Source organism: Colossoma macropomum, unplaced genomic scaffold, assembly GCF_904425465.1.
Source record: "Colossoma macropomum unplaced genomic scaffold, Colossoma_macropomum, whole genome shotgun sequence".
In the NCBI taxonomy this organism is placed as follows: domain Eukaryota; kingdom Metazoa; phylum Chordata; class Actinopteri; order Characiformes; family Serrasalmidae; genus Colossoma; species Colossoma macropomum.
Genome location: NW_023494790.1, coordinates 19,547,420 through 19,619,508, shown reverse-complemented (window position 1 = coordinate 19,619,508; position 72,089 = coordinate 19,547,420). Strand labels below are relative to the sequence as shown.

The 72,089-nt window shown below is 39.8% G+C and overlaps 1 protein-coding gene across 3 annotated transcripts; it reads right to left on the bottom strand.

Moving 5' to 3' along the window:
* Positions 1–16,339: 16,339 nt before the first annotated feature.
* Positions 16,340–65,404, bottom strand: LOC118809305 (cadherin-10). 3 transcript variants are annotated; one of them, XM_036572466.1, is made up of 13 exons: positions 65,307–65,403; positions 64,953–65,182; positions 57,449–57,787; positions 41,704–41,998; positions 34,017–34,136; positions 32,374–32,541; positions 31,520–31,707; positions 30,512–30,765; positions 28,168–28,304; positions 25,851–25,969; positions 25,550–25,658; positions 25,000–25,251; positions 16,340–17,513 (listed from the first exon to the last, which is right to left on the bottom strand). In XM_036572466.1, exons 3-13 carry the CDS (start codon positions 57,644–57,646, stop codon positions 17,023–17,025), a joined length of 2,331 nt encoding a protein of 776 aa, XP_036428359.1. In that variant the 5' UTR covers positions 57,647–57,787; positions 64,953–65,182; positions 65,307–65,403; the 3' UTR covers positions 16,340–17,022. The 3 variants fall into 3 exon arrangements, with proteins under 3 accessions (XP_036428359.1, XP_036428361.1, XP_036428360.1); XM_036572468.1 differs by lacking the exon at positions 64,953–65,182 and having other exon boundaries at positions 65,307–65,404; XM_036572467.1 differs by lacking the exon at positions 65,307–65,403 and having other exon boundaries at positions 64,953–65,185.
* Between the last annotated feature and the right edge of the window lie 6,685 nt (positions 65,405–72,089).

The following is a 72,089-nucleotide window of genomic DNA, read 5'->3' as shown; positions in this document are numbered from 1 at the left end:
ATTAATGATGGAGTTGTTTAACTTTGTTTATCTTTTAGCCTGTTAGCTAGATGACGAGCCTAGTTCTAGTTAAGAAAATAAGTTATCAGCTTCTCAGTTTAAACAAAAAAATGGCTTCTTACTTCATCAGTACACTCAGTGGTCCATGCGAGCAGCATTACTGTCAAAGATTATTCCATTAACATCACAAGGATATTTCATGATGTAGTGTAGTAATACAGAGTTCAGTTGCTGTGTGGTGGCCATAGGTGTGTGTATATCATGTATTTTACATGCTTCAAATGCAGCTCAGCTAATTAGATCTTAGGACTGGAACCATCAACCAACAGTGTTTTATCAGCACATAAAAAAAACATTATAACAATGGGATTTCTTTTGGTGATCACACAATTAGACAAATAGAAGGAAGAAGAAAACGCACATTTCAGGCAAATTAATAACCCATATGTAAACAATCATGATTAGTTACGCCTGATTTCGGCATTGTGTCATAGAAAGGTACTGGTTGCATCCCAATGGCACCAACCCTCAAACTCCATTCAGCCCGTTAAGGGAGTGTGTGGTGAAAGAGAACGTGGTGACACTGAGCACTCTTGTGCTGTCAAATTCATGTTTTTAATTGACTTTGCCTTGGCTTAACTCAAATAGCCTCAGAGAAGAACCTGAGACTCAGTTGTGCTCAAGACGGTGTGTTATATTACACCAGCCAAAATAATCTCAATACTATTTTACCTTCTGCTGTTTGAATACCCTGGTGTTTACGCAAAACTCTAATGTGTGCCTTCGGTTTTGGCAGCTGAAACTATAATTATCTAAATCACCCCCTTACAATTCTCTTGTGGCTGTCTTCTCCTTGCTTTCTCCCTAAACTCCCTAAATTGCACATCCTCACTGTCAGAGGACCATGGCATCAGCATTAAGCTGGAAATGACATGATTGGCATCCACTGCCTCCATAATCATCTGAGATGTGATGAATGCATATTACTGCAGTGCTAGAAAGGCAGGCTACCCGAATTCAAAAACAGCAATTATAGTTTTCCCCTAAGAAAATCGTCCAGATGGAGGCAAAATATTCAACAATTTGTGTGGTCATTAAAGCAGCTCTGTTTTGTTTAAGACGGTGATTACAATATAGCAGGCTTATGCCTATGTTTTTTGTGCTTACAAGTCATTTGTAGTGACAGGCGTCACTGAATGAGGTCATAGCTGTCACTTAAAATGGTGTTTGATGGTTATAGGCTTCCTTTTTTGCCATGTTTGTGTAATGAAGCTTGCAAAAGTATCACAAGTGTTGGTGTTGAGAAAGAGAGGGAGGAGGCAGCTGAACCCTAGATCTTAGATTTGAGGGTGTGCTCCCCATGCCTCTTGATATCCATGCGTAAAACATTGACAATGAAATGAACATAATTGACATGAATAAATCTAGGTCTACTTCATGCCTAGATCCAAGATAGTGCACAGCACAGACTATCCTGGCAAAGGTTCAGCATCTCCATCTAAAAACACCCCTCCAGGAGGTTTAATGGAGACGTTGAGCACTTTTTCCCTCCACTTGTGTGAGTGTCTGCTCCCAGGGAGTAATTGCCAAGTTCTTGGTAAATTAGATTATATGTACTCTAGGAAAGGCTTTTATGGAGCGAAGAGCATTTATGAATTAGAATCAATAATGGTCGTAATATCAGATCGTAATGCTGTGTTACTCCCCTGACAGTGTAACTTTAAGATGTTGTATTGTCCCAATTGCATTTAGTTTTGCAATGACTTTCAAATGAGTTACTTAAGAGCTGACAAGCCTTGAACGTGCACGCAACATAACCACTTAGTGGCAAAGCAAAAGAAATATATATACACACAGCGATGCTAGACCTTTCAGAGTGCTTGACAATATATCAAACTGTTATCCCAAATTGGTTCAGAATCCCCCAGCACCACAACATCAGCACAATGTATCCCGGAGGTGCCCTCCACAGCTTGTTAGGCTGCTATCCTCATAGCCAAGCTCCTCTAGAGCCTCTGCCCCACTATTACCCTCTGCTTCCTCAGAGACCTGGGCTGCTTTTTAAGATAGATTTTAAAAGCAATGAGTGCATCCATTGGGACTATGGGGCGGCATGACTCAAATGATTAATCGCCCAGCTGGTCGGCGTTTCTCTCATCACACACCCTTGAGTCGGCACTGAAGTGCCTGTTTACTGTCTGTGCCATGACCCTGCGAGGTTAGAGTTTTATGGGCTTATGTGTGAACTCTTTCTATATAGCAATATTCTATATCTGTGTCTGTGTGGGTGGGTGGTGGTGGTGGTATATATGTACATATATATGTATATGACACTACGCAAATGTTTTAGGCACCCAAGCACATTATTGAATACATGCAAGTGAACATAAATACAATAAAAAGTAACAAAACATTCTTATTTTGAAAAAAGTAAGTATCTTGTAAAAGTTGATATCTTGTAACTTTCCAGATTTTTCCTGGATGTCTCCCCAGCCATTACATAGATTTGTTAAATTCCATCCCCAGCTCACTTGGCTTAACAGAATGAAACACTGATTAACCCAAACCACGTGTTTCTTATTGTATTCATCTTATTTGTATTTATTCTAATGTTTTTCTTTTTTTTATTATTTTTTTTTTCGAGCAATTAAATGCTTACTGAAGTAGCTTTTTAATTTTCTCAGGTGCTTAAAAATTTTGCACAATTCTGTGCATAAACCACTGGTATGGGGACAGTATTTGTTTTTTCCTGCAGTGACAACAGAATAGAGATAAACTTTATGGTATTCCTGTGGAAATGGTAATAAAATTTCTATTAAAACCCTGGAAATGGTACGGAAAGTTTTTTTCTTCCTTTCTTTCTTTCTTTCTTTCTTTCTTTCTTTTTCTTTTTTTTACTGTAGCTAAGGTCAGTTCATTCTGTATAATCTTTCAACAGACTGATTTCATTCTCAAACTGATCTCATACCTTATTTCCTCCAGTCACTGCTCAGAAACTGTTGCTATCAACTGCTTAGCAATCCACCATTATCTCAAAGTTTTAGTTATTTATCCAGCATTTGTTGTGTTTATGTATTTGAACATAATTCCCCAGATATGGTTAAATATGCCTGGAAGACTGGATGTTGTTTTCTACCCAAAAGCCAAAAACACTTTAAAAATGTCAGGTTTGGATTCATTTGTTTAGTAAACTTTGCCATCTGCTGAACACAGACAACAGAATGAGCAAAAACATTAACTTTTGTTTACTCAAAAGTGAGTCATTTCATTTGCTGTTTATTTAGTAATATGATATGATTCGACTAAGCCAAGAAGTGAGAGAGAAATCTTTGTTGATGTGAAATCGGTATTTATGATACAGTACAGTTTTAACCTTTTGAAACTAGTGAATACTACCTGTTGACATAAGACTTATGTGGCTGCATCTTTCAGTAATATTATTATAGTGAGACAAATTTCATTAGAGAAAGTTCTAACGTGTCTCTTACTCTAGATAAAGTCTGGCATAATTTTACATATTTCTAGGGGGATAAGAGTGACAATGTTGGGGTGCACAGGGATGGTGTGGGGAGTGATGGGGCTCATGGGTAGGGAGAGCTATAGTGCTGGGTAAGGCGGTAATGGGGAGGGGATGGTGCTGAAGCTGAAAGGGTTGGGGTTGAGATGGTATTAGAGATGTCGTGGACAGTTGGGGTGAGGATCTAATGTACATTTAGTACTGTGCATAACTCTTAGGCGCCTAAGCATTCCTTGTTTTTTGAAAAGTTGATATCTTGTGAGCTAGTTTGGAGAACATAGTTCGGATCCAGATTTTTCCTTAGTACTCCCATAGATATAGTACCATCTTAGTACCATCGCATAGATATGTTGAATAACTTCACCAGCCCTCCTGATTTAACTAAATGATGCATTGATTGAGTCAATCCAGGAATTGAATTATAAATACAAATAGTCCTTGGCTTCCTCAAGGAGGGGTTTGGAAATGGTTAAATGAACCTGTTGACATACATAAAATTATTAATAATGTACATAAGTAATAATGTTATTTTTATGTACTGTAATATTAGTATTTCCTGAGCAAATACACACTAACTGCCCAGATAAACAGCCTTTTAAAAGGTGTCTCAGGTGCTTGAAGGTGCTTGAAACTTTTTCACAGTAGCATACTGTATATGTATACAGTCATATGCAAAAGTTTGAACACTGCATATACACTCACCTAGCACTTTATATGGAACACTAATACTGGGTAGAGCCTCCCTTTGCACTCAGCTTCAATTCTTTGTGGTGTGGATTCCACAAGATGTTGGAAACATTCATTTGAGATTCTGGTCCATGTTGATATGATTGTTTCATGCAGTTCCTGTAGATTTTTCAGGTGCACTTTCATGCTGTGAATCTCCCGTTCTGCCACAACCCAAAGGTGTTTTACTGGATTCAGATCCAGTGACTGGGAAGATCCCTGAAAGAGTACTGTTCATGAAACCAAGTTGAGATGATTGTTGCTTTGTGATATGTTGCGTTATCATGCTGGGAGTAGCCATTAGAAGATGGGTAAATTGTGGTCATGAAGGGATGCTCATGGTCAGCAATAATATTCAAAAAGGCTGTAGCATTCAAGCGATGATTAATCAATCATATATTGAATATGTATTAATGGGCCCAAAGTGTGCCGAGAAAACATTCCCCACACCATTACACCAGCTCCACCAGCCGGGACTGTTGACACAAGGCAGGTTGGGTCCATGGATTCATGCCATTGGTGCCAAATTCTGACCCTACCATCTACGTGCCTCAGCAGGAATTGTGAATCATCAGACTAGGCTACATTTTTCCAATCTTCAACTGTCCAGTTCTGGTGAGCCCACTGCAGCCTTAGCTTTCTGTTCTTGGCCAACACAAATGGAACACGACCACATGCTGCTACACGACTGGAATTTGCATGAACAAGCAGGTGTACAGGTGTTTCTAATAAAGTGCTTGGTGAGTGTATGTGTATATAGATCAGTATAGGTCAGAGACCACCCTTCAGTTTATTTAATTTTCAGTCAAAATGAATGTACAGAAAACATATATTTAACAGTAAGTACATCAACTAAATACAATAATACACTAAGTACTTCACACAATCTGGGTAATCCCAAACACATTCAGTAATGTTGAGATCTGGACTCTGTGATGGCCCGTCCGTTGTTCTGAGAACACTAGCAGCTTCTTTGTTGGATTTACAAATGGCCATTTTGAATGGCAATTTCACACAGTACTGTAAATCTGACATGATTTTTTAAGAGCAAGGTAAAGGCCAGGCCAGGCCAGGCCAGGATGCTATTCTTCCTCTCTCTATAGGACTTTTTGACTTTGCTTGACTCATCTCTCATCTCTCCTGTGACAGTTTTTCTGCGGTTGCTCTGGTTAAGTCAGGTGGCTGACCTGTCCTGTCACATCACATAGTGCTTCCATTATTGATTGCTAACCTGCAGTCTGCCTCCTACAGTCACTTCCTGTAGGCGTTTATATGTCAAATAATGGTGGCAAGGCATACATTAAACATGATGTCATGTTGCCATTTTAACAGTCGGTGACTCGAGGAAGGAATGTGCCCCAAACAGTAAAAGTTTAAAGTGAAGGCAAACTTAACTAGCTACTGTGAATTATTCATTCTGAGCAGAGTAGGCTTTGCTCACGCTGTGAAGAACAAAGAGTAGATCTATGAAAACGAAGAGAGAAAAGTTTCCCATCATGTCTGACTCCTACGCCTGAAGACAAAATGGCCCCTATAGATATTAAATGCTGAGGCTGTTCTTTTAAAACATAAGAAATAACACAGGAATATTGTACACATCAGTTGAGTCACTTTTGAGCATGACTGGTCATAGCCTTATCTAGCATATCATACACACTCCCTGATGTGTGTTTAATGAGAGAGCTGACACCGCTGAAATAAACACAAGAAAGTAGTGTACTTCACACATCAGTCCTTGCTGACTTGACAGTCCTTTGCCGCACTGTAAAATGGTAAAAAGCAAATGCTTGATATGAAAGCCGATCTCCAATCTGCATCTGAGGCCTGTGAAGCATGCTGTAATTGACAGCTTATTGAAGATCGGCCGTTCGACCTTCTGCCAGCAGTCAACTTGTGAACTGCCAACGTAGCATTAACGAGAGGGCTTTCATGTATTATTCCAAGTGGCACACTGGTGGTTTATGACGCCTCTCGAGAGTGGGTGTTACGCAAGCGAGCGAGCTTCTTGCCACCCTGATCCCTATGATCATCCCCTACGATCTGCGTGACTGATGTATGCGAGGATCTTTCCCGTCACGTTACCGCGGCAACCCTGCAGTGTCCCTCAGGACATGAGACATTTCCCACAGTTCATTGCAGTGCATGGGTCATTGCTCTCTCCAAATAGCTCGCTGTGTGATGCCTGGTCCCCTACCCACTCTAAAAGCTGTGATTAAACTGTTTCCACCTCTACAGGAAGCCATGCTTTGCGTCAGTCTTGCCCTGCTGGTGGTGAATATCCAGAGAAATCAAAAAGTCATGACTTTGACAGCCACTTTTATGCTATGGCAGACTAATGGTGGCATTGCGTGTCACATTTTCCTCTTCTGATTGAGAAATAAATGAGAGCACCGCATGCGTTTTAAGGGCTTTTAATGTGACACTGTCTGCTGCTCAGTGTCATTAAGACTCATTTGAAACATTATCAAAGACAAATGATCCCAATTAGACATGAAATTTATGATAGAAGAAGTTTCACCGTTGTCATTATTAGAATGTTCTGTTTCATGCAGTGGTCTGCTCCAGAATCAAGGTACCGTAAAATAAATACAGCCAATGCGTGACAGCTCAAATTACCGGCCCCAGGAACACAGTATTTTCCTCATATTCCCATTACCTCCAAAAGATAATGGCATGAGGGATTCTTACTTGGTTATTTCAGATCTTAATGGCACATTTCTTCCACAATATTGCCCAGAAGTTACATCTCCTCTTAAATAACCATGCCCCATTAATATTTTGTGACACCATGTCTGGTTTGTGGTCACTTTGAGTTCAGTTAAGACCTCGGGTTTCATTTACGGATTCAGCTGCAGCAGGTCATGCTGTGGCCTTGCCCAGTCGTAGTTCCAGCTTTGGAGTAGCACTCCCTTTAGCTATGATGGTCCTTTACTGACTCATTGGTCATATTCACATGTAATGTGAAGGTAATGAGTGCAATTTTAATTTAGGCTTAGAGCTGAAACACAGCCCTGAACAGTGTAGTGCCTGAGAATTCAATGAAATGGTTTGTTCAGGTGGATAAAATTGTTCTGGGTAGTGTTACACTGTGTTACATGTTACATTTGTTTAACAAATATTAATCTTTAAATATATCACAGTGTTATAATTACTTTAAGGTAGATGTTTGCTCTTATGTGTTCAAAAGTTAGACACCCACTCATCCAACGTTTATCCTGTTACTAAGGGTATTAATAGGGATTTTGTCTGCCCTTTACCGCAGTAACACTCTCTGCTCTTCTGGGAAGCCTTTGTACTAGATGTTTAAACATCACTATGAGGATTCGATTGCATTCAGCCACAAAAGCATTGGAGAGGTCAAGTACTAATGTTAGAAGATTAATTCTGGATCAGGAATGCCACTCCAACACATCCCAGAGGTTTTGGATGGTGGTCCGTCACTCCAGAGAACACAGTTCCACTGCTCCACAGTCCAATGCTGGGGGCTTCATACTCCTCAAGCTGACACTTGGAATCAGCTTTATGTTGACCTTAGGCTTATGGTGTGGCTCAAGCCTGTGTACAGACATTTTATGGGCCAGGGACTCAAGGAAAAAAGGCAACCTGAATTCTATTTGATTTACAGCACATGCCAGATATTCCTGTCCAAACAGACAGTCATTTTTCAGAAGAAAATAAATGCAATGTTAGGAGTCTTTCCCAAAGCAGCCTTAAATGATGGCAAATGATGTGAAATTTAACCCCAGTTTTCTGCATGTAGGGCATTATTCAGTACACTAACTACATGCTATACATATATAAATTATAACTGTCTTTAAGAGGTCCACAACGCCTTCCAGAAGTTTGTTTAAGATTCATGAAAAAACAAGAAAAACATAACTTATTAAGTTATTTGTGCTCCTTACTGCCAACATTTGAGTTTGGTTGTTTATAATGACCACATTGTGGAATGTGATGCTTTTGTGAAAATACAGCATTGGTGCTTTATTGGTGGATTTGTAGTGCTGTGATGGTTGTGACAAGTCAGAGTATGTCTGAGCCAGTGATGGATAACTTACTTTACTGTGGTAACAGCCCCAATGACGATAAAAACTCCTTTGTAGCCAGTTTAAAAAATAATCGATTGTAGACTCATTTTTTTTTTAAATGCAACCCTTTGCAAGACACTAAAATTCCCACACACATGTTCATTAATATTCAGCATAACATGTTGGGTGAATATAAATATGATATTTAACACATTTAATGTTTATTGTACTTTGCTTGTTCTACACTCTTAAAAAATATGTTTTTTTCAAGTGCTTCAGTGATTCTATGTAAAACCATGAACACTCAAAGAACCATTTGCATGCTTAAATGGTTCTTTACATGGTGAAATCGTTCTTCAGATTGATGGAGAACGTGTTGTATATGGTTCTATAAATAACCTTTTTGAAAGTAGATCTATAGAGCACCAAAAATAGTTTATCCCTTGTTATAAGCTTGGCACTGTAACAATAGAAGAACTCTTTTGGTGCTATATGTTTATGCATGTGAAAGGTTCTGTCAGTGTTCATGGTTTTATGTAGAACCATTGTCTTTATTAAATAAACTTTGAAGGACAGTCTTGTCTGTACGAACACAGCTGTTGAGCTGCAGTGGTTGAACACGCTCTGCACTGCAGTCAGATAGCATGACTAGAAAAGCAGAAAAGCCACTGATATGGAACCATAGCCTATACAGGTTTGGACATCTAAGACCACAGCATCAAGTTTCAGACGTCAGACAAAACAGTTTTAGGTCTCAGGACAAACAACTAAATGAAGTCCTGTCTCTGATCTTGGACATCAGGAGAAATGGGCTGTTTCACACAGCATTAGGTGAAATGACTTTAGAGAAGAAGGTATCAGGCTGTGCTGCGCAGCCTTAGATGATACAATTTATGCAACATTTGCAATTCCATTCTTTATGACTCGATTATTAATTATAGCTTCATGGCCAAATTTAAGATATGTATATACAACTACAAATTTACTGAACATTTCTGTCTCAAAATTACCAGACAAAAAAGTGTTGCTATTACTATTTTTTATTATCATCATTATTATTATTGCTATGCATGTAAAATAACCTTTGTGGGGAAAAACAAGATAAAGCGAAGTAAAAAAACACCCCCGAAGTACATGTCAAATCGCTTGTGGTTACTGTGGTTATTTCCACACGGTTACATGAATAAGAGGACTGTTACTGCACAGGCCTGAGTTGGAGTAACTGAAGTGAAATCTAGAGGGGGTTCATGAGCAATGAAGCTCAATGAACCCAAGCTGACCCACTAGCTGTATTCCCAAGGCAAGAATAAGTTACTGTGTCTCACACAATAGTGGAGTTAAATTAAAACACACACTGAGCAAGAGGCCACATAGGCACTCTGAGGGCAAAAGATCAGAGGCTTAACCAAACTAAAAATATCCAGCCCACAGCGTCCCGTGGGCAGCGACCTGTGACCGCTGAAGAAGGACTAGAGGATGACCAACACAAACTGTGCAGCAACAGATGAGCTATTGTCTCTAGCTTTATATCTAAAATGTAAATGAACAAGGCAAGAGTGTTTAATAGAGTGGACAGTAAGTGGACACAGTGTTTAAAAACTCCAGCAGCACTGCTGTGTCTGATCTAGTCATACCAGCACAATACACCTGACACGCTACCACCTCACCAGTGTCACTGCAGTGCTGAGAATGATCCACTCGACCATTGAAGAACAGGGTGAAAGGGGGCTAACAAAGTATGCAGAGAAACAGATGAACTACAGTCTGTAATTGCAGAACTGCAAAGTGAACCTATATAGTAGCCTAAATGAAAAGAGTGTGGATATGGAGAAGGTGTGCTTAATAAAGTGAGTGGTCAGTGTATATTTTACCCTGTAGCAGTTTGACTGGGAATTTTTCATTATAGCCCTGGTATAAATCTGCCACTGTTTTCTATTTCTAACTACTGAAATGCATTGGTCAGGCTGTACTCATACGCTTAATCAGTGATGTATCTAGGACTTCCAGAAGGTCTAGAGTGTTTTTTGTTCCTCACAAATTGGTGCCCTCCATTGTAAAACACAACATGATTCTAATGTCACATCTTAATTATATTTGTAGTTAATTTTGCACATTATGCCTTCAATTCAGCTCCTGAGGTCCTAACCAGTGGGAAAACTAATTTGGGTGCATGTGCATAGAAATCACAGGAAAAAAATGGTCCTGATGGTATAACTTTATGTTGGGCATTTAAAAAATGTAACCCCTTTTTTTTTCAACCAAATCTTAAAAATGGAATTAACATCATTAGAAGGCCTGATGATTTTTGTGAAATAAAAATACATTTGTCATTTTGTGTTTACTTAAATTTAATACTACATGCATGTTGATTATATGAAATAAAATGAACTAAAAATTAGATTTTTTTTTTTATTTGTCAGAAATCATTAGATCTTCTCCAAAAATAAAATCTCCTGTTGTACATAATGTCCTTACTGCAGTTTTGTGTAAGTGACCATGCTGTATGGTTCTAAATTTTAGTAACTGTCAAATGTACAGAGTTATAGGATGGGTTGTAAATAATTACTGCTTTTTAATGATACAAACTGGCTGCATTTGACTATCACATGCATAAGACAGCAAACTTTAATATGCATACCTTAACCATTTCTCTGTATTATCACGACAGTGAGGGTGCATGAATTAGTAATGACATGATTCATTGCACAGTTGTAATGGATAAGTCCCCCCCCCCACTCTCTCTCTCTCGCTCTCTCTCTCTCTCTCTCTCTCAGTCTGAATTATGCATATCCCTATTCAGTCATTATCAGTGCTGCAGTCTGAGTGTTGCTAAGATGATATGTTTTGTTTGTACAAAAGATGATCTGTGTGTTTAAATCTGAACAACAATACAGTACATGTGAAGAGAAAAGTGTACCTTTGAACAGGCAATGAAGAGCTGCTAATCAAAAGAAAAATAGATCTTGCTTGGCAATATCCTCGCCGGTGATATATTGTTCAAGGTAACAGAATAGCAGATTTACATTGCACATTAGGATCAGATCATAAATTTAATGTTTGTTGTAGCTTATCTCCCTTACCTTGCCTCATGTATATATGTATGTATGAGATTTGCAGTAGGCCACAGAGCAAAGTATATTGCTAGGCACTGTAAAAGACAACAGTTTTCCCTCTGATCATGTATCTTTCAGAGAATGCATTAAGCTTTCAAAAATAGCACGAGTAATGAAATAAACAAGTAAATACATACTGTTTAGCAAGGACTATATGAACCCTCTGGGGTCCACAAAGACGTCCGTGTGTCAAATTTGATGTTTCAGTATGTGTTTCTCTGGCAATAACACACACACGCACACACACAACACACACACACACCGCTTATCCTTTTGGGTCGCAGGTGGAGCTGGAGCCTATCACAGCAGTCATTGGGCAGAAAGCAGGATACACCCTGGACAGGTCGCCAGTCCATTGCTGGGCAGAAAGACAGACAGACAGACATATACATTCATACACACACACTCACACCTAGGGGCAATTTAGCTTGTCCTGCAATAGTACAGTAAAACAGAAATATAATTCAAACAATTCCTGAATCTGTAGAGTCGCCCTTTTGATTCCACCTTATCGCGAGACTGTACTCACATCTGGAGTTATGAGGTTATGAAGAGGGGTTGAGATACATGTCATCTGCCTCTCACTTTGTGTAATTGGTGGATTTGTGTGTCCGTCTACAGTTTGTGTAAAAATTAACCAACTGACTGCAAAGAGTTTACAGCTGCTGAAGTTGCCGCAGTGGTTCTGGAAAGTAGTGACGAAGATAATGGAGCATTTTGATATGACACATATGGGTATCGTGTTATATGCAAGTGCCTTTAAAGGGAAATTTAAGAAGATATAAAAAAATATGGGCCCTTAGATGCCAGAAGGTTAAATAAAATACTGTTGCAAATTGCTACTGGCTCATGGTATGCGTATGCCCTCCAACAAAGGAACTGTTTGTGTTGTTTTACATTGGTTGTTGAAGGTTTAAGTTGTGTTTCATAATGTGTTGGGGTGTGGGTTTAGTTGGGGGTTTTGTGTGTGTGTGGGGGGGGGGAGTCACTGTCAAGTGAAGCATGTGGCTATTGGTGACCTCCCCCATGGTTTCAGTGGTCTATATATGCCCCTTTCTGCTGATGTGTTCAATAAAGAGCATTTCTTGCAGCAAATCATGGCCACCACTGTGTTTTTTCGACTGCCGACGCTACACTGGTGTCAGAAGTGGGATGAGGAGGTTCGCATGCGCCCAAGAACTTAGCTATAGCCGGTAGGTAGCTGGGAACCAGCTGACTGACAGACTCTGGAAGTATGGCTAGGCAGATGGCCAAATGCAAAGGCTCATGGTAGCGCATGCCCTCTAATAAAGGGACTTGTTGTGATGTTTGGTGTTGTTGTTGGTTTAAGCTATGTGTACATGTTTATTGTGCTATTTAGTGTTGGTCCTGTGGATTTTGTGTTGGGGGTTGGTCACTGTCGAGGTGAAGCATATGGCTGTTGGTGACCTCCCCCATGGTTTCAGTGGTCTGTATGTGCTTTCTGCCGGTGTGTTTAATAAAGAGCACTTCTTGCAGCAGAATCATGGCCACCCCTGTGTTAACACTACAACACTAACAGATTGCTAGTCCTTCCGGTATACTGACATCTGTTACTTATCTTATTTACAGACACATTGTCTTTTTAAAGTAACATGATGGTTCTCAATATGTCTCGTCACTGTTATTTATTTATTTATATATTTTTCTTTCCTCCCAATCTGAAGTTTCCTACACTCATTAAGCTTCATGTTCAGAGTTACAATAACCAAAATTCTATCCTGCAAATGACACTCTTGTTAATTTTGGATCTGTTTTGACTTTTTCCCTAACACAGTTCTTTGCATGAAGTTTCTGCAAAAAGTGCAATTTGAAAAATGCTACTTTTCTTCTCCACAACCTCTCGTCGAAAACCAACTTTTCTGCCACCACAGCATATTTCCATTTATCTGAAGTGCAAATTGAAGCTGCACCAGTTGGTAATCATCTGGGGACATACAGCGTTGAGCAATGTATTAGAGGCTGATGAAACATGTTCTACCAAAGGAATGAATAGGTAACACTCTTATGTGCAGGTATAAGCATAAATGCCTTCATTTCTTCTTTTGCTTTTCTCAGCAGTTTAAGATTCTTATTGTCTTTGCAAAATTACAGTTTTCATCATGTTCATCCATGGTGTAACATGAGTTTCTTATTTAATGAGGAAATTGCTGATTTACGGAGACATTTGCAAAGAACATCAAATGAACAATGAAACTATTCATACAAATGAAGATCTAGAGGAATTTCACATTATAGTACTCGCTTCATTGCCTGAGTGATATCATTTTTCATGGGAAAATGTCGACTGGGATTATTTATTTATTTTGTAGAAGAAAAAAATCTATTCTGGTTTCTGTTTGTAGTGTCCTCTGACAGAAACTCGATCACATCGTCGTCAGGACAAGTCAAACTGTAAGCGAGGTGGACTAGTGAGGTATAAATAAATCTTTTTGCTTTCTACTAAAAATATAATATATTTAAGAAAACGATTAATGGAATGTTTTAGCAGAAAAAATCAAATATACACTAATATTCACTTACCCAAGATGTAGTTGATCAGCCAAGATATGCGTGCCCAGGGATGGGGGAAGGTGTTTTAAGTTAGGGATTCTGAATTTTTCAGCAGTATGTAAGTGATGTGAAGGGTGATGCCATGCAAAACGACATGCCTTTTTTATATAAACATTTTTTGATAATTTACACCAAACAGAACATGTCATGATGATGTGCCATAACGTGGCAGAAGACAACAATAACCCACATAACTGACACATAAAAAAAGCTGATACACACACTGATGTCTCTGCTCTCTCTCCTTTAGGATGAATTTTATGCAAATCCGTTGAGTGATGTCCAATCAGAGTGTTGATTTGTGGAGTGGTAACCAGTTGTGTCACACCACACATTCGAATGCAGCACACATGGAAGATGTAATAGTCGATAGAAAAGAATATATTCAAAGTGTGGGAGGTAATTACTTTTTTTTTTAGTTTAAAAAACAAAATTAGGCTGCTTTAAGGCTCTGCACAACACTCCCTCTTTGCACTTCAACCTGCATGTATTTTAGCAACGTGCCCCTAAAGTGGCCAGCAGTGGGTGAGGGAAGCGATTTGGCTCGTTGTTATGAAAATACATTGTTAACTTCAGTAGTACACAGCTACTGCAGCTTTGTAAAATATATGAATAAAACATACAAATACAAACTCCACTCTAAAACAAGCAGATAAAGGTCTTTACTACTTACAAATTAGTTTTAAGTTCAGTTTTTATTTTATTTTATTTTATTTATTTATTTATGTAGCAGTTGCAGTTAACCAACTCTGAAATCTGGGGCTGCTGCTGCTCGTTCAGCACCCCCACTCCTGCCATTCATTTTATGAATACCTGTTTCCAACGGAAGATATATGTTTAAAAGTAGAAGCAATAGAAATCACAAATGTAATCAAGAGTCCATATGTCTGTGTGATGTGCGTGCATGCCAAGAGGGATTGGATTCTGTGGGGAGTCAGAATGGCACAACAAAAGTGCCTAAAACATCCCCAGTATAGTTCAGCTATATGGTGAGGTTTTATTCATTTTCATAATTCACAGTAAGTAAACCTTAATGAAGATCTGAATGTGTTCTGGGTGGGTTGAGAGAAGTTTTTGGCATGTATTTATAGAAACTATTGACTTCCAGTGTTTGTTAGCAATGTTGGCCTCATAGCTCTACTCATAGCTAAACTAAAAAAAGTAAAATTTTGACACCAAAAATGTATTGGCTGATCAACCTCATCTGAGATATGTGGAAAATTATGTATATTTGATTTTCTGCCAAGCCATTGCTTTTAATACCTGGCAGTGCTTTAACTTCCATTTTGAGTGCTGATAATGTGTGTGTTATGCAGAGAACTGGTCAGCCCTATACGCTCACTGCGCATGTTGTGTATGGCCCCACGAATTATGCAAGGGCCTCACCTCCCCCTTGTGTCAAAGCTGTTTATTATTTACAACTTCGATGAGAGGATGAAGCAGAGCTATCCATCACGAACAAAGGAAAAATACCATGAGAGAGGATTGCGGGAACAACACTCAGGTAAACTTGTGTTCTGTCCTCTCTTTTGAGTTTGATGTCAGCAAATAACAGTAACATTTAACAAATAAAAGCGGATGTGCTGTCTGATGAACACCAGTGGGCAGCGGTGTTTACAAACTGCAGCACAGAAAAGACAACCATTTTACGTGTAAACGTGTTTATATGCACATGCATGAAATGAAACTCGCACTTTGCAGTAGCAACCTCTGTGGAGACCAGTCCAGTCCGGACAATATATGGGGGTGATGGCACACTCTTCATAGGTGGACGTCATTTTAAAACAAGATAATGATTATCTAGTCTCTCAGTCAAGGTTCAGTTACAACTCTGACTAATGCAATATGGAAAGCAATGGATTCACATGGACTATTGATTAAATACTGAATCTAAAATGTTTATTAGCAGGGCATACTGGGCTGCACATCTCTCAGTAAACAATAACTATCAAGTATTCAGTCAAACCATAGTATAAACAGTATTTTATATTTAAAAATGTATAAAAGGAAATCTGGGGGAGCCACTTTGAATGGGCCTGATGCAGCTGACAGTATTATCTTTCATTTTTTAGGTGCTCTGCTTAAGTTTGTCAGTAGAGGAGTAAAAATTGATTGATTGATAAATATTGTTTGTTTATATCACATTCTGTTTTTGAGGTCTACTAATTCTTGGACAGACAGATGGAGCAAACACTTTTAAAGGTGAGAGGGTTGTAGTGGGAGCACTGGGGTGTCAGGTGTGACTGTGTGGCAATTGCAAATGATTTACATGTCTCACAGGTCAGGGCAGCAGGGCCCCTTTGCAGAATCTTGCTTAGGGCCCGAAGGAGGTCAGGATTGGCTCTGAATATGCATCGATAATGGACACATTGATACCACATTAGTGATTTTCAAAACTTTATTATCAAAATAAGTATAAAAATATAAATACAGTATAAAACAATATGACAGCATTCAGACAACATGAAGAGTGTATGATCAGTATTCTACAAGAGTACACCTTTCATTTTACATATCTAATTCAATGTGCTGAGATGAATGCACAGTTTGACAGAACCCATACAAACCTTTCACTGGAACACTTCTTCTTAAACAAAGATACCAAATAGTTTACATTATGTTCAGAATTGTAAAACTTGTATACATGTACCTATTTTCGACTCGGTTGGCAAGAAAAGCTAAGCTAATAATCAGATTATTTTCATCCATTTATTTAGCAATAAACATCAATAGTATAGAAAGCTGCTATCACTGTTCATAGATACAAAACACATTTTTCACACCATTGATCACAACATATTCCTAAACTTCGAAGGCATCTTTACTGAATAAAAAAAAGAGATAGAGGAAGAAGAGAAAGAGGAAGAAGAAGTACTAGAAGAAAGAGGAGAAGGTTGAAAAGAGAATGTGTGTGTGTGTAAAATGTCCCCAGTAGCTGAGTAAGATTTTCAAGTCTTCATTGATTCTAACTGGATTATACAGCTGAATAAAAGAGTGGGATTCGAGTGGGTGTAAGTTGATGTAGTGACACGAGTCAGAATACACAGTACTGCGTTACAACTTGTCTTTAGGTCTCTCTCTGTGTCTCTTTTCCTATATACATGTCTGCCAGTTTTTTGAACGGTGGTCCCCAGTGGCTAAGGTAGTCAAAATCCTGATCGCCCTCAGTTGCTGAAGACTCGAGTGAACTGAGGGACTCTGCTAGCGAGCCGTTGCCCTCATAGGCGTAGGTGGCCAGTGAGTCATAAGGAGGTGCTGTTGGGTCTGAATCGTTCTCTTGTAGACGGCCATTAATGAAGTCCCTCACGTCCGTGTTGTCTTTTATGGGAGAAATGCGTCGGAAAGGGAACAGCATTTCCGGGATAATATCACGCCGCATTTTGTTGGTGTCGATGACTTCAGGGTTCCTCAGGGTTCCGATGTCAAAGGCCTGCGTGTCCTCCTCTCCTCCACCTTCGTCGTTGTAGCTCACGACGTTGTCCCTCACGTCCTCTTTGGAGATGATCAGAGGCTCTTTCTTCTTCTGCCTCCTCAGCGCCGCAAACAGGACCACAATCACTATGGAGACCGGGACAGATAAACAAAACATCACAATCACTATGGTGACAGTGGAGATACACAATACTTCGCCGTGCCTAAGCTTTCTGCGCATGGAAGAGAGGCAACAGCCGGATCAGTGAATATGGAGAAAAGGCCTGACAACCCAGTACAATCGCTATAGCAACAAGAAAAAGAAGACGCTGTGATCGAAACCGGGCGACATTCATTGAGTGAGCCACCAGAGAAACAATGCCCAGTTCAAGGCCACAAAAAAACAGAAAAGAGTGAACAATCCAGTGCCATCTAACGATGAGTTCTAGTTTGTCGATTTACAGTAAGAGAGCAAGCTATCAATTTTAGCGGAGAGAAGAGAGGGGGTGCTAAAGAGCCGGAGACTGAGCGGCTGTGGGTTGACTAAGGCAGAGAGAGGAGATAAGAATGGAACTAGCACTGCATAACACTGCGGCGGGCTTAGCAGAAGATGCAGAGGAGTGTGTTTCAAAAGGTGTCATGCGCTTAAGATCCTCATGAATAGAGTGAGGAGAGAGCCACACTCTGTTGCTGATAAAGACTTAGTACTGCCTGGGGCGATCACCTCGCAGTATTAAAGATTCAGCGAAAAAAGAAAAGAGCTTTATTCTGCGTTTTCCTCTCTCTCTTCTTCGCTCACTTCTGTGCTCATGTCATATTACTGAATGCTCTTTAAGGCTTTAAGAAATCTCACATGTGATGTGGCTTGAGCAGACCCAACATGTCGAAGGATCTTCCGCTTCTTTTTCGCTCTTTAAATCTCATTGGGCATTTTGTTTGAACTTTTGTAAGCACCAGAACGGGACTGATAGTTATGCTTGGGCTTCAAAAAAAAGAGAAAAACTGTTTCTTTTTTGGCGCGGGGAGGGAATTCTATGTCGGGAAAGAGAGCAGGTGCTCCAGTTTGCAGCTTGTTTTTCCTGATCAGCGCCTGCTCTCTCCTCTCAGCAGGTAAACGGAGAGATTGCCCCTGCCTCCCACTCAGGTGTTAATTATGAAGGAGGCCCTGCAGGGGGGCTGCACGCTGTGTTCGGCCCAGCCTGGAGGGCTGCCGGGTGGGGAGGGCTTGTTCTGAGGTCTGAAGAGGGGGTTGGAGGTGGAGGTAGCAATCTCTTGTTACGGCCCAATGCTCCCCTTCGCCGTGGTGGGTTGCGGAGGTGAATTAGACAGCTCTTCAGAAAGAAAGACTGGAGCAAGTCAGAGATGGAGAGAGGGAAAGAGGGTAACAAGCAGATGCCATGATATTGCGCTCAATTGCACTAAGGTTCAAGCTCCGGTGCTATAACCTGTCTACTCAGGAATGAAGGACTGGCAGAAAGGGCTATTTAGGAAGAGAAAGAGAGGGGACGGTGGGCCTGACTGTGCTTGATATGCGAAACAAAATAATGTGTGCTAGTTATTGCAGTTGAGCAGATGGAATATGGGGAGAGAGCCTGTTAAATATAATGAGCTGACACTGACTACAAGATGACATAAATATCAACGAAATGTTGCTCATTATGTCTGATGCATCCATAAATACACATGCATAGCATGTACATTTGTGTTATTATCGTGCCCCTCTACAGAGCTAGTGCATTAAATCAGTGTTCATCGTTTTCAATCCCAGGGACTCCCGATACTGCACCATTCCATGTTTCCCTACTCTATTACTCAACTCAGCTGATGAAGAGGTTGATTAATCACTGATGAGTTGAATCACCGCTTTTAAAACGGTTCAGAGTAGTGAGTACAACAGTTCAAATATTAGCCTACATATTAACAAGGACGCTACACAACCACAGTAATCAAAGCAGTTGTACTGAAGCAGATAATATTACCCCAGATGGGCCATGAGACACGTTTGGTCAAGTGGCATGCCCAGAGAGTTTTGATAGTTTCTTACTGAGGTGCCTCTGGACACAGACACATCTTTTAGCTCTTTGCCTCTTTTCCTCCGGAGGAACCCATGTTGTTCAGAGCTGGGTGCTTTGTTCATACTGCATTAACTTAGAAATGGGTAAACGTGGTGTTTTACGATGTCAGGCAGGAGCATGCGACCTACTTAGGGGCTTGCAAGAACACAAAAGGCCTTTCTGTCAATTGCAAGCATTTAATAATGAAAGCTCCTTTTTCCTCCACCGTTGCACTTTCAGAGATGTGGAGAGGGAGGGAGGGGGTGAGACAGACTTTCTATAAGCATCACCTAAAGTAATGTCTTAATGGGGTGCCCTAGTTCTGCCCTAGTTTTTGATTATCTGAAGGAAGTATTTTGGAGGAAATTAAAAGAAAAATGAATAAATAACAGCAGGAAAGATATTACATTGTGACACCAGACTCGCTGTAGTGCCAGGAAGACCTGGACATTAACGCACTTTGTATTTGTTCTGTAGCAGTTAAAAAGGACTTATGATCATCATCTGCTCACGGTGGTGGTAGATGAGTTCCTGTTAAGAATAATAAGTTTCATTTGATTTTATCGACAAGCAACAAAGACCACACGTTAGGGCACTTCAGGGTGTGATGAAGTGGTGCTGGGCATTGCTGTGGCCAGTAGCTGGCTGTGAGTTTCAAAACCCTCTTACAGTGATCCACACTCCATCATTCATCAAGGAGAAAGTAGATGTAGGTCAGAGCACAGCTTGACAGCATAGACTAAGATATCTCTGACATACTTAAAGGATGGCCTAATCAGTTTTGGGAATGAACAGGTACATGTAGATTTGTTTGCTCTTAAAAATAAAGCTTACTGAATGATTCTTGGCCTGGACTGATTCGGTTCTTTACATTTTTAATAAATAGAACTATCCATTAAAGAGTTCATTAGGGCAGTGTTTCCTGACCCTGGTCCTGGAGGCCCATGAGTCTGCAGATTTTAGTGGTTTCCCTGTTGTAATACACCCACATCAACTCAGTACGGGGTTGTTAATGAGCCTATTAGTTGGATTAGGTGTGTTGGGAGCAGGGAAAACACTACATGTGCAGGGCACTGGGCCTCCAGGACCAGGGTTGGGAAACACTGCTTTAGAGGACCAAAAAGTGGTACTCTATCCAAAGAACCTTTTATAGCAACTTTATTTTAAGGTATAAGTGTACTATGAGTGTAAAAGCTTGAGTGTATATTTTAACATTTTTACAAATTGAAAATAAATTGGGAAAACAAGACAGGGTACAAGCTTGCCATTGGTCCTAATTGTTGTATTAACCTACATTTACCCATTCAGTTCTCACATCATCTCCAGCTAATTCCCAAATACTGTTCAAAAGTTTGAAATAGCTGTTCAAAAATTTGGAATCAGTGTTTTCCATAATATGAAACCAATTCGGTGCTATAGATGATTGGAGCTGTAGATGATTCTAATTGAGAAAGCTGTGTAGTATTAACATTGAATTTGCAATAAAATGAACATCCATGGTTCATATTTAAAAAGTGATGATCAAGTCTTGAGGTAGATAATATGACAAAAATGTATTGTAAATACAGTATAGTATTTTCAGTATATAATGAATAATCCTTAAAATACTTAAACTTATAAAAAATACATTTTGTGTCTAGTTTGTAAGGTCCACATTTACAATATGTAAGTTATAACTGTATATAAAATAACACACATTAATATTATCGCTTGTAGGGCTGCAACAACTAGTCGACATAATCATTAACGTCGATCAAAAACGTTAGCAACGAATTCTGTTATCGATTAGTTGGCTTGATGACGAGAGGGAAAATACACAATGCAGTGACTGCAGTGCGTGTTTGTACACGACCCAACAAGTCAAAACAATGTGCAAATGCTTTATTTTAACACCATCTAAAACTATGGTTTAGGGTAAACTGTGTAAAACCGAGCTCACCCGGCACGACAGCACGACTAACTGTCCGCGCTGCATCCACAGCAGAAGCTCAGCATGGTTAGTAAATAATATACTGAAGCCGTAGTGAGAAGTTGAAGATATGTTAGCGCCATTGTCTGCTTTTTACCAAATTCCTTCTTATTTCAGGAACAAGAGCAATGCCCGACTTAGGCTGAAGGTAAGAGCTGTATTTTGAACTCTATTTTGTATTTTGAACTGCGAGGCAAAGCTGTGCTATGCTATTCCTCTAACGTTACCACGGTTCCGTTTCTAAAACGCAGTTTTTCCTCTGCGTTTTGAACTCCCGTCTACACAAAACAGCGTCATCAGTAAGGTATTGAATACCCTCGGCTGAGATTTTAAAACCTAAAAAATAACAAACGTTTCCCTTGTTTTGTGTGGACGGAAAACGGAACTTTTGAAAGTGCCTGCTTGGTGCCGTTTTGTATGTCGAGCTTCAAAAAAAGGACAAATTTAATCACTTCGTCATTAGCTAGTTTAGCTGTGGTATAGAGTTTCAACTCGAGGTTAACCGTTGAATTTGGGTTCTTAACCACTTATGCTCGGAGGTATATTTCGGCTTTTCCATCTGAATAGACATGCCCAAATCGTAAGGCAAATTATTCAGTAACTGTATAAAATAACTGTACTTTTTTTTTTTTTTGTAAAAGTTCCCCTCAAATTAACAGAAAGTGTGTTTTATGATCATACACATAATGCTGTATGCTAACAATTTACTGCTGAAAGCCAAAATTTTAAATGTTCTTTGTATTTTTTTAATAAAAGTAATTTTTACAGAGCTCATCACTGAAGAGACGCCATCTGGGGTCCAGTTTCTAGTTTAGATTTGTGAAAAAATGGGTCAACTTTCAGTAGGAGAAAAAAGTTGTGAGTTCAGCTTCTTTTATTATCAGGTTTAAAATTACATTACCCATCTATTTGACTGGAAAGAAGACAGTTACAGTTCTCATATGACGCCCACCTTTTGAATGAAGCTTATAAAATATGAAAGTTATGAAGTAAAGAATATGACAAAGTCCAAAGGAGTTAAAGAGGTTAAACTCCACTGCTGTGTCTTTTTCCTGTGGAAGCTGCACTTTAAACCACATCTGTGGTTTAAACTAAATCCAGTTGCTGCTTCATTTAGCTAATAATAACAAATCTGTCAGTAAGTTAGATGCTGCTGTATCTCAGGTTTAACCATAGGCTGTATAGTCTATAGGTTCAACTAAGTCTTATCTTAAACCTGCTAAAGACATGGTTTTACAGAGGTTTAGCAAGATTGTGTATTGTAATTGAAGCACATCATCTCGTATATCAATATTCTATACCAATAGGCCCATATACTTTACATTATGATGTGGTTTGGTTTTAATTAGATGCTATTTTGCTTAATTAAACACACACTGAGGTACCATGCGCAACTAAAGGAAGTGTTAATCATTGCAGTCCTGATCAGGCTTTTTCAGAAAAGCTAAAGGTGACCTGGGTTTAAACTATACCTCTTACTGATGTAAAAGGGAAACTTCATTTTCCCACCCCCACAAAAGAAGGAAAGAAAAGAAGGAACAAAAATAGTGCACTAGCAAGGATGAACAATTCAAACTTATTTTTGCTGTTAAGCAGTGCATCACTGTGGGGTCAGTTATGGAGTTAGATTCAAATGCCTGCTGTCATTACACCGAAAAGGGGGATAAATACTAAGAAATAATGAAATTCACATTAAAATTTCAAAAATTCTACTGTTAGATTGTTATGCAGATAATATACAACCCTGTTTCCAAAAACATTGGGTAAATAAAATGTAAATAAAATCAGAATGCAATGATGTGCAATTCATTTAAACCCTATATATTTAATTGAAAATAGTAGAAAGGCAACATATCAAATGTTAAAACTGAAATTTTCATTGTTTTTTTGAAAAATATATGCCCGTTTTGAATTTGATGCCAACAACATGTTCCAATAGAGTTGGGATGGGGGCAACAAAAGGCTGGTAAGTTGTGTGATGCTTAAAAAAAACGCCTGGTGGTTAATTGGCAACAGGCCAATAACATGATTGGGTATAAAAAAGCATCCCAAGGCTTAGCCTTTCAGAAGTAAAGATGAGCAGGGGTTCACCACTCTGTGAAAGACTGCATGATCAAATAGTGCAACAATTCAAGGATACTGTTTCTCAAAATAAAATAGCAAAGAACTTTTGCTTTTCATCATCTATGGTACATAATAACATTAAAAGATTCAGAGAGTCTGGAGAAATCTCTGTATGTAAGAGGCAAGGCCAAAAACCAATATTGGCTAACGAAGATCTTTGGGCCCTCAGGCAGCACTGCATTAAAAACAAACATGATTCTGTAGAGAAAATCACTACATGGGCTCAGAAACACTTCTGAAAACCACTCTCTGTGAAAACAGTTCGCCACTGCATCCACAAATGCAAATTAAAGCTCTAAAATGCAAAGAGAAAACCATATATAAACAGGATACAGGAATGCTGCCACCTTCTTTGGGCCCAAGCTCATTTAAAATGGACTGAGGTGAAGTGGAAAAGTGTCCTGTGGACCAACAAATCAACATTTGAAATTCTTTTTGGAAATCACGGACGCTGCATCCTTTGAGCTGAAGACCACTCAGCTTGTTATTAGTGCACAGTTCAAAAGCCAGTTCATGATGGCGTAGGGGTGCGTTAGTGCACATGGCATGGGTGACGTGCATATCTGTGAAGGCACCATTAATGCTGAGCGATATAGAAATGTTTTGGCGACATATGCTGCCATCCAGATGACGTCTTTTTTTTAGGGAAGGCCTTGCTTCAGCCTTGCTTCAACTACAGCAGTTGGTCTCTTCAGTTCCCAAATGCCTACAGAGTGTTGTTGAAAGAAGAGCTGATGAAACACAGTGGTAAACATGCCCCCGTCCCAACTTTTTTGGAACGTGTTGTTGGCATCAAATTTAAAATAGACATATATAAAAAAAAAACAAAAAAACAATAAAATTTCTCAGTTTCAACATTTCATATGTTGTCTTTCTACGATTTTCAATGAAATACAGGGTTTAATGATTTGCACATCATTGCATTTTGCTTTTATTTACATTTTGCACAGCGTCCCAACTTTTTGGGAAATGAGATTGTATCATGACTGATCACAGTGCATCCGATTTAGCAGATATTTATTTAGCAGTGGATCAGGTAGACTCGGGCCCCTAAAGTTACTGGTTTACCCAAGCCTGTGTTTAACTGAGACTAAACTGCTGCTAGAGTAATGACTGAGCCATAGCCCCATCCTATATATATTTTTTAATAATTTAGAAAAAAAGGTAGGTGTTTTATGTTTGAAAGAGCATTGTGCAAAAGGAGAAATACTGCTGATATGTTTTTAGATGCAGTGTTGTGTATAAAGGTAAATATTCTGTGATTTTACTAATAGCTGCATTGTTTCTTTTCCTGATTAATCAAAATCCTAATGTGCTGATTTATTGATTATGGATATCATATAGTTGCAGCCCTTCTTACTTAACATGACTTAACATGTCACTTATGTACCTGTATAAGTAAGTCCAGACTTTTGCATTGGCTGGAAGTGATATTAGGTTAAATGTTGTGCAGTGGGACCTTTGTTAAATCTATGGCATTACTCACTGAGCAGTATGATGATGCAAAGTAAGATAGCCACCAGCGCTCCAGTACTCAGTCCAGCGGAGAGCAGCAGGGCTTCAGTACTGCAGGTCTGCACGTTCCTGCTCCTGTCACATGCGCACACCCGCACGGTTAGAGTGCTGGTGCTGCTCTGGATGGGGTAGTCGTTGTCTGAGATCACTACAGGCAGCAGGTACGAGCTCATCTCGTGCCGGCTGAAGCCTCCCCTGCGTGTCAATATCCGTGCTGTGTTATCTGGAGAGTAAACAACATTGCCAGCATTAAAAGGCATTTCTCTGTTATCAGCACTGAATAACAACTGCCTGATCTTTGTCTGGCTGCATCCCAAAGAGATTCATTAGTGATCATATCTTAACATTTTAGTAATGTGCAGTCTTATTTGTGATCCTCTGACATAGGGCAGTGAATGTCATCCTGATTGCTGGGCCTAATTGTTAGGTGCTGAATACTGAGATGCTCATAACACTGTGTCGTGGAACTTCTTGTAACCAGCTAATTCACTGTGTATTGGGTGTGGCTTTGTGATAGTTACCTTCGTTGTCGAAGATGGTGAAGTTAGGGTTGACTGTGCTCAGACTGAAGACAAACTTATGTGCAACGATAGGCTCATCTGTATCCACTGCACTTATGGTCTGAATGAGCTAAAATGCAGAAGGAATAGAGAAGGCAAAGTTCATTTTCATCACTTTATCAAGAAGATATTGAGTAACTAAATTCACACACAATTACACTGGATGCTTATCGAACTACAGAATCGCATACGATGAAAATAAGATATTCAGAGTTAGTTATTTGGCTCTGAAAGACACAAACAAGACGTAAAGATTCCATACCTCGCCAGCTTTGGCATTTTCACAGACAAAGGTCTCATAATACATGGCAAATTCAGGTGCATTATCGTTCACGTCCTGAACTTTGATGAACACAGGGACTCTAGTTTGCAGAGAAGTACCTGAACATGAAAGATGTTTGTATAAACAATTGCAGACATACAGAGGCTTTTACATAATGAGATTTTTATATAATGCCTTCAAATTTCTAAGTAATCTAATTCAGTGAGGACACAGAGTTTGTACTCTGAAGCGGAACAATGATTGAGTTTTAATCCACCAATTTTTCAAATTCTCTGCATAATTCAATCTGAAATGTAAACAAAGTCATTCAGTATGTTTTGATCTGAGATGGCTCTTGTTAAAGAAACTTAATGCCTCAGATTTCTTTGTTGTGGTGGTGATAGGAACAAGTGGCCGGATTGTAGCGGCATCCAACACAAATATAGCCATTTATTTACTTCCAAAAATGAGCCATGAAGCGATATGTGTTTTTGTGGGTTTTATAAGTAATGTTGAAGATGGTAAAATTGTGGTAAATCTGTAAGAAGCCAGCATGAGTAGAATCTTGCTTTTAGAGGCATTAAACACTTCTGGTTCCCTTAATCTAGATCTTGGTGAACAGTTCTGACTCAGTAAGATTCTGTAGACTGGAGCATTTTATATCAAACCACTTTCTGTTTACATTTTGACCCTTTAGTTATGCAGAAAATTTGAAAAAATGGTAGAATTCCCATTTAAATGCAACGTCAGGTGTAATTTAGCATGTATATTGCGTGAATCATGCAAGAAACACTGCTTTTTTTTTTATACATAGTCCCCCATTTTAAGGTACCACGATATACAGAGTTTTCAGGCATTTGTTGGATCTGGGCAGTTAAGATGCTTCTGTATACTTAAAAATTCATTCTGTTACTGTCCTCAGCAGTCACTTTATCAATAAATACGAATGAACCAGTTCTTCTGGCAGTCGTACAATGCAGTGTTTTGCCAGTGTGGTGGTTTGCTTTGGATTACCAACTCTTCCTTTTTACATCCACATTTTCCTCACTCCATTTCTGCTACATGTTAATCTCAGCTCTTTTATAAGACTTTGTTCTGTAACTTCATAAAGTTTTTATGTTGGTAATATTATAACCATGTATCTTCCTTTATTTCACTATTCTACATCATTTGAGCATAGTATCTGTCTTTCACATTATGTGAGCAATTAAGATGAGTGGACCAAGAGAAATGGCCTAGATTTACATGGAATAAAATAGTTAGAAGTTAAGAACATTTTGCATTCTCCTGTGAAGTTACCAGTTTGTAGGTTCATGGTTTTGTTAGGAGTGCAATGATATTTCAGCCATGATTTCCTGCTTTAATGACATCAAATCTTCTTTGGTCCACATGTTTACAACAAAAATAGACTTTAGATGCAAACACCACATCTAGAATTAACTCTAGATGCATTTGTGCATGACTTAATAATGCAGTGATACATCTGTTGGCCGTTTGTCCAAATTCAAATTGTCCAATTGTTTATAGTCCCCTGAATTACAGGAATCATGTATAAAAATGGGCTGTGATTCCTATAGAGTTCACCCCATATAGATGTAGCTGCATTTGTAATAAGGGTGACATTCTGTATTTTATCATAATAATCATTGTTCCTTTTCAAATCCAGTGTGCTGGAGTGCAGAACAAAACAATAAAATTACTGTCCAATTACTGATGGACTGCATATCCATCTTTTTTTTCAGTCCTACGTTACTGCCAGCAAATGTCCTTTTACAGAGAACACAGTAATTAAGCTCAGCACACGATACGCTTGATGTTTATCTTCAAAACATTTTATGAATTCGAAACATTTCATGGTTTTATGGATTTCTCAGAATGTCTGAATTTACGTGTTCAACCGAGGATTTGCTCTTTTAGAAATGTTATAATTTCATTTTTATTGGTTGGAGGGGAAAAGTGATAATTATAGGCTTTTGAGTTACTACTGGTTATATATTTTGTTTTTCTCTTTGCAAGCAGGTTGTTTTTCCTGGGCACAAAATTGAAGTGCAATGCTGAACCCAGGGGAAATATTTCTCTACATTGGTGAATGTGAACTTTATTGAAAACAAGACAAAGCAAAACTGCGCCTGTGCTCTCCAATAAATACTGCTTTAGCTGACAGTTGAGTTTCTCTTGAGCTGCCTTTTGTTCACATTTAATAATTGGCTAGAATCGTCTTCCCATCTAAAGCAAACATGAAGGCGTGCTACTGTTAATTGCATAATATTCATTCTTACCATCATGGTTGAAGGGAAAAGAAACAAACTGTGCTCACTGATTTCTGTGGCTAGAACTGAGATGTTGTGCCATTTGGACGTCTCTCTGTCCAGAGCTTGCAGAGTGCTGATGGTGCCATTGTTGGAGTTGATATTAAACAGCCTCTCCAAGTCTGTGTGTCGATCGATGGTGTATCTGCACAGAAGAATGGCCATAATGAATGTGAGGCAGAAGAAGAGTGTTTATGGTGAGGCAGAGGGAGAAGGCACGCGGTTTTAGTTTAGGTTTTAGTGCACATCGCTTTTGCAGGCAGAGTTCATCCTACAGTCATCATTAATGATCTGGAACAGTGCCTGCATTTGGGAGGCAGCCAAATAAACACTTAGACGCTCGTTTAATATTCATAAATTTTGGGGTGTATATGGTTTGACTTGCTAATTGGGAGCTAATGTTGTTGTAGTCAAACTTAGTAGTGGTGAAAATTGATATTAGTTCAGCTACTAAAGGTGTTTCAACTGAGCTAATCACTATTTCCAAAAACGCAAGTTGTTCAGTACCCATTCTTGCATTTATTTATCTTTTTGCTTGCTTGCATGTACTAGTTAGCTGTGATTAGATGTAAATCTGTTCACCTGGAAGTGACTGTGTTTTAATAATCAATTATGTTCAGCTGCTGGTAGAAGGTGGCATTTTGATACGTCTCATTTGAAAGAGCTCAAGTGCTGATCACTCTGACTATCCTATTCCTTTTGATGTCAGGAAGGAACCAAAGGAAATCTTTCATATTAGACCCATTTATCAATGTCAACTTATATATTCTGCTGACATTTAAATATGCAATAGAGTACGACATGCGTTGCAGAAGCGGAGCGACAGCTCTCCACATTTCAGATAATCACTCATTGTGTGTGCGTGTATGTGTGTGTGTGGTTAGGAGGCAACAGAAAACAATGCAGGCTCTTTCACGTCAAGTTTGTGACTTATAGAAGTTGGAAGGAATTCAAAAGGGTGGGGGATGGTGGGATAAACACTGTCTGTATTCATCCTGCTCAGCTTCCACAGGGAAATCACCAGCAGAGACCCCATGAATAATTTGCTTTTCCTTCCCCCTTAACACACAAATACAACAACACAACCGCGTACACATAAACACATGCATGCACACTCACTTGGGGACATGTTGATAGATTTGATTTAACAAAGCCGAAAGCATCAGATCAAAGACACAACTGCAATAGCGAGAATGTGACGAGAAGAGCCAGTTTGACGGAGGCCTGCGTGTCAGGAAGTTATTGGTTTATAGATTACATTTATGCTTTGTACATTAAACATATAGATTTGATATTTTGAATGTAGTGTCCTTTCTTGTGTGACACAGTAGCTCATTATTTATTTCAAACTGTTCCTCAGCATAGCCTGACTTTTAGTTTATCAGAGACACCAGGGCTGCATTCAGCTGGAACAGAAGATAGCCCAGCATGTTTGCTAAACACATTATTGCTATAGCCTCTTAAAAATAAAAGTTTGTCAGTGGTTGTTGGCTTGGATGTTAGGTTCTTAGAAAACCTTCAGTTGTTTTAGAACCCCTTTGCATTATGTGGAGGGGCTTTAAATTCACATCTCATTTACAAAAATGGTTCTTCAGAGAACCATCAAGTGTAAGGTTCTTTTGGGAACAAAAGTGGTTCTTCTGTGGCAACACTTTAAAGAAGAGGGGAGATGAATGGTCTGTGACTTGGGTGTATAGGTCTTCGGACAGCTTTCAAGAGCCATAGAACTTTCACATTATGTGGAGGTTCTTTGAACTTTAAAAATGACCTTCACACTCATAGGGAACAAAAATGGTTCTTCTAAGGTATCACACCAAAAACTGTGACTTTTATTTTTAACAGTGTATGTGAAAATAAAGGTTCCTAATTGGAAACAAAAGTGGTTCTTCTTTTCGTGAACCCAAAGAATAGTTTTTTATCAATTTGGCACCTTTATTTTGAAGTGTATGGCACGTTTGTGTTGGGTGTTCACCAAAGAGTGTGGTTATATTGCAGTAAAATGTTTCAAGGTTAAGAAATAGGACTTAAATGATATGCAGGAAACAGAGCTACAGACGTATATAATAACTTCTCTCTTGAGCATATATGGTAAATATGCCAAGATCTAATATCCTCCTTTAATATATCCAGTTCCAGTAGATATTGAGCTGCAGTCATTTCTTTCTGAAATAACTTATAGAAGTCTACAATATCATCTCCTCACACACATAATAAAAAAAGTGGGCTAAATGAGTATTTATGAAATGAATTATACTTTTGTCATGAATCTACATCTTTATGTAAAAGAAACGTGCATTTTGGATTAGTTGTACTCAATGAAATGTAGAAAAAAAAATTGAACCCATCGCTCACTTGACCAGGTGATTGGCGGCATCGGGGTCCCGGGCAGATACTGTGCCGACAGAGCTCCCAGGAGGCGCATTCTCATCCACTTCAAAGATGTAATGGCTACGACCAAAGACTGGTGGTTCGTCCACATCTGTGACCGCAATCCTGACGGTGGCTGTGTCACTGAACGGACCTAAGTGACCGAACTGAGGGTCCACATGCGTGTTCGTCACCTGTACGCGCAGTGAGTATGTCCTCTTGCTTTCATAATCTAGTGGCTGGAAAAGAGAAGGGTTAAAAGTGAAATAATGCGATGTTTGAATAGGTCCCATTTCCTCCTGGATTAAAAAGAAGGCTTACTTCTTTAGGTCTTTTCAGCTTTGGCCAGAATAGTGCATTTGACTGCGGATTAATGATATCTCTTAGCTGCTGTTGGGCTTGAACTTTTCTAATTCTAAAGCTGAGCCACTATGTGATACTCTTGTTGAATGGTGCTTATCACTGCTCCTTTTCTTCAGTGTTAAGTATCTTTTTTTGTTAATGCACAAATGACTGGCCTTAATACATCCCTTTAATTACGTGCAGATTAGAGATTGAAGTTTTTTCCTTTTTTCTACCTTTTTTTCTATTCTGTACTTCACTATCTACCCCTGATTCTTATTTTAGCAATAAAATTTGAATAATTGCTAGAGCTTCTTCAAAGCCTGACCCTACAGGGAGACAGTGCGAGAGAAAGGGGAAGCCATAGGCAGATTTCACCAAGCAAATAGATCCCTATACTATACAGAAGAGAATAAGGGAGACCTTTGCAGTGAATAGAATTAAGCACCTTTGAAGAACTAATAGGACAAGATGGCTTCAATTTAAGGGATTACTTTCTCAGCTCCCTCAGCTCTAGAAGCGTGTGCATGCACATGCGTATGTGAATCTACATGTGTGCAGGGCTGTCGAAGCCGGTGTACGGAGGATGGGGGGTTGTTTTTAAGTACAGGGGTAGCTATTTACAGCATGTTTGAAACATAAGCCGTTCACCTTCTTGACTGTGATCACCCCCTCCTGACTGGTCGCGTCTGTGACGATACTAAACACATCCTGACCGTCGCCGTCCAAAACGCTGTACCACATTTCTGCATTCACACCGGCATCAGCATCGTTGGCCTTGATCCGCCCAACAGAAGATCCTACTTCAGCCGACTCAGGCGTGGAGAGGTGGTAGGCACCTCAAGGAGGAACAAGGGAGAGGGACAGAGGAGGAAGGAGTGAATAAATTGAGTAAACAGCCAGGTGTTTGAGTGAACTCTTTGTTATCTACGCCGGTGCTTCAGAGTGTATTTGTCTATTTGTTTACCCACGTCTCGGGGGAGAGGCAAAGCTGCCTCTCTGTGGTTATTGTTTAATAGAATCTCAGCTCCAATGAACCACCTGAGTTTTTCATATATTTGTCCCCTCCCCGTTTCCCAAGCTTGTGTGTTTCTGATGTTGCTTCATGTATTGGATTTGAGAGTGTAGCGAAAAGAGGGATTATCAAACTAAAAGAAGCTCCAACTGTGCTCTCTCTCCCTCTCTCGCTTTCTCACTCTCACTAACACACATGCACACTCTGATTCTCTTGTAAGTAGCCCCTTTTGTTCATAATGTGTCTTCTGGGTCAGCATAGAAATGTGCCCCGAGCAGTGTTTTTTGTACAGTCATCTTTTTCATCTTAGGCATTGATACCAAGAGATGTTTATATAAAGGTCAGTGGTAAAAAGATCACAAGGATTACAAAGATCACCTCGTGGATAATTGGTAACACAACTCAGTGCAGTTTCATTCAGATGGAAATTTGCGTTTGATTTTCCTTCACTATTCCTTTACATGTCCAGCATGTAAATAGAGGCACTTACTATGAGGGAAGCGTGGAGGGCTGTTATTGACATCCAGCAGCGTGATATTGACTGTGGCGGTCCCCGAGAGACCCCCCATCTGTCCTGCCATGTCCTTAGCCTGGATCACCACCTGGTAGTGCTCCCTGTTCTCTCGAATCATATTGGGCAGAGCTGTCCGTATAACACCTGATAGGAAACAAACAAGCATATCTTGTTGATTATGTTCATATTGCCATATTATTGCAGTAACTTTCATAATATTGCCTGCTTATTGTGCTGAACTCTCAAAAAATAAAACTGTCAGAAACGATTTCTTGTAACGATGCTGTAGTTCCCTAAAGAACCTTTCAACGAATCTTTCTTTCAGAACTTGTTTTTGTAAATGAGATTTACACTCTTGAAAAAATAAAGATGCCCGAAAGCGTTCTTTAGAATGATGCCATTGTTCCCTAAAGAACCTTTTAATGTACGGTTCTGTAAAGAGAGTGAGGAACGTTTTTTACATTCAGTGAGAAACAGGAATTTTTCCTAGAGTTGTGTTGTGCTACTGCAGGCAAATTGTGGACACCCAGTTACTAACGTGGGAATTCTGTTTCACAGGGTTTCAGTAAAATCTTTTCGGTTAAAACTGTGTTGTTTTATATTTTTGCTCAGCATATTTTTGAGAAGATTTTGACTTTCTTTCCATTCATGGCAGCAGTGAACATATAGGGCAATATAAGGCAAAATAGTCCCTAAAGAAAACATATTTTGGCAGGTTTACTACTATTTTACCATTATCAACAATACATACTGTTGGTAAGTTTCTCTACAATGCCGCATTTCACATCAAACCACTCTGAATGACTTTGTTTACGTCTCAGTGATTGAACTATTCAGAAAAATCTGTGGAATTCCTCTTTAGAAGAGCAGGCTGTCCTAAGCCCTGGCTACACCACATTGATTTTACTCTGTCATAATCATTTCACATTGATTTAGACAAAAAGCTTATTCGTTCAGACAGAAACCTTATTTAATAAAGCAGATCATCAATCAAATATTTTAGCTTCATCAGAAGCAAATTGAAATCACTCAAGTAACTGGACTGCCAAGCTCGTTGCACTGAATTTTGCCCAAATGATTTAACATGCCCTTTAGTTTCTTACCCAGTTCCCTGTATCTTCTTTGTATCTGCATGTTCAGGCAGACTTCTGGTGAGATACAGAGCTGCGGTTCAAGAAAATGGTGTGGAGTACAGCATATATGTATTAAATGGTTCTTTGGTTCAGGGAAACATGGACTTGGCACCTTGACCTTGTACATTCAAAGTGCAACTTTCTGCATTTCTGAATCTGAATGGGATAAGGAAAAAAGCAGCAGTGTGGGCTGGTCAGACTGGACTTCTGATCCAGCTGAGTTGGCCTGTAGCTGGAGCACACTGCTTTCAATACAGTGCCCCAGAAAGACTCTAATTGTTCACTTAAGCAGAAAGTGCTCTGAGTATACTGACTACCTGACATCACAGCCCAGGCTGAAGGGATGAAGTGAAAAGCTGTGTCGAGGAAGCTTCCAAATGTGCCAGTGTACAGGGGAATGAAAAGGATGCAAATACTACAGTGTAGAAATACAGAGTAATTGGGCAGGAATTAAACAGACAGAATTTTATGCTGTCATCTACGTACCTGTGTCAGGTTCCACAGAGAAGTAGGGCTGTCCTTGTAATATACTGTACACCAGTTTTGCACTGTTTCCATAAGATTCATCATCAGCATCTGTAGCTGTTACTCTCATCACAAATGCGCCTGAGAAACAGAGAGAAGAGAGAAATGAAGAGAGAGGGTAAAAAATCATTCACACACTTGCAGACCTGAGAAGATGGCAGAGTTTGAAAGAGAAAAAAAATCTGTGTTGCTATTAGGGATGACAATGATTTAACCGATTGACCAGTGAAAAAATTTAATTGTTTGACCAACAATTGTTAATTTTACTTTAGTTCCATTAAACACTATTTCCTATTTGAATAAATGTTTTTGTCGTTAAGTTGAGGAATGTTTTTGAATTGTACCCGTGATGGTGCGGTAGGCTGTTGGTTCTGTTAGATGATTTAAGTGGGCTGCTAAAAATAACAGTATTCTTTTTTCAGTTTAAGAGGACAGTTAGAATGATGTACTGTATCGAAAGGACACATCTGAATAGGGATAAGACCGACAACTATTTAGTCCGTGTTCTCTGAGCGAAAGCATCATGCACGGTGGTGTGAGGAAATCACGCAAAGGTGTGTACAATTACACAGAAGGACATGGTGGACAGGGACGGCTTTCAAGAGCTACTGAGGTGCAAAGCTAGCCTAGGTCATGGCATTTATGCTCGTTTTAATGTGGGCTTGGTACTCAGTGATATTGTTAACTTTAGAATATAGAACTGTGAGTAACCTGTCATTGTATATTACAGTCAACCTTTTAGTTTTTGGTCATACAGTCATAAATATATTATATTAACATAAACATCTACTGGGGCTGTTAATGTCATTTACATGCTAATGCTTGGCCACCTATCTGTACCGCATTCCATGGTCTATATAAGGGATACTTTTTAATATCTTGATGCATTAATACAGAATTCAGTTGGTATGCTCACAAGTGTGTACATATCCAGTATTTTACAATGACTTTGAATACAGCTCAGCCAATCAGATTTCAGAACCAGAACTGTCCATTATTATAAGTGATATTTTGATGAGTTACATGCTTGATTTCAGGCTTCTTGGTCACTGGTTAATCGTCAGTTATCAGTCAGATGTATTTGCCAAAATGTGCATCCCTAGTTGCTATATAACAAGGATATTGTCACGATTGTAAGAAAACTTTCTGTTAAAAATGAAAACTGTGTAGAAGATAAAAAAGTACATAATGTGAATGCATGTTAATGTAACAAGATTTTATTCCAAGTAATTTTTGAGCAGTTCTATTGGTCTATTTGTCATGATGTGTTCACACATTGTAAAGGACAGCTGGTGTTTCCAAATGGTGTAAAACAAAACAAAACAAAAAAAACAGAATTACAAGGTTTTGACATGATGGTGAAAATAAAAGTAATAATAATAATAGTTGTAGTAATAATAATAGCTGCAAGTGGCAGAGGGCAGGTCCAAGAGCTCAATACAGACTTACGCAGTTTGGGCTGGTGAGGTCTTATGAGGCGTAATGTGGTTTGGGCCTTATTCACAGACAACAAAAAAATCGAATGGAGTCAGTATGTATCAAAAGGTCTTAATTTGCCATAAATGTTGAGTAGTGGTGTTTGAACATGATCTATATGAAAGTTCATATATACTGGTCTTTTGAGCTTTGTATAACATACAAAGGTTTTTAATAAAGATGAAATTTCTGACATTAGTTTCTGCAAACTTCTTTAGTTCTCAGAGATTAACCATTTGATATGCCTGCCATAATGAGGCCACCTATAAGGGGCCTGGAAGTGAAAAGGAGTCAGAATTTGTCAATTGGTATCCGTATGTTAGGATTATTGACCAGGGTTTGCTCAGATTGACCTTTTGACCTTGGTATAATAATCTATACCCTTTGAATAAATAATTAAAATACCAGGCAAGGAGTCCAATTTCAACATAACATGTAATTGCAAAATTATTAAGGACAGTGAACTGAATCACATGGCACCAACTGTATTTCTTTAGACTTAGTATAATCATAATAAGACTGTTTTTGAGTGCTGTAGTGTCCCGTTAAAGGCCAATCTGGATCAAAATGTGCACACCTCATTAGAGCTTTAATTTATACTTATAATATTTATAATTATTTACCTACAGAGGCCACAGACTATTTCAAGACTAGTTTTGAAAAGTTAGGATCAAAACTTAGGGGACTAGTTCAAACATTTAACAATTGCGAAACAATTATGCATTTTCTAAAATACACTTATAATTGCAAAGTGTTTGTAACACTGTTACATTATCTGAAACCAGTTCTCTGACCATGAGTAAAAATATGTAGAAGATATATTTGATTTTTAATGAATAGTCAAAACTTTAATGGTTATTAGAAAGGTGCCTGCATAGATATGCTATTCAAATTTCATAAAGATTAGTCAATGTTAAGCATTCCAAATGCTTGCTGAAATCAGATTAGCTGATAGAGGTCATAAATTTATAAAGTCATCTGTAGGGAATTACTTATAATCTCTCTTAAAGATGAAGCATGCAGATTTTCAGCGTAATTAGATGTGCAGATACTGAGCATTTAATGCGCACTCTAATGAGTACATGTGTCATGTGTCAAAATTGATAGACTACCTTAGAATTATCTATTTTGTATGACCATGAAGTTTCAAATTGTTTGGTTTATGCATTCTCAAGTTACAGTATTTTTAGCTAATTTTGGTCTGATCCAGATTAAATAGCCCATGGCAGCCACATTGCTTCCAAAAGTCAACATGTTTTTGATAATTATTGAGGCCTTGTGAATTTTTTGATACGTTACATGACGAGTGAAAAACCTAGGACTAGTTCGCAAAAATGAGTTTTGCATATTTTGCAAATTAGCAAAAATATATGTAGAAGGAGCTAAATAGGCCAAATTGCAAATTAGTTTGCCTTTAGCGAAAGAAAAGGGAAAAAATAAAGGAAAAAATAAATTTCTAAAAAATCTGGTGTAGGAGAGAGATGAGAGAGAGGCCAGATACATTAGGCTGCGCTACAGCACCCCCTTGAGGCCAATAGGACTCATATTGAGTGCCTGACTAGAAGGTGGGACTACTACCTATTGACCAAGAGTCATGTACCTATGATTTATAATTTGGTCTGCACAATTTGTTTTAACAGAAAGATCTCTTCAACAGTTACGACAGGGTCATATGCACGTTCGTACTTGGACCCTAATAATAGACCCAGCCTCCACAGCCACCACCATGTTGAAACCACATCTTGGTAGTGTTAATCCAGCATATGTGCACACCCTTTGAGTTGTAATTAAAACATGTAAATGTGTGTGCACCCCCCAGTGTGAACAGTGATGAAGGCGAGTCGTTGCTAGATCACTCGCTCTTTTATCCCTGTTCAGCTTATCTTGTGGTTTTCTTATCTTGATCATAATCTCATAATTACTCCACCATTGCTATGAGATGGACATTTCTTTGATAGTCATAATTTTCTCTGTCTGCTGTTACTGGGTCACCCCATTCTTTTTATGCTCTGTGCTGCTAGAGATCGTCTAACTCGAGTAACATGGTCTGATCTGCTCAAAGAAACATTATAATTAGCCTAATTAAACCAAAAGTAGGCTATTTCACATTATTGTAGCATGACATTTTTAGACTTTCATTTTCCATTCAACAATTGCTTCAGATGACTGCTGCATTTAGACATTGCAATTAGAGGGAAGATTCCATCATTTGTAATAGAAATGCAAATATGGGGGGAATAAAAATATTTGATATCTTGAGAAGACAGTGGCCCTGATGTGAAGACCAAAAACTCCTCTCATTGTGATTTAGCCACTCAAAGGATATTCGTCGCAGTCATGCCCTGCTTGTTTCGGCTTAAACGTCTCTCTCTTTCCATTTATGTATCGTAAACAACTTTTGTTCCTACTTGGGAAATGGACTTTAAAGGTGACCTGGCCCTGTTCCGTCTCGCCTCTGAAGGTGGGCCTTGCGCACATGCTGTCTCTGCCACCTATCCACACCGTCCTTGGCATCCTGGAGACCTCCGTTGAGTGGCGTTCACTTTCTGACCAGCTTGGAGAATACTAATGAACGCAGAAACATCTGTCGCAGTCCGATGGCGCTGGGCTAACATGGAGCGAGCACTGGCTCACTCTTCACGGATGGCCAGGCCTGATTAACTGAGAGCACGTTCACGACACATGGCCAGTTTGTTCGGCTTAAACGCGAGTGCCACCCATGACCCCATCGACTCGACACATGTTGTGTGTTTGAATCCTTGCAGCACGGATCGGGACGAGAAGGAGGGAGGAAGGAAAAAAAAATGTGGTAGTGAATGAATGCAGTGTCCCATTTAGAGTCAGAGTGCTGTGGATGATGTAACTCTGAACCCCGCAGAGAAATACACAAATGAAAGGGAGAGCAGGGGCTTGGGGGTGGGGGGGAGACAGAGACATGGAGAGTTTCAAGTGCCACAGCCTCAGGGAGCCAGAGAGAGGTCCATTAAGGCTGCTGCTTTTACCTCAGCCTACTGTATATATGTGACTTCCCGTCACACAGGGAAACCACAAATGAAAGTCAGGTTCTGCACAGAAGAACAGTTAAGGTACTTTTACAGAGACCATATCCTGCCTTTTTTCTTGCATTTAATTGTTTTGTTCACTGAGATCCATGTACAATGTTTGTGGTTTCATATGCTAAAAATATATGACTCATTTTTACATGACCATTTGCTAACCCCTCTTTGACCAGGATATTTTTGAGACAGATATACAGTACTGTGCAAGATTTTAGGATCCTTCTTTAAAAAGCTATTTATCTGATCAGTAAGCATAGTTTTAATTGTTATCATCCAGTACCTACACTCTGAAAAAGGATGGTTCATTCATTTCATTTCATTTTATTTTCATTTCACTCATTTCATTCATTTATATATAAATTCTGAAAATGGTTCTGTGTAGCACCGAAAAGCGTTCTTTTGTTGTTACAATGTCAAGAACTATTATGTAGAACCATGTAGAACAACCAAAAGATTCTGTAAAGAACCATATGCAACTCATTCTCCATTCTCTATCTGAAGAACCATTTCACCATTATAAAGAACCATTTAAACTTAAAATAGTTCTACGTAGAACTCATGGTTCTAAACAGAACCATTATCTTTACTAAAGAACTCTTGAAGAATCTTTATTTAGTTAGTATAAGTATTTAGTTCAGTCAAGTTAAATCAGATGTGCTAATATTGAAATTTAACAAATCCATGTGATGGCTGGAGGCGTCAAGGAGAAATCCGGAACCTGTGTTCTTCTAACAACCCACGACATCCCAACTACTTTTTTGAAAACCAGAAATTCTTCTTACGTTTTATTGCAGTTATGTTTATTTGGATTTATTCAAATATTGTTTGTTGTTTTTATTAGTAAAACATACTGCCCAAATAAATTGGTTTAAACAATTTGCTTAGGTGACTTTTTCACAGTACTGTATTAAAATGACTTCTGTTCTGATTGGCTGCCTTATATTGTGCCTCATTCAAAAAGAATCCAGGTTAAAACGCTCATTACTATGTCAACATGAATGGGCGGGGGTTAACTGTTGTAGGCCAAATAGGTGGTTATAAGTAATTTTTTTTTTTCTTTTCAGAGCCAGTTTAAGGGGAGCCTAGCCACTTCCTGTTTCTTCCGTCATATTAAAAAAACAAGGCAAATTGGTAAAGGGTGCTCACGAGTGAGTCTTCAATGAATGATAAAACAGATAAAAACAAAACAAAAATTTGTGCTGACATCATGAACATACATAAAGCACTAGTAGAAAGTACTGTAAGTGACAGAAATGTAACAGCAGTGTTATTGTATATGTGTATATTGTATATATTGTAATATTGTATACTGTTCTGTGTTCATAAAATTACTGCATGTTTCTATTTAAGAATGATTATGCAGTTCCAAACTGTGACTTTACCCAAAAGTGCAGTTCATTTTGGACTCGCCCTGTAGCGCCCTCTAGAGTTTGACACACTTGGAAGACATTATTGAGTGACAGTTCGCGGTTCATTTTTTGTGATGAATTCAAAATAAACGCTGTCTTTTCAAGGTAGTTTCGCTATATGAACTGTACACACTTAAAAAGTGTGGTTCATCAAGGGTTCTTCAGTAAAGAAAATGTTTCTATATAGAACCATAAACATTCAAAGAACTTCAGATTGACAGAGAATGTGCTGTAGATGGTGTTATATAGAATCTTGTTGAAAAAGGTTCTATATAGCACCAAAAAGGGTTCTTCTATTGTAAAAAGCCTGACACTGTAACAATAGAAGAATCTTTTTTGGTGTGTATGGCCTGGAGAGTGAATGGTACATGATGACACTTTAACAGTGTTTACATAATACATCAGAATATTTTATTTACAACAAAAAGTAATTTAAATATTTTTCATCACAGTGAGTTGTGAAGCACTGCATATTTCACACACATTGTAAAAACTGTTAGTTGCTTTAGTGCTTAAATCTCACCCTCAGGAAGATTAGTTAAGTAGCACAGCTGCATGACAGACTTGAAATATATGAAGAAACACTATTTCATTATTTATGGATTTTAATTAACTTTAACAAGATTTTGATTAGCATATCAAATGTACCTGCAATGCATAGAGTTTCTGCATGAACCTATTACGTCTTCAATTTAAAGAGCTGACTGAGTTTAGAGTCGTAAATAGAAAATACGTGTACTGCCACACACTTGCATGACTCTCATTTAATTTTGATTAATTTTTCGTGGCTGTTGATTCATTTGCTGGTCATGATCATTAAGATCAATAATGATTATGTTATCTTAACCCAAAATCTCTAATCAAACCAGCCTGCCATGCTTTATCTCATCAGCAAATGAGTTTTGATTCATTTGAGATAAAGCTGCAGGTTAATTTGGGGCTTCATAACGGGTAATGGATTTCCGTTTGCTTTGTTGCATTCATCTACTTTGATTTAGTCTGTTTGTCTTAATAGGTGTAAAACTCATTGATAATAACAAGATTAATTAAACTGGATGAAGTTAAATTTTCATCCCTTAAGGCAAATTATCTGAGGTTGAATGTTCGCCATAGTTTAAATGACAACAATTAAGTGGCCTGGAAACTAAATTTATTTGGTGTGCGCTTAATAATTGCAGCATTTTCAGCTCTGCAGTGTGTCGTGTTTTGCTCTGAATATGCTAGTTGCGGGGACATTGCTTGTTCCTCAAGAGCCACACATGCCGTTGTTCTGTTAGGAAAGTAATCTTTTAGGAGGTCAAAAGTCTACTCCCAAAAGGATTATGGGGATGTTTTATTTACAAGCCTATCCTTAGTAGACACACAATTTTATTTTACATGGTATGAGGTCTGTTTATAGCGGCACTTTTCCTCAAGAGCGAAATCCAATAACCGGAGGGGATAGTTGATGTGTAAATTCAATGGGGCTGTTGATGCATTTCTTCTTGTTGAATAAGATGTACTTCAGTTTAAGTGCATCACAGAACACACCAAAACACACTGCAGCCAGAACCAGCATAAAGCTCATTTCAACACAGTCAGAACTAACCGTCTGCTGTTGCGCACACAATTTACAACAGTCTGACAGAATCAAGTTCCTCTTCAGCTGCTTATACGTTAAATAAGCAGAGGAAAAATGAAAAATGGTGGTAAAAGCAAACTCACCAACGCTGGACATCTCAGGCACACTGGCCACGTAGGTGTCCTTACTGAACTTTGGCTCATTGTCGTTGATGTCATGGATTTTGATGATGAAGTCAGAGGCCCTCTCCAGGACCTGTCCAGAGGTTTTGTTGATTGCTTTAGCGCTCAGCGTGTAGGAGGACTTCTCCTCTCGGTCCAGTCTTCTGGTGGCATGGATATCACCCGATTTCTCATCAATCTCAAAAATTGTTCCGGCTCCATCTCCTGTGAGAACATACTTCACAGAGCCGTCCTCCGTGTCCGTATCAGAATGAAGCTGGAAAAAAAAGAAGCACACAGATTGTTATTTCAGATTATTCCTTTCGCTCTTATATGCAATTTACAAAATTGCCTCTACCTCCATTTATTCTGGTACTATAGAAAATAGACATTTTTCTTTAATGCCTAAAGATTGAAAATGTAGCCTAAATTATACTCCAGTATCGATACTTCAGTGAAATAATGATTCAAGAAAATGGAAAAGTGGTTTTCTAACTTGAGTAGAAGAACAAAAGTGCCAGGTCAAAAAAACATTCAAGTACTGAGTAACTCATAGCAGCAGAGCTTCTTAGTGCATCCAGCATCTGTCAGCATAGAAACTGAACTTTGTTAGGAGTTATTCCTCTGTTTTGGGATTCTTTTGGTTTAAAAGAAAAAGATTAAAGTCAGAGGTATGACCAGCTGCAAAGCAGTACAAATGCTGTCACTAACCTAATGCAGTCAAGCTAAAAATGGTTCAGAAACGAAATGTAACGTTAAGGACTGAAATGTAACTGCGTGAAAAGTAGATTCCTTTCCTCACGAAAGCAGTGGCATCAAAAATATTTGGACGTGTGCCATACTTAACAGTTTGCTTTGTTTGGAAACTACATGTCAAACCAAGTAGCATTTATTTTAAACAGGTTGTTCCAAGTCATGTTCTTTTTGGTAAAATATCCTCTCAAAAGATGACTCCGATTGGAATTGTTGAGATTTTTTTTTACAGACTTTTGCAAATTTGCATGCAAATTTGCATCCAAAATGCCTCTGTACCCTTGAGTTTGTGATCCCATAAATGAATGCAAGTTCACCGACCTTCTTGTAAGAAAAGCAGCCCCAGACTTTGAAGTTTTCTTTGTTTCTCCACACACATTCTCTGCCATCAGTTTGGTGATGTGCTAAAAGTGTTTTTCTCTGAAGCAAATATCAGTATGTTAAATATTTTATGAAGAAATCTAAAGCACTTCATTGAAGTTTGCCAGTGGTAAAATGGCTAAATCTTCCACAAATGTTTTAAGGCCACTATATATTAGAGCAGAATTTTTTTAAAATACCCAGGAAGGTGCAAATCCATCTTATGTTTACTTAAGTAAAATTATGTAACTGAATAAATGCAGACCAAGTGGGCGGGGATCTGGAAAGGGTCCTGCCTACAGACTCCATAGTCTTACTGGGAGACTTCAATGCTCATGTTGGCAATGACTGGGAGACCTGGAGAGGCGTGATTGGGAAGAACGGCCTGCCCGATCTAAACCCGAATGGTGAATTGTTATTGGACTTCTGTGCCAGGCATGGATTGTCCATAACGAACACCAAGTTCGAACACAAGGATGTCCGTAAGTGTATATGGTACCAGAGCTCCTTGGGTCATAGGTCAATGATCGACTTTGTTGTCGTTTCATCTGACTTGGGACCATATGTTCTGGACACTCAGGTGAAGAGAGGTGCTGAGCTGTCAACCGATCACCATCTGGTGGTGAGTTGGATCAGATGGCAGGGAAGACCGATGGTCAGACCCGGTAGGCCCAAGCGAATAGTGAGGGTGTGCTAGGAACGACTGTCGGAGGCCCCTGTTTGGAAAGATTTTAACTCCCACCTCCGGGAGAGCTTTTCTCATGTCCCGGAGGAGGTAGGGGACATGGAGTCTGAATGGACCCTGTTCAAAACCTCCATTGTGGAAGCTGCCAGGCATAGCTGTGGCCAAAAGCTTGTTGGTGCCTGTCAGGGTTGGTAACCCAAGAACCCCCTGGTGGACACCAGGGGTGAGGGAGGCCGTCAAGCTGAAGAAAGAGGCCTTTAGGGACTGGATGGCCCGAAAGACTCCCGACTCAGCAGAGAGGTACCGTCAGGCGAAAAGGTGGCAGACGCAAAATCCAGGGCGTGGGAGGAGTTTGGAGAAGCCATGGAAAAAGACTTTCAGTCGGCCTCAAGGAGGTTCTGGATGACTGTCAGGCGACTCAGGAGCGGTCGGGGTGGCTGCACCCAAGCTGTATTCGGCAGGGGTGGAGAAGCTCTGACTTCAAATGAGGATATTGTCGGTCGGTGGAAGGAGCACTTTGAGGAACTCCTTAATCTGGGAAACATGCCTCCCCCACGGGAGTCAGGGCCAGAGGCTTCTGGCGTGTCAAGCTCCATTTCCCTGGTGGAGGTCACTGAGGTAGTTGGCAAGCTCTTCAGTGGCAAGGCACCGGGGGTGGATGAGATTCGTCCGGAGATGCTTAAGGCTCTGGATATTGTGGGGCTGTCGTGGCTGGCACGCCTCTGCAATATTGCATGGACCTCGGGAACAGTACCCTTGGACTGGCAGACCGGGGTGGTGGTCCCTATTTTTAAGAAAGGGGACCGGAGGGTGTGTGCCAACTATCGGGGTATCGCACTGCTCAGCCTCCCTGGGAAAGTCTATGCCAAGGTGCTAGAAAGGAGACTTCGACCGATAGTTGAACATCGGATTGAGGAGGAACTATGCGGATTCCGTCCTGGCCATGGAACAATGGACCAGCTTTTCACCCTCTCACGGATTGTTGAGGGGGCATGGGAATTTGCCAACCCAGTCTACATGTGTTTTGTGGATTTGGAGAAGGCTTACGACCGTGTTCCCCGAGATATCTGGTGGGAGGTCCTCCGGGAGTATAGGGTGCCGGGGCTGCTACTCCGGGCCATTCAATCTCTGTACTCCCAGAGTGAGAGCTGTGTTCATATACTCGGCATTAAGTCGGACTCTTTCAGTGTTAGCATTGGACTCCGCCAGGGTTGTGCCCTGTCTCCACTCCTGTTTGTGATATTCATGGACAGTGTGTCAAGGCGTAGCCGTGGTCAGGAAGGCATTATGTGTGGAGGCCGAAGGGTGGCGTCTCTGCTATTTGCAGATGATGTTGTTCTTTTGGCTGGATCACATGGATGCCTCCAGCGTGCACTGGAGCAGTTTGCAGCTGAATGTGAAGCGGTTGGTATGCGGATCAGCACCTCCAAGTCTGAGTCCATGGTCTTAGCCCGGAAAAGGATGGCATGCCCACTCCAGGTAGGGGGAAAGGACTTGCCCCAGGTGGAGGAGTTTAAGTATCTCGGGGTCTTGTTCACGAGTGATGGGAAGAGGGATCGTGAGATCGACCGCAGGCTGGGACAGGCGGCAGCAGTAATGCGGTCGCTGTACCGGACTGTAGTGGTAAAGTGGTGTTTACCGGTCGGTCTACATCCCGACCCTCACCTATGGTCATGAGCTATGGGTAATGACCGAAAGAATGAGATCATGAATAAAAGCGGCGGAAATTAGCTTTCTTCGCAGGGTGGCGGGCTACACTCTTGATACGCACTTGATAGGGTGAGGAGCTCAGCCATCCGGGAGGAGCTCAGAGTAGAGGAGCCAGCTGAGGTGGTTCGGGCATCTGATCCGGATGCCCCCTGGACGCCTCCCGGTGGGGGTGTACCAGGCACGGCGTACCGGGACAAGACCCCGGGGTCAGCCTAGGACACGCTGGAGGGATTATATCTCCAGGTTGGCCTGGGAGCGGCTTGGGGTCCCCGGGAATGAGCTGGAGGAAGTTGCGGGGGACAGGGTCGTCTGGGATTCTCTGCTCTCCCAACTGCTACCGCGACCCTAGCTAGACTAAGCGGTTAACGATGATGATGATGATGATGATGATGAATAAATGCAACTACTTCCTGCTCACCTCTGCTCTAGAGTATGAATTCTACTGAAGTCATTTACTCTAGATTAGGAATCATTAGAAAATCCTTTGCTGGTAGTAAAGTTTCTGGGTAGGTATGTTTAATGCCAAAAGATCCTGTATATGAGCTCAGAAACATTTGTCCTGACCACAAATAATCGTTTTTTCAAAGAAAACTTTCTTTTTGCACCTGTCTCTTAGCAACAAGAGTAGTTGTGTACTTGCTTCCTCTCCAACTGATTGCAGTGCTTCTTATCCTGATTGAAGACGCTACCTGAAGAGGCCATCTCTGGAACTACACACGTCCCGTCGGACAGAAATAACCGATTGGTCCCGGGATCGTTATACAACACTGTTATCTGTTTTGTCATGAATATTTCACTAAAATCATTATAAAGCAACAAAATTAGTCATTGGACTATAAGAGGCAACAAAAAGAACATTGCTTCTATTATGTTAGTGGTTTGGGAAACATTGGAGGCCACAATTTCATGATTAGAGTAATTACAGCTGAATGCAGGCTATAATTGGATATAATTTTTTTTGGTCTGCTCTCGGTTATCAGGATTCAGATAATTTGAGTGGCTCATACTTCATTTTAAGGATTGCGTCACCACACACTATCAGTGTTTCCAATCGTGAAATTACATTAGGTGTCCATTATACATGAGCATTATACTGTGTAATCTACATAGTAGTGCATTACTCAAGTCTTTCATCTTGCATGTGCGTATTTTCTTTCTTCTGTAGGTGGCTAGGGTGAAACACATTTTCAGATGCATATTGTTAGCTTGCTAGATCAAGGATTAAGGGCATATAGAGCCATATTTTTTTAAAAAGAAACAACTGTGTCTTCCTTCTGCAAGTATGTGCTTTTATAGCAAGCGACATACTGTGTGTTGACTTGCTTAGACCTCCACTTACTGGAGGTCAGCATTCAATACTTTGTAGAACAATACATTGATTTTTACTAAGTCTGAATACCACTTTCTGACTTATCTGACTTGTTGTTCTTGCTGGTAGAGCAAAAAGGACTTTTTTCCATTGTTATAACAGAAAGCAAGATACTGGAGACATATTTACATGTTTGCAAAATTTTAAATGCTAAAACACTCCTGCCCTGTCCTTGTCTGAATTCTTGTATTTCCACCATCGGAAAATAGAACAGCTGCTTGAGACATCCTTTTATTCTGTGCCATCGCAGCAGGTGATGATGGAGTCAGGTTTGTAGAGGTTATGGCTGACTCATATGGAGGTCTTTCATTGTGTGTTTCAGTACGGGCAGAAACATTTTCTGTTTTTTGGTACAGGTAAAAACATTCGGTGCCTCTGTACAGGTGGAAACAGCCTGTGTGTTTCATTATGGGTTAGAAATGTTCTCTTGCATGTCAGTATGGCCAGAAATGCTCTGGTTGTGCTGACACTGAAACGACACAATTTAACCTAGGTTTGACTCATTCTCTAGATAAAGAAAAGCAATGCAACTAAATGGTTTTCTAGAGTAATAGCAGTGGGGAACCCTCAGGGCCTTCTAGGCCTTAAATGAGGGCCTAATGATTTTTATTAAATAAAAAAAAATTTTTGTAATTTTTTTTGTAATTTTTGGTTTATTTAAATTTGATAATATAATGCTAGTTGTATTTAAACCTTTACTTTTATACTCTTGTTATTGTAGTTATACTGTTGTTAAGTTTTGAATGAAATCGAATTAACATCCATTCAGCAGTTCTTGAAACATCCACTGGAAAATTGTGCAGTCAGTATTATTTTCCCTGGGGTATCTATATAGATACAGTCAATCAAGCTTTCCTGTTGTTACTGATTGCAAATATAAGTGCATTTCAGTCGGTTGTTAGAGATGGAAGTCAATGGCAGCTCAGTGTGAAGACTGTTTACTGAAGAACTCACTGTAAAACCGCTACATACATACTGGGGTGGTACCATCAAGTGTACATCTTAGTATCTTTAGTCAGGGAACATAATTGTACCATAATCCATTGTACCCACACACTTCAGGCTTTTTATTTTATTGTTCTGTTTTAAAACATTAGGTTATGAAAAGGTACAAACATGAACTTCTCACATCAGAAAAACTTATTTAAGGTTCACAATTAGACCTTAAAACTACTGTTGCACTTTTGAGGGTACATTTACACTGTTTGTACCTTGATGAACAAAAAATGTGCCTGCACAGTACCATTATTCCTAACATGGTATATGTTAACATGTCTGTTACAAACTTCAAATGTCTGGCCAAAAAAGTTCATGTGAATCATGTTAGCTTAACGGTAACATGCTACTAGAACCCCATAGGGGCCCTAGCAGAAATTAGCATTATTGTAAAACTGTTTTCCTGTTTTTGACTGAGTTTTAATCTTCATGGCCCCAGCTGAAGGCTGAGATCTAGTTACATTTAGCCACTGTGTACTAATAAATACTGAACAAGAAAACGCTTTCTCACACGCACACTTAAAAAAACTGTATTTCCAGTAGCCTGGATGTGATATCTCAAGGGCAGGATTGTAATTAACCTCCTCTGACCTGTCGAGCAAACCCAGATGATAAATCTTTTGATTGACTCAAAGGTCTAAACAAACAATAGCAGAAATTGTCAAGCAAAGAGGAAAAAGGGGTTGGGTTGACTGTCTGAGGTTTCAGCACACAGGCAGTAATGTATGCAAACATTAGCATGGAGCTCATTAGCATGTGGTTAATGAAATGTTTGTGCGCTCTATCTCACGGGTCCACGTTCTCCAGAGTGACAGAGAGAGAGAGAGGGCCACGACGTGCATGCCAGCCAAAGCAAGATATAAATAACTTCAGATAAAATCTAATTATTTTTCCACATATTTACAGATGACAACTTCAGACTCATACCAAGAACTGTAACGTGGGACGAACCAGTTTTCGAGCTTTCATTTGACATCCGGAGTTGCATTAAGTGTTTCCTTTTCAGATGATGTCTCACTGGGTTTATAGCAAAGTACAGGCATGTTTGCCTGCCACTGTATCTTTTGGAGCTTCCAGTATGAACACAGAAGATTGTGTTCTTGGAGACCCCCTGCCATGGCGTGTGCATGGCCCACCTGAGATTTAAACCTCACTTACTGTTATTGCTTTTACAGAGCACATCATCAGTACGAAATTATATTTTTTCCTGAACATAATTGAGGCCGTACGTTTTCTATAGCATATAGCTTAGGCTATTATTTCAAACAGAGTGCTCATAATTACAAAGTAAGAGATGTTTTCAATTGCAGATACCTTTGAGAACAAACAGTATATTGCACTAAAATACTAGAGAATCCGAGGGGGACAGCTGATGTGGTTTTTGATCAGGAGGAGCTGCTATAATAATGTAGATCCCATTTTCATCACAGCTATGTATAAAATCCCCTGACAGCACCATAATTAGACTTTCTGTGTCCTTTATTATGGAAAAATCCTCCAATTCAGCCTGGCTCTCTCAGATGTGAGCTTTAAATCCATAAGAAGACGTCTAAGACAAAGACACACAATGAAAGAAGATGACTGCATAAAGCTAACGCACACACAAGCGTCTCCAGGCTAATTGGTGTTTGACAGACAACAGAGTACACTGGCTTATGGGATCTATATAAAATAATTGTGTTAATCTCTGGAGTAAACATACACTTGAACAGCAATCGCTTGCATTGGTAGGTCATAAATATAAGGTGGGTTGTGGTCCTATTTACATACCCTAAAGAATGTAAAGTAGAAAAGACCATGAGCATTGCAGATATTGCTTGTTGCATGTCATTAGCAATTTAACAAGTTATTTATTTCTATTCCAGCTTTTATTTATGATTATTACATATGTATTATGCTAGCCAGAGTTAATGAAATCACTGAGACTCCAATCTTTGAGTACTGTCTTGCAACTGCTAATCTCGGTGATGGAATATGCTACTTTGCATGGCACAATGGCTCAAATCAAACATGACTTAAATCAAATTTGCCCATCTTTCACTTGATCAAATAGTGTGAATGACACAGTTGATGCAGTGCTGTGCAAAAGTCAGAGACCATCCTTTATTTGTTTCATTTTCGTTAAGTACAAGTTATTAATTATTTAGCACCAGTAAAAAGCAGAAAAAAACATTTAATATAAAACTACTCAGAAGCCTCAACAACTAAATATAGTGTTAATTTTTTTCATTATCAAATGTGTTCACAAGTTGCCTTTTACAGGTTCCATTCGTTTCAGGAGACTTGCTTTCAGTGTTTTAAAGTAGTATGTAGGGATATAATTTACAAATCTCCGAAGTTCAGTCTTAACCAAGTTCAGCTGGTTGCATTTTCTGCTTCTTATGATCGAAGCAGTCCCAAAAACATCCAGTGATGTTGAGGACCATTGCTATAGTAACACTAGCAGATTTTCTTCATTTTTGTCTTTTTGTTTCCTTTTCTCAGTAACAGCTTCTTAACAGCTACACATGCAGGAATGGGGTTTGTATTTTCTCTTACCTCTCTAAGATTTAAATGCTGTTTATCTGAGGGTGACAGTTTTGGTGGTCTGCCAGGTCTTGCATGGTTGTTAGGAGTCCTGTTTTCTCTGTGTCTTGTAATATTTTTTTGGAACTCATGTTTTTGAAACTTGAATTTTTCACTTTTTTCCTTTGACTTTCTTCCATATGCAAGTGGATTATCTTTTATCTAGTCTTCTAAGAAATATCTCCTGAAAAATGGAAAACTTGTACTTCAGGGTGTTTTGGCTGAAAATGGAAAAAATTCAGGGTGGTCTTTGACTTTTGCACAGTACTATATGCTCTACAAAGAGTTTGATATGTAACATACCTTATACTCTACAATGAGTTTAAGGTGTATAACATATTTTATGACAGGTTATCTTTGACTTGTATGTTGTACAAATGTGCTTGAACACAAGCCAGCCAATGTTAATGAAATGACTGAGATTCACTTCTTATTAGCAATCTTTGCATTCTGTATTGAGCTAATCACAGAGACATGCCATGTCTTTCCTTCTCAACAGGAGACGTATTTCATATTAGCTGTTCCTGATTAGTGCCCAAGTGCAGCTGCTGATACTACATTAGCGCAACATGATAAAATGCTTAAATCAAATGTGCCGTTTTCTTTTTCCTTTCTGATCAGATGTTTATGACAGTGTAGATATATGAATGTTGTTTAATTCAATATATGAATGGTTTTGCGAATCTAGCTGTTTGCTTTTAAAACTCAGAAGACGCTGCTAGATTCAGCATGTGTTGAATATGTGGGCAAAATAATGCAGATTGGTTTGACTACCTATCTAAATAAAACCTTTGACACTATCACTCTCTGATGTTCATCGGCATATGAGCTAAAAGCAAAACAATCCTTTATACACAGTATAACCTCTGTAGGCCTTGTACAGGGGTGAATGCCCTCTACAATTACATAAACAGCAGCGGCTATTTAATTGAATTCTCCCTCAACTACAGTTGGTCATTTATCTTTTTTATGGACTAATGCACTAAAATGGCTCTCGGGTATGTGCAGTCCCATGCACGTCAACCTCAACATGTACCATTACTGCAGTTACAGGCGCATTAGTAACAGGCCTAATTGATTGTAATCCCCTTTGTATTTTTCATTTCCGATGCTTCTGAATCACAATACTCCAGATGTTTCTTTTCCACAATGTAGCCAATGTTTTCCATTCGGCTGCTCTCCATGGCCTCAGCGGAGCACACTGGGTGTCCTAATTACCGCCCCCCCAACCACCACCACCAAAGGAAAAAGAAAGGTTCCTCGAGGGCTTTAGGGACAAATTAAAAGACATTTCAGAGTAAAATATCCCTCAGCCATGTGGCATCCATTTACAGTGACTCATGAAAAATATCATTGTTGTGTTTTTGGCCATTTGGATCCTCGTTCTAGGCCAGCCGCAGTCCCTCTGCTCATTTCTGAGACACTACAGGGAGAGCACAGCATGGCAAGGAATACTGATAGCGAACTCATTTGCTCGGTGAACACTTTTTGGCACAACACAGCGCCCTTTTTGGCCCGACACTGCACTCTCTGTGGCATTGGCAAACGTGAACAGATACCCTTTGTTCTATAGCTGGAATAATTATACGACAAAGGCAGAATGAGTGCTGCAAACACTAAAAAGCTCAACTGTGTGCCTCAAGATAAAGCATGGTGTAATATATAGAGTATGCCTGCATTTTGGAGGGAAGGCAGCAGCATTTTTTGAAGCATGTGCTTGATTATAATGAGCTGAGAGTTGGATTCAGAGAGATGGCAGCCAGGGTTTATGTCGTCCTCGGCTTTTCAGTTGCTTTTGCTAATTCGCGTAGCACAAAATTAGCCTTTGACTGCAGAGCAGCTTGAGGAATTAAATCCCTTGCACACACACAGAGGGATTGTCAGCAGAGCAAGGGAGAAATCATTGACAATTCTTGTCAGGTCGGTGGTGAACACTTGCTTAGTGCTGCACAGAGGAGATAGGAAAATAAGTGATGAGCCCAGAACGGATACAGAATAATTATTGGGCCCCCCCTCCCCAAATCATGTGTGTTTAAGTGCCAATGCACAGAGCCACAGTCACAGCAGGGGTTTTCTTTCTCTCTCTTTTGGGTAGGGTTGTTCTCTACAATTTGCACTGCCTTTTCTCTCTCTCTCTCTCTCTCTCTCTCTCTCTCTCTCCCTCCCTCCCTCTCTAAGTGTGTGTGTGTGTATATATATATATATATATATATACTTACGCAATATAAACTTGCAGTAAAATCTTGTCTTACATTAAAAATTACGAATAATTTGGGGATACAAAGTTCTGTTCTGGCAATGACACTACATTTCTATTCTTTCTACTTGCAGTGTACTTTACACTCTTCGCATGTTCATCCGTCCAGTGCGTATGGGCCTTTTTGAAAGAGCCATATACTGTCTTTTGTTTCACACAGCCTAGTTCTAGTTCCCAGTGCATTTTGTCTTGCGCAGAACATCTTGTTTGAAAGGTCCCTGAACATCAACAATTATCTCCACTCTACCACTTGTCATCTCTTCTCCTGTCCATGGACACTGATAGGGTATTTAGGTAGGGACTAACACTGCAAGCTCACTCTCCTTGCAAGATTGTCTGCAGAAGTGTCTGGAAAAATATTGGCAAGATTGCTTTCAATATGTGCACACTATGCTTTTTGCTTAACAGTTGTGCATGACAGTATATCTCTGTTTCACAGATGGTGCGGTGTATTACAGAAACAGACATTTTAGCCTTGTCTGTAATTGACACATTATTCCAGGTGATTGTGTAGTCTGATGTACATAATTGTATTGCTGTGGCATTTTGTAATCAAGGCACTGAAGCTCAAGTCACTCCATTAGCTTGTGTACAATTGTTTACCTAAATCATGTATCATCAACCAGACAATTAGCTAATGAGTAGTAACAGGTGTCTAGAATGCATGAGAAGAGAGTGTCTATATGTACTGCAAATGGAGCTCTGTTTGAATATATGAATGTGACTGAAGCAAATGCCTCAATCCATGTGAAGCCTAAACTGTAATGTGCAGCTCATTTGTTCTGTTTTGACTGAAGGGACAGGCTTGCCAAAATGAAAAATTTAACCATTGTAACACGGTAGTCTCGAGTGAGATTTTCTGGCCTGACCCAAACCCCCTCACCAGTCCCCCTCCCCTCGTTGATATATCTACGTGGGAAGACCTTTTGATAAACTACAACTGCTTTGGGGTAGAATTTTTTGGGGTCAGACTATTGTGTTGTTCCCTCTCCAGCTGGTAAATACAGAAGAAAGCGTTACTGCTAGAAGGCCGAATAACTTGTTGCAGCTGTATAACTGTGGTAACTGTTAGGACGTTATGTTTGTGCTTGTCAGTTTTCCTGCAGTGATTCACAGTCATTACAGCAAGGCTGTTCTATAATGAGCCTTTCATCGTAGAAAAACCTTCAGTCTGATGGACCGAAACGTTTTCTGCATTTGAAATTATTTTTTAGCATGTTGTTCAGATAGTAATTCGCTGATTTAACTGTAGTTGTAAGCTAATCTGGCTGAAGTTTTAGTAAGTTACATTTTACATCCTTGTAGAAGTTAATAAAACTTCAGGTGGATTAGCTATTATGCTACCTAGCTAGCATACTTTATATAAAAACTGTCTCAAATTGTTTTGCCTTTTTCCTCTTAAACACTGCATTTTGTGCATGTAGTGCTTCAGTTTTGTTCTTCAGACTTTTATCTGTAATTAACCTGACAGGTTTTTCGTAGCAGTTTACTTTTGTACCATACAAGGCCTGCAGCTAATAATGAAACTAAACCAAAACTCTATACTAAAGACTCAAGACTCAACTCGGACTTTCATGAAGCAACAGGTCTGCTCTCTAGTAGTCTTCTAGTTTTGAATGCTGGATGTAAGGTTACCTCATTTTTCTGTGGCTTATTATTGTTCTTTTGAATAGACATTAACCACTTTTTGCAAAGTTCAACATATTTTTTCTAGAAAATGATTAAAAACGCTCTTTCCTGCATTTCACAGATGCTCTAATTCAAAAAGAGATAACAGTAATTTAATCATCTTGCTAGTGAATCCCATTGTCACATTGTTCAAGGTCATAATGTTGACCAATGTCCTCGCCTATCACTCTGGCTTTAGGATTTGCGTCTGCATTTTCCACATCCAGATATAATGCGCTCCACAGGGATTGTTCAGTTGAATTGTGACATAGATAAAGATGTTATGTTGTTGCTTTGTTGATCAACTACTGAGGTAAAAGACTTTAATTCTAGCTTGGCTGTATTTATTAGCCTATAGCTCGGTGGCTAGGCTAGCAGTCAGGGTAGGTTGAGCACTGCAGGGATTCTTAATCCTTGTATGACATACTTTTGTAACGTATGCTGGCTTTTGAAGTGAGAGAATGTTGAAGTATAAACACTTGACAATGATGTAAAATCATGGATTCTGTCAAACCGATGAGGTGGATGGACACGATGTTGACCTACAGGCAGAACACAACAAATAACATCTTGCGCTGTAATTTTAGACCTGAATGTCCCTTCAAGCCTCAGTCACTGGGCATTAGATGTTTGGGAATTCCCTCCCACTTTTTGCTGACGTTTTATCTAAATAGAATCAAGTCTGCATTTGAACTTTACTCTGATTAACATCCATCAAGTAGTTGAGTTTTATCTTTTTGTTTATAGTAAACCTATTATAAGTTGAAACTGGATTCAAATTGTAGCACGTTTAGTGACTTACATTCGTCTTGACCAAGACATGTTGGGCCACGTTAATATGAGTTTGTAATCCATGCATAGTAAACCTTAAAAACCATGCATATAGTTAGCAGTTCCTTTTCCTCACCAGTGCTTTAATAGCACAGTCTCCACTATTCAGTAGACCAATTACTGATGAGATGACTTATTATTATTATTATTATTATTATTATTATTATTATTTCCCAAACAGGCTATAGAGAAGTCAAGTGTGCAAGATCAGGAAGGGGCTTGTAAGGAGGGGTTGAACGAGGGCAAAGGGAAGAAGGGAGAGTATGAGGTTGTTTACTTACCCAGTGAATCACAGGGCTCTGGAAGGTTAATAGGATTTTGTTCACATCAATAGTGCTGATGGAACAGCGCGTGAGCTACTGCCCTCGCATCAAACTGCAGCCACAAAAGGCAGCAGATTGCATGCCGAGCACTAGCACTTCTGAGCGTCTTGCTACTCACCAGGGCCAGGGTGCTTATGTACTTCCACTGACTAATGGCAATCTAGTGCCAAGTGCGTGTTTAGCAAAAAGGTGCTGGAGATTTGCTGTTTTGCTGTATGGTGGACAGCAGTGTATGTGTCCCCTGTGTATCAGTATCCTTTTGTTGACCTCAATATCTTTGATGACCCCTAGTAGATTCCAGGATATGTTTTGTGCACTATGCTAGAGTAGGTGTCAAACTGATGAATTTAACAGGATTTATACTATGAATAATCAGGGATTTAAACACCACAATGGTCTTTATGATTATTTCTTCTGCCAGAATGTTGTTTTCCATGGGTTTCATAATGCACAGCAAATGCACCTAAAGGAACTGTGACGCACGAAGTGTCTTGTTTTGTTTGGTGTATTTTTCTTGGTATATTTATGGATTTTTGTCTGTTCTTTTACTGATATAGGAATAAATCCACTGTGTGGAATTTAGTATGACAGGACAGTAGCGGAGGCCTTGATTGGACAGAAATAAATATGGCCTCCCGCAGGACTGGGCAACGGCTGCTGAATTATCTTTATGAGAAGGACCATCAATGGCTTTGATGGCTTCTTGCTGGGCTTTTAAGTGCCTATTCATCGGGCAGTACACAGGCTCCCACACACACACACACACACACACACACTCATGCCCTCACACACACTGATAGAAACTGATGGAATTAACGATATAGCAGCTCCTCAGAATCCTCCTTGAAACAGCATGTGGGTGTTTTTTTTTCTCCCCTTCTGCCTTCTCCAGTATTTATGGCGGCCCCATGTCTTTTTGGCACTTTAATTGGGAATGAGATTGGACAGTGGGCGAGACTGGGGCCAAACGCATGTGATTGCTGTCATGCCAGAGAAACTTGCCAGCTAGAGAGAGAGAGAGAGAGAGAGAGAGAGAGAGAGAGACAGACAGCGAGAGAGAAAGAAAGAACAGAAGCATCAAAGCACTGGGAAGAAGGCCAGGCCACTGCTGAGTCTAACACTTCCTCTACTGATGGACTCGTCCCAGTCAGCACTGCTTTGCTGCTTCATCACATAAACACAATGCTACGGATGGAAGCGTTTCATTCTTGTTTTTGTTTTTGTTTTTTTGCCCTTCTTTTTGATTGATTTATTGTTTTCTTTCGCACTTTTATTTGCTTTCTTCTCTGTCGCTGCACTCTGAAGCATGTTTCCTTTTTACCCAGTGATCTGCTCATTCGCACTTTACAGATTTGAGAAGAAGCGATGCTATCAGGCTGCTCTCGCAGTCTCAGGCCCCCTCTCCGCCCCAAAGCCCCACTCATGACACTTGTTTACTTGGGGAGAGATGAAGGGAGTGATGAAAGCGAGCTTCCTCAACAGAAAATTGGCTGCCGACAGTCGCCCTGATTTCCCCCTCCCCCTCAGGAGTGTAACTGCTGCTCTCTAAATTACGGCTGTCTCAGAGCTTGGCGCTAATGCTGGTGGCTTGACAAGCACTTCGCTCTGATCTGATGCCATGCGGGCTGTGAAGAACACTTCCGCTATTGTGATTTTTATCGCAGTGCAGCCTGCTGCCAGGCACACCTTTTCAGTCAATGTGGAATGCAGGGAGTTCACACTGTGGCATGCAGGGCTGCGACTTTCTCTGCTGTGTTAAAAAGTCCGTTCAGGGGTCTTTCACTTATGTCTGCTGTTTCTCAAGGTTTATTCGCACCTACTCTGTACTGGGATATGAGGTTTGTAGTGAATATTGCTTTTATGTTGATGTGATGGTGTTAGAGCCCCCTGTGAGTTATTTCTCCTGCTCACATGTCTGCTTGTAGAACAAAGGAGGTCATATTTGTTCTCTAAAATATCAGTGTGCCTGCTCTGTTTTGCTGCTATTTTGGTATCCTGCTTCTACAGCCCCTTAACTGCAGGTTTCATTTTTTTTTTCTTTCTTTCTCTCCCTAGTTCTGGAACATGGTGATGGATGGGCAACGCTTTGCGAACCAGTTCTCCTGCACTGACACTGAATAACCTCATGTATGTTTTATTTGTCTTCCCTTAGGATCGTTCTCCTTATGGCTTCCTTACTGCATTAATCGCTTTCAAAACGTAGTCCTTACCTTGCCTACATATTGCTTTCCGCTTCCAGTCCACTCCTCCAAGAGAAAGAAACTATTCCACATCCAGCCGCGTTTAGTGCGGTGAAGTGTCCGTCCATCCCTTTCGGCCGCACTAATTCCAGGCACAGGGCGGATCAGGGCGGAGCTCCACTCCGGAATGGACAACAGCAGGAGCAAAGCGAGCTGATTGGTTATCATTGTATCCAATCACTCCTGGAGAGTCCTTGATAAGGAATCAATTAAGGAATTGAGTGTTGTATGAGAGATACAGCTGAATGCAAATGGCGACAGAATGGGACATCTTATCCTCAGTCTCCTTTTCTCCTCTCGTCTTCAGGCCTGGGAGAAGACAAGAAAAGATTGATGAGGCACAAAGTTAAGCATAATGCTACATTTTGTTCCCCCCTTGAAGTCAGCCTGAGATAACAGTAATTGAATAACCCCAAGCTGACGCAGCAGATCAGTCAGAAGAAGCAGGTAAACAAAGTTACAAGCTGTGTCAAACTGAACGGCCATTTGCATTAATGAGTGACCTGTACTTGGACTACTTATTCAGCACTAAGCTTACTTAAACCTTCATTTACTCCTTCCCTAAAGGTTCAGTGTACACAGCAGTAGATGAAAAGTCTACAGCAAACTGTAGTGCTCTGGCCAAACATCTAATTACGTGCTCCTCTGTGGTAAACAATAGACAGAGCAGACGGCTTAGCTAGACCTGTAATGGCTCAATGAAGCACAGTGTCCTCCAGGACCACTCTTGATAGGTAATTTAGGCAGCGCATACATAATTTATGGGTTTTTGGCACTTAATCCTAATAAATCTTCCTTCCCTCATTCCATGGGAGCCCAGTTTCAAGGAAAATGCAGAAGGCCAAAGTGCCAAGCCAGCATGACAGGCATTTATTACCCAATGTATCTCTAGGGGGATCGCGAGCAAATGAGGAGCAGATTCATAATATTTTGTCGTTCTTGTTCACCGATCTGAATCAACAAGAGAAAGAGGGGAGGATAAAAAGGCAGAATGTCATTGGAGGCATTTAGAAGAACAAAGCCATTCGTCTTTTTTTTGTCTATGAACAAATTAGCACTATGGTTCCATTCGACGTGACTGAAGCAGTGCATGTAAAAGGACATTATCTTATGAGTGCGAGGGAAATAATTTAGTTAATGAGATACAGATGAAACTGGGCATTATTCACAAGGCAGTGGTTTGAAAGTGTGCCGACTGCTGTAATTTGTGGAATCACTGACTTTGCTGATGTCGGTAATGAATTCACGCAGGCCCAGCATGGGAAGGCCTCAGTGGGCCTCAGACATACGGTTCTTGCATCTCAGGGTTAGAGATCCGGGAAAAACGTTGACACTCAGAACCTCTGTAGCGGTCTTCATGAATAAAACATGACTTAAACATAAAATAATGGTCAAGATTTCATATATGGTGCTGCCGATATACCTAGAATGAGGTATAAAGTCAGTGTACATGTGCATGGCTTGTGCTCTATTCATTGCTCATACAGTCACACCGATGAGGACATATCCAGGAAGGAAATGCAATGTAAAGCTACCTTCTAGGGGTCTGTTTAAGCTTATTCTCTGACCTTGGTAGATATACAGTAGGTTTAATACAGACTCACTTTCCTTAGTGCCAACATTATATTGAGCTGGACGTCCATCCATCATGTGGAGTGACCACCCTTGAGGTTTGATGGATTTGATGGGTTCCATGACAAGTACTACACCCACGATCATACCTCAAGGACATTTACGGGTGTAAATGTAATCCATCATTCAACACTTCAGTTCTCTTATTCCTGAATGTGTGTGAGTGTATGTTTGTGCCCTCCAAAAACACTTATTTTTAGACATAATCAGTGCACATCATTGCTGTACTCTGCAGTATAAAGGTTCCAAGCCTTATATTAATGTTAGCCCAGCGTCCTGCATATATAAAGCAGTCTGCAGTATAAAGATTCCATGCCCTGTGTTAATGTTAAGCTGTCCCAGACATATGAAGCTCTGCTTACTTAAGCATGGTGACACTGAGATATCACAGTGTGCATCACACATGCTGTCTGAGAGGCTTTGGAGCAGTCGTCTTAAGAAAAAGTGCTGCGCACGTAACCAGTTCTGCTGAGAAAGTGTTGACATTGCTGTCATGTAATGTGACTGTTTAGAGGATGTGGTTTGTGGAAGGGTCCAGATAGGAGATTATGTGGTTGTGTGGAGATTGGCTGACTCACAGGATGCCAATAAGCCATAAGCTGATAAAGTTTTCTCTTTTTTTTTTTCTCTTTCCTTTTTTCTTCTTATTGGCCTCACTCAGAGTTGAGCTCTGCCACAGCGATGACAAGCGCATTTTGGAAAAACCGCGGAAAACGTTTGCGGCAATTAAAGCATGGCGATTCTTGTGATTGCATTTTCTAATTATCATTCAAGGCTGTCCTTGAGTTTTAATAGCATTCTGGATATTAATCTTTGATGCAGCATGCCTATTAAGCATTAAACCAGCGTATCTTTTTAAAATTCCACTTACTGCCCCATGAAGGGGGGTGGGGAGGCCTGCAAAAGGAAAAAAAAAAATTCTTACCAGATGTTCGGGACTTTCGCTTAATTATCTCAACTTGATTAGTGTATTAAAAGTCCACAGCGTATTAAAAAGTTGTTTATGAAGAAAGGCGTTAGTGTGGGAGGATTTCACTGTAGCCTCATATGGAAAATAATAATAATATTAAGAGCTGGAGAAGGAAGGAAAGATTCTGATTTGTAGCCTGACTTGTCCCATTATCCAGGCTTATGTGGTGGACGAGTAGGTTTGTGTGTGTGCAAACATGCATGGATAGAGCACTGCTTGGTAATTTTGCCTTAATGAGGATGTAAGAGGAATGCACTGTATTTTGGTGTTTCGCTGGCCAAACCAGCTGCACTGTCATTGGGAGTTGGGAGTTTGTCTTTTGTGGAAAGATTTGCTGCACTGGCACACCAAACTAGACTAAGCCAAAAAGTCTAATAGCAGGAGAAAAACACAATGCGTATATACACACAGGTTTGTTTTAATGCAGTATCGGGGACTTAAGGTCATACATTTCAATATGTATAATATACTTTCAAGTACCCAGTAACATTAATTTGCCCTGTGTATTGTGTATATGTAACTATGTGATACTGTGCAAAAGTTAGAGACCGTGCTTCATTTATATCATTTCTGGTCAAGGCAAAGTACAATTATTCATTTTTAGGAGATATTTCGAAGTAGATTAGACATAATCCACCTGCATAAGGAAAGGAAAATGTAAAATGAAAATAAGTGAAAAAACAGGAGTTTCCAAAACTTGAGTTGAAAAAATTATTAAATGATACAAAATGGAGACTCCTAACAACTGTGGAAGACCTGTTGACCACCAAAACTGTCACCATCAGATAAACAGTACTTAAAGCTTAAAGAGAGAGGAGAAAATCAAGCTCCGCTCTTGCTTCAGGTCTGAAAAATCCACAAGAGTTTTTGTCCATCCTTCCACTGTGAGAGGTTAACGCTACGAGTCTGAAAGGATGTGTAACTGTCTGTCAGAAAGCTGCCACTGAGAACAGAAAATAGACAAATAAAGAAGAATATTTTCAGATCAAAGAAGGAAGCTGCTGGTGTTTGCAGAACAATGCATTGGCCACCCCAGAGTCCAGACCTCCACCATCACTGAATGTGTTTGGGATTATTTGGATTGTGAGAAGCACAAAATGCAACCAAGTTCTAAGACTGGACTTGGAGGTGTGGAAAAATATTCCTGCAAATTTCTTTGAAAAACTAAAATTAATTCTCCTGAAAAGAGGCACAGGGTGGACACACTAATACTGAAAATTGTGATATATTTTACGGTGGAGACTTCTGTATAATTTTCTGTTAGTGTTTTCTGCCTTTTTTCCTGACACTAAAGAATGATTTACATTAGTTGATGATTGATTGCATTTAATGGTGGGTTTGATTGGAAAATTAAATAAATGCAGGGTGGTCTCTTACATCTGCACAGTGCAGTATGTAACTTCCCATTTGTATTAATGTCATATGTATCATACATATGTATCTACCTATATGTAATAATAAGCAGATCTAAACCTAATCTGAACAAAAAAGAAATGAAATGTCTAGCTTTTGTAGGAAAGCACTTTACAACATGTTATAGTCCTGTTTTCCTTGGTTTTCATACAATTCTAGACGTTTCTTGTGCTGAAAATGTATGAAAACCAGCACACTCAGACACAGAGTGGGTAGTAAGTTGGGGGAGTTCAGCGGCTGCTCGCTGGCTAGCAAGACTCTGTCTTTGTAATTGCACTAGTCCTGTCTGCGAGGTACTGCTCTATTTCTCCAGGGACTTATAAAATCAGTCTGGAGCAGTAGCCTCTACTGGGAATACATTTCCCATAGTCCAGCACAGCCTCGTTTGCTCAACCCCATCTACTCTCTCCCGCTCTTTCTCTCAGAATTCCCCCTTTAGACTGCCCCAGACATGGATCATTTAGGGGATCTGGGCTAGTTCTGTCCATGCCTGGCTCGCAGCTGACTGATGGTTGTAGGCATATGTGGGCTAGCACTGTCTGTGGCCGCACATTCATTTTACACATTGCCTTTGGAGGAAAGTTTTTTTTTTTCTTTCTTTCTTTTTTTCCCCCTTTTTTCCTTCTTCTTGTCTACCTTCCCTATGACCTTGACGTCTCAAACACGGAGGATGGAAAATGGATTTGAAGCTCTGATGGGATTGAGTGGTGAGGCGGATTGAGGAATGGAGAGGGAAGGAACGCAAGGAAGAGAGGGAAGTTGTATACTAGCAAAACATATATTGGATGAGCTGCAGACTGCATACGGCATAAAAGATTGAAACACTGCCTGAAGTCTTTCAGATAAACCTCCGTGATATCTCTGAGCACACCTGCACTGTGCCCAGAGCGGTCGGACCCAGCGGATTACGAGAGCTGGAATGTTTGATCGAGTACAAAATATACTACAACTGACCCAATACACCTCCACATTTATCTAGATAACGTGCCAGCCTGTTGAAGCACAAGTGTGTGTGGTAGAGAGAGGGAGAGAGAGAAAAAGAAAGTGTGTATGGTGATGATGGTCTAAAACGAGCAGGAGTTCTATAGGTAAGGATGCCTGGCTGTGCGCAGTAGTGAAATGTTCAACCACTTGGTGGAGCTCACCATCTCTCATACAGAGTTACAGAGCACCACAGTTATGTTCCCCTCTTTCTCTGTCGCCCTCTCTCTCTGCCTCTTTTTATGCTGCTGTTTTCTTTTTTTCTTCAAATGTTAATTATAAAGTGTAAATGATAATTGCATTGAAGGGACACTGATTAGGATGCACTTTCTCGCAAGAGGCTTTTTGATATTTCTGCTTCCTTCACTGATGACACTTCGATTGAAATCTTTTTAAAATGACAGTGACTCTCAACAAAGGTTAGCACAAATGCACAAATTCAATCAAACCAAAACAAATCTCTTGAACATTTAACCAGTCTAGAAGGTCAGTAGCAGATGTCACAGGTATGTTTACTACTGATTGTTTTGTGTTATGTGTGCACGTGTGCCTCTGATAGTAAAAGAGGTGTAATAGCTCATTCGACTTTAGAAAAGGTAAAGCGAGGCTATTACACTTGACAGTGATGCGTTTCACACATTTGTATGGTAATTTGTTTTGGGGGATAATGACTGACTATGGTGAGTGCGTGAAAATATCATGAGGAATAACAGAAGAAAGTATCATTCATATTTTTATATATGTATGTATGTATATATATATATATATGTGTGTGTGTGTGTGTGTGTGTGTGTGTGTGTGTGTGTGTGTGTGTGTGTGTGAGTGAATGTATGTTTAGGGATGCACCAATATAAGAATTATGGGCCGATCCAATATTTTTCTGTATGTATCTGCTAATATAAAACATTTCTAAAATGTAGAAATATAGACTAAATCTGTTTGCATTAGCTTTACAGAACAATGAAACACTTATTTCTGTAGAATTATAAATGCCATAAAATAATTAAAATGCAGAGATTCTAGCACAGCAGCCCGTCCTCACCTAAACATTCTACTCTTCTGGACCTCAGTAAATGCATAATCAGATATTAGTTTGAAATCGATTACATCAAAACATCTGTCTCACATTTTATTTGTAAGCAGATATCTATCTATCTATCTATCTATTATATATATATATATATATATATATATATATATATACACTGTCTCATATATATATATATATATATATATATATATATATATATATATATATATGTATGTGTGTGTGTGTGTGTATATATATATATATATATATATATGTATGTGTGTGTGTGTGTGTGTGTGTGTGTGTGTGTATATATATATATATATATATAACATACATTTTTAAACTCAGTGTTTTGTGATTTTTGTCTTATGATTCTGTTTGAGTGGTTTTAATATTTCTTAAATCGTAAATGCATAATAAAACAGATGTATTAAGATGCTACTCCAAAGCTTATACCTGCTCCCTCCCTCCATCTCTCTCTCTCTCTCTCTCTCTCTCTCTCTCTCTCTCTCTCTCTCTCTCTCTCTCTCTGTCTGTCTCTATGTCTCTCTCTCTCTCTTTTTGTCTCTCTCTCTTTTTTTGTCTCTCTCTCTTTCTCTTTCCCTCTCTCTCTCTCTCTCTCTCTCTCTCTCTCTCTCTCTCTCTCTCTGTCATTCACTCATTCTCACTCTCTCACGTACAGCATTTATTATCTGACCTGAGGCCAGGCAGTGAAACAGTGGACAGATGACACACCGGTTGCAGTAATAATCGGCTTACTGGAATCACACGAAAGCATTTGTGTAATTGGAGAATTCCTATCAGAACGATTCTTAGAGAACGCCACTGAAGCAAGTAAAATTTCTGTTATCAGCCTGTGTCAAGCCGTTTGAAGTTCTCTGACTGATTTTAAGGAAATTCAAAACCTTTCAAAGCATGCACATTTGCATTTCTTCCCTCGATTTCAAGGCTGTCTTCAAGGACATTAAGTCAACTCAATCAAAAGTTAAAATGTGCAAAGTGTAAAAAAGGAACATGGACATTTGCATATGAATATAAATCAAATATTATGCAAATTCAGCCGTGTCCAGTGGGGAAGTGGTGAGAGATTTCCCGCAGGTGTAGGAATAACAACTGCAACACCTTTCTCTGCAGACTGCCCATGCAAGTTCGACAACACAGACGTGCATCAAGCGAATGACTCTAATTTTATCTCATTCATTTCTGGATCAGTTTCACTTTAAAAAGCCTGGTCAGTGCCACCTGTACCAGCCCAGTTAGACATTTCTAAACTCTAAATGCTTTCCAAACCTTAAAATTAGGTTACAAGACAGTGGAAAGAGACTTTATAGATGTAAACCAAGAACATGCACTAATCAGGACTCACTCATATTCCATCTTCATCACAGAATTTCTCAGTAAAACTCTCTTCCCAACACATCAAATATAATTATTTATCCACTCACATTCTTGTCTTGTGCTTCGATGAGGTTTCTCTCAGTTGCTTCAGATCCTTCTTTAGCAAAACTTTAATCAAATATTTCCCCCCTGGTTTAACGTGATGTATATCTCCACAGCAACTACGGAAGTCCTGGTCTACAGGGCACATCTGTCTTAATGATAACCTTTAGATTCGGCGGACGCGGGAGGAATTACGTACATGACTGCCCTCTTTCAGGAAGCTCCTATCATCCGCCTGAGAGCGAGAGAGAGTGAGAGAGCGAGTGCGAGAGAGAATGAAAGGGGAGGAGGGATGGAGAGAGAGAGAGAGTGAGTGAGAGAGAAAGAAAGGGAGGGAGAGAGAGCGAGAGAGGTTTTACCTTCAGTTTTCATGCTCCGCTGCTGATCTATGCGTTAGCAGGCATGCTGCTGTGTCCCTCTTTAGCAAAGCCAAGCACTCTCCGCTCTGTCACCTTTACATCCCCAGCCTGAGTACGCGCTGCGTGTGTGTGTGTGTGGATGGGTGCATGAGGGCGAGAGAGAGAGAGAGAGAGAGAGAGACTCTTTCCTTCTCTTTCCAGTGTTTGTCCCTCGGTGTCACCACCTCATCATTGCTTGCTCTCTTTAGCTCTGCTTGTTCATTGTTGCTTTTCTTTTTCTTTTCACATTTGCTTTGTCATTTGCCACTTTTTTGTCTCTTTTTACTGACATTTTTACTGACATTTTGCTACTCTTTGTATGTGCTTACTTTGCTTGGTGAGTCTCTCGCTCACTCACTGTCTATCTTTTTCATATTTGTTTTTTTCTGACACTTTGCCTCTTTGCCACTCTTATGCATTCTTTCCTCTCTCTCTCTCTCTCTCTCTCTCTCTCTCTCTCTCTCTCTCTCTCTCTTGCTGTCAGGGAGAAAGAGTGAGCGAGAGAGGGAGAGCGGACTCAGCTCATGATTGGCTGCCACTCAGAAGTCCCCAGTAAAAGATGGCAGGAAAAAAAGAGAGAGAACGAGAGAGAGAGAAGAAGAAGAAAGAGGAGGGGTTAGGAGAGCCTTTAGTCCCCTGGAGCTGCGGTTTTGACTTAGCTTTGCCACAGAGCTCAGTGGGGGTGAAAGGATACATAAAGACCGGCACTAGGAGGTTAGGATAGAAACAGCAAAGGAGAGACAGACAGACAGACAGAAAGAGAGAAAGAGCAAGGGTGGGGGGGCAGAGAATAAAGGAGAGGGGAAGGAGAAGGGGACAAAGGAAAGCACACAAGCAATAGATGGCAGTAACGATCCATTGCTAAAAGGCATTCCATGATGGATGGACCCGTTGATGCTTGATGTCTAAAGCAATCTAAGCCCAATCTAATCCACCTTCAATGACAGCAGGATGAAGGAGAAAGAGCCCATAAGATGTAAATCAGCAGCAGGAGAGAAAGGAGTGAGCCCGAGGAACGATCAGGGCTCACTCTGGCCTGATCTTTGGAAGTTGGCTCTTTTTTTTGAGGACAGAGTTACGGCATTGTGTTAAAGTCGGCTTGATGCCGTCATTACCGTCTCCCCTTACCTCCACGTACGAATACATCACAGCCTACAGCAACAAGAGAAAGTGGTGTAACTTTCATGTTTTAGCCTGGAGGTACATCAGCATCCAAGAGCATAACAAAGCGCCGAGCCATCTGATGCTTTTGGTGTACTTTAGGTATATAATTAAATAAAAGATTAAGAGAATACGAGCAAGTTTGTAAGAGAGGGAGAGTAATGTGATCATGATCTAAAATGAGGAGTAATTCTGGAATGATGAACGTACCACAGCCGTGATACGAGGTCTCTATGAATATTTTATCAGCAGAGTCACTGGTGACTGGTTGCCCCTAACGTTTTTATCCATGCGTATCAGGGAGAATGGATTTACTGTGCCTGCCCTATCTGAAAATTATCCAACTAAATTAACAAATTAGCAGATAAGAATGAATGAATGAGTGAGGGAAGATTCCTCAATGCAAAGTAATGCAGAGTCTAATTAACTTTGCCTGTGGCTTTCTGTTTTGGCAAATCTTTATCCTCCACAGTTTACACAGAGTGTGTGTCTGCGTTTGTGTGCGTATGTGTAACTCTTTGTGGGGACCAAATATCCCCAGGAAGATGGAAGGCCTGAAATTTTTGTTGTTGTGGGATTATTTGGCTGGTTCCTGCGATGAAAATTGCAAATGCAAAAAGTAAAAGAAATAAGATTTGCTTTGGGGTTTTGAGGTTAAGGTTAGGGTGGGCTATACACCTGAGATGTTCACAGGTTGCGTCATGTGGGTCTGAGAGAAGTTTCAATTTCTGGAGTGCAAGTGCGATTTGAGTCGGAAGTCCTTGCTAGAGGCTTGTAGTTTGGTCTCATTATTAGCTGCAGGCATTGCAGTGTACAAAAGTAAACTCTACAAAAAAAACCTGTCAGCTTTCACATGGCTTCACATAATGAGCCTTTCAGTATAGAAAATCTTTCTGTCTGAAGGACAAAACTGAAGCACTACACACGTAAACGCAGTGTGTAAAACAGTTGAAACAGTTGGTTAGTCTGTAGTTTCATATTAGCTAGCATGATAGCCAACCCAGCTGAAGTTTTAGTAAGATGTGATCTGTATATAAAACCTCATCTAGATGAATTGACAACTCCAGCTAAATTGCTAGCTTGCACTGTTTTGTCTCTTTCCTTCAGCGGTTTAGGTTGGCGGCCCTCCTTTACTCTGCCTTTTTTCTTTTTTTTTGTCTGAAAGTCTCAAGTCAGAGTTGAGTCACAGGTCAGCTGAGGTCGAGACTGGCTCGAGTAATTAGTGGTATACACGTACATAAATCATTAATTAGCAAATTGGATAAGAAAAGTGTCTGTGCCCAATGGCCAGTCTACATCTCTGGGTTATGGGATATTTTGCTTCTATTTGCACTTTTGGGAAATTAATGTTTGAGGCCGGGTGCCATGGTGGCGCAGTGGGTAGTGCTGTCTGCTCATGGCAAGAAGGGCTTGGGTTTGATTCTGTGGTTCCGGAGGAACAGGGTCCTTTCTGTGTTTACATGTTCTCCCTGTGTCTGCGTGGGTTTCCTCCGGGTGCTCCGATTTCCTCCCACAGTCCAAAGACATGCAGTCGGGCTAATTGGAGTTACTAAATTGCCCCTAGGTGTGTGTGTGTGTGTGTCTGCCCTGCTATGGCCTGGCGATGTGTCCAGGGTGTTTCCCACCTTCCGCCCAGGATCAGTACATCGGTATCCTGTTGCTGGGTGGTAATTTTAGATTAAAGTGAACAGGGATGTGCAAAACGGGCTATGTCTAGTAAAAATCCAGGAAAATCTGCAGACTTCATCCCACTTGCCACTTCTCATCGTTGAGCTCAGTCGAACCAACCCTGTCATTCATTAGAGCATACTGTGTGGTCTGAGTAAAAATGGGTTGAGGAAACTCACACTCACTGTGCTGCAGATGCCAAACTGAAACCAAGTGAAAAGGTCAGGAGCTTCAGGATGGTTGTGTAAGACTAATTTAAAGCAGTCTCAGTGACAGGAGACTAAAGCAGTACTCTTTGGTTCCACCAGTGGTCAACCCTTTCACAATAAATGTGCGAATCTCGAGGTCTGGTCTGTAATACCATACAGTATGTCACACTTCCTGATTTTTATTATTTTATTTGATGGCGATCAAACTAAATAATGAAATAAAAAATATTTGATGATCAGTATTTTTGATATTATTTTACTGCCAGTTTAATGAAAACAACAAATCCTTAACTAGCAAAAGACTTCAAAAGACAAAGTGTTACAACTTTGAGTTGGGTCTTGTTGTATTTTGGAAGTCTTAAAGACCCAGGGAACCTAAATCTTTGTTTTTTTATTAGGTTAATCTTGTTCTTACAGGAAAACAATGTCCCCTTTGAATAATTCCCCAAAGACCAATAAATACCCAATATATTTCACCATATTTCTCTCCTCTTGATGTAAACTGAGCAGTCTTAATCTTGGATAACACTTCAGTGAGCATTCCCCTTACCAGTCACAAGGCTAACCTCACTTGCCCCGCCCATGCAAAAACGTTTAAGTTGGAGAAGCTTAGCGAAACCAGCATGACCAAATGATAGCAAGCTAGACCACCTGTGTGTAGCTGCATGTCCCCCATTCATTCGGTTATCCACAAACATTGTGTGTTCGTCTGTTGCTTCATTCATGTGTTTCCTCATCCGTCCGTTTGTGTCAGCTGTCCATCTGCACATCTGTTCGATTGTACCTTTTTTTCATTGCTGTGTAATGACACGTTTGGCTGATACATGCCCAAGAATTGTGACTGTATTCAACCCTTAGCATAAAACACGTGTGGTCTGTCTATACTGCGCTCCACTGTAGCCATTGTTGAGCTCTCCATCACTGCACAATGTCCTCACCCCCTTCCCCAATCAACTGAACGAGTCAATGAGAGCAGTGGTCATTAGCATACAAAATCTACAAATGACCTTTTCTTTACATAAGAGCGTCTACATAGGCTGAAATAAAGTATTTTTTCTGTACTTCTCATAGTCATAGTCATTCAAAAGGGAAGGGGAAACTATATTAAAAGAGAGAGAGAGAAAAGTAAAATGCCTTTAAGAATATGATGTACTGACCCCAAGAAACACCAACATCCTAATGTTGGCAGTTATTGTATAATGTTTAAAATAAGAAAGAATAGAACATTATAATTGAAGGAAAACATTCTAGAGTCTTTCAACAATCTCAAACGTTAGGTTCACTGGAGTTTTTGGTGTTTGTTGGGTTGGTTTGCTCTGGTTTTTAGTAGTACATCTTAATCATTCACCAGTTGTTCTCTTTATGATGTTGAATGCATCAGATAGGAGTAGTTTAGATGACACACCCCCTTAGGTATCCAGGTAACTAGGATTAATGACTGAATCCCAGTGTGCTTGCTATGCTATCAAAGGCTGCCTTAGATGCTTGGCATTGGAGCCAGACATCATATTGGGCGAGTGTCATTTTTGATTTAGGCCACGAGTGACTTCTGAAGACTTACACTTTTTGAGGATTAGAGCAAACACACCACAGGGGCTTCAAATGCCTTTGTGACTGTTTCTTTATGTGGCTTTCTTGAGGTATAATTTTGCTGTGACATTGAGTTAATACATTTTCAGCAAGGTAATACATGACAAAATCCATGAATTTAGAACATAAATTCACTTTCATTCCTCCACAGAATAGATTTCTTTACTTTTCATAAAATGTCATATATCTTCTGAAAGGGTGCTATTAACTTCAAGGTTGAGCTGAAAGTTTCATTCTTTTTACTGAGCGCTTAAACACACAGCTTCAAAATGAGCATGCCGCATAAGGCTGTTGGTAATCCAATGTCAGTTCCAGAGCTGAATAAAGATAATGTCTAGCAGTTTAGCAGTTTTGTTTCTTCTGTTCTAAAGAAATAAAGATAGCTTAGTGTTATGCAGAGGGGAGCCTTTTTCTGCAGGCTCCCTAGTTGGCCATTTTGCCAGTGAAAGGGCAACTTACTCTGATATTTTTAATTAATATAATCATATAAAAATATTTCTCCCCATAGCTCTGTGAATCAGATGGTTTCGGACACTGTTGGATCTCTGTATGTGAAACTGTATGACTGTGTTGGGCTGCTAGCGAGCAATAAGGGTGAAAAGTGAAGGGTGAGAACCCCTGCTGTGAAAACAGTTCACACATCTCCACAGGGACAGATGTGCTGAGATAAAATGATGCTGAAGCTTTATTTATCAAAAGATTGTGTGCAGCTGTCGCAATAAAAATTGCACTTTTCAGAAAAACAATGATGGTTGCTTTCCCACAAAGTCCAGTTCGCTTCAGCTATTGTGAAGTATGTCCATTTCCATTAAAATATATTCCATTAGTGTTATTAAAAAAAACAAAATAGTGTAGTTCAACCGAGGCACCTCCAAAACAGGCATTTTATGGCTACTGTGAAGAGGGGTTAATTAACTTTCCTGTGTGTCCATTTCTCCATGTTGTAATGTCAGATCCATATGCTTAATAATTTGCATTGTTGCTCTAGGCATGTGAGCTTGTTTTTGTCTACAGATAGTTCATATCTGTCTCTAGATCAGTTTTGTGTGTGTGTGTATGACACTTTAGACGTAAGTAATATAATCATGTTAATTACCACCAAAGGGGGGCAATGTTGAGCTGAGGTTCCAGTTTCACTAGGCTGAATGTCTTTCTAAAAATAACCAACTAAAAGGATTTGTCAACAAACAAATACATTGAAACAGGAGGTACTGTGTGGCAAACAAAGTTATGCATGTGTCCTGGCATAAGATTAATACATATCATAGAAAGATCATTGGAGAGGCTTTCATGTGATTTATCACCCTTTCCCCTCTCTTCACCCCAAACACACACACACAAACACACGCTGGACTCTACATTTATTCATGGGCTCTACGTTTCATCGTCATGCTGCTGATAGCAGATTGTAAATGTGATGAGTAATGCTGAGGGTTAAAGAGTCTCCAGACACACACACACAAGCTGTACATCATTCCAAATCCTCCTCTCAGCGTCAGCCTGAAACCCAGTCCAGATTTTAGACTGTGAACCCTGAGAGGGATAACTGTGCTCTACCTCTTTTAACCTTTAAACCTCTTTGTGACAAAGGATTTCAAGCACTGTGTTTAGAGATGCACTGATACCACTTTTTCCTTACCGATACTCATACCTTATCCTTTAGTATTGGCTGATACCAAGTACAGATACTAATACTAACTCTATCTAACGTAACTCACCTATAAGTCCTGACATAAATTACATTTTAAAAATACTTTATTTTGATAAAATCTATATTCTGCGTCACAAATAAAACACACTCAGCTTTGCTAAATGGCGTTTATATTTATTTGATGTTTTAGAAAACATTTTTGTTTATTTACTGTACATATTTAGTGTTTACCATTATATAATTAATGAAAAGAACCATGTTTAACAGCTTAAGTAAAAGTAAAAAATCTTCATTGTGCGAAACAGTTAAAAACACAACTGAATAGTATACAGATAAACCGGTGGTGCTTACACATCAGCTCACAGCATCTTCTCCGGCTCAAAAACAGAGCTGAATATTGTTTCATATCCAGATTTCTCAAGTCATTTGTCTCGTACATACATCTTGTTCCCGTGTGCTGCATCT

Excerpts from the sequence above, each read along its gene's own strand:
- LOC118809305 (XM_036572468.1), bottom strand. The coding sequence starts at position 57,646 with ATGATAACCAATCAGCTCGCTTTGCTCCTGCTGTTGTCCATTCCGGAG. Across the intron at positions 34,137-41,703 it reads GCCTGAGATGTCCAGCGTTG|GCGCATTTGTGATGAGAGTA; the intron begins GTGAGTTTGCTT and ends TCTGTTTCTCAG. Across the intron at positions 30,766-31,519 it reads GGGTGATCACAGTCAAGAAG|CCACTAGATTATGAAAGCAA; the intron begins GTGAACGGCTTA and ends TCTCTTTTCCAG.